This window comes from Urocampus carinirostris, chromosome 8, assembly GCF_059441175.1.
Source record: "Urocampus carinirostris isolate Australia breed hairy pipefish chromosome 8, RoL_Ucar_1.0, whole genome shotgun sequence".
Taxonomy (NCBI): Eukaryota; Metazoa; Chordata; class Actinopteri; order Syngnathiformes; family Syngnathidae; genus Urocampus; species Urocampus carinirostris.
This window is the reverse complement of record NC_142356.1, coordinates 10539828-10611916: the sequence shown is the minus strand read 5'-3', so window position 1 is coordinate 10611916 and position 72089 is coordinate 10539828. Positions and strand designations below refer to the sequence as shown.

The following is a 72089-nucleotide window of genomic DNA, read 5'->3' as shown; positions in this document are numbered from 1 at the left end:
CTCTTCCCCCTTAGATTCGATCTGCAACCTCAGTGGAACTGTTTAAATCTAGGCTTAAAACACACTTCTATTCTATGGCTTATAAATGCCCTTTTTGTGTATTATGTTTTTGCAAAACCCGTTGCATCTTGGTCATCCTAGAAGGGGGATGACCCCATGTGCAGTCCTTTCTCATGGTTTCATTTTCCTTGCTCTCATGTAGGTTTTAGATCAAGGGATGGTGTCATAATAGTCTGTAGTTTGCGATAGTCTGGGAAGCCCTTTGAGACAAAGAAACATGACTTGTTATCCAAGCATTTTTGGTTGAAAACCATCTTTGGACTCTTGAAACCCCCAGGTGTAAAACAATGAATATCAAGCTAGAAGTTTATTACACTTAATGGCAGCACAGCAAAAAAGAAGCCCGACTTGCCACACCCATCTTCTTCTTAGGATGTAAACATGCACATTTTTTCTTGCGAGTGAGCAACAATTGCTCGATCTGATTTCTTTCTTTAGCATCTTGAATTTGCAGCATATCTTTCAAACTATCCGCTTTTGCTATCTCCTTCCAAATGAAAATACGTTTTGGTGGTTACCGATATTACCGAACAACCCCTGCTGAAATGCAATAGTCCGAATAGAACGAACAGGTTGAGCTAATGATTACCAAGAAATCAGCGCAAGTTCAACAGACTTTCCCTCGCTGTCGAAACAACTTGACACGAACATGTTTAAAGTCATATAAAAGTTCTGCCCGTGAAACTGCGAACCTCCCCCTCATCTGCATAACTCCTCATAATATATACATGCCCACTCTTAATACGCATTTATGTCTCAAGAACAATACAACGGATTGACACCGAGACGTGCTTTTTTTTCTTCCTCTTCAAATCTCTCCCGACTCGCGCTCCTCGGAGCTGGAATGTCGGTCTCGCTCTAAGGACAGGGACCTCTCGCGCTCCCTCGCCTTGGCCACGCCCGGGGAGTTGGGCCTATCCTGGTCCTCCCAGTCTTTGTACTCCGCCTTGTTGTCCTTCCATTCTTGCAAGGCCTCCTGACTCCTCTCCTGGGAAAGTGAGGGCGCCACGTCGCGGGTGTGCGACGATCTTTCTCTGGAGGACCTGTGAGGACGGTTGACAAAAACATACCCGGTTTGTGGCAGATGTCTTCAAGTGCATCTCGTGGCAAATTTGATAGATGTAAATATATCAATGGTTTAATCCGGCCCACAATAAATTTAAGTACAGAAAAACAAATAAATGAAAAAAAGTCTAGCTCAGGGTTTAGATACATATGGCTCAGAGATAAAATTATACTCATGCAATTCTAATCTATAGTGTTCCAATTCAGATGAGCGCAGATTAGAGTCTAGTGCGCACATAGCTAATTTTACTAATGTGTGAATGGTTCGTTCCAGTATAATAAGAGCATACCCCCCGTTATAGTTTACAATCATGGTGCGACACCAACAGACCCAGTTTTGGTTGTACGTCACAAAGGAATCCTTTAAATGGAAACTCATTCAACAATTCAGGTTCACTGTTGAGAAACTTAAATTAAAACCCACAGAAAAACTGTAAACAGCCAGAAACACCAGCCAAGTATACAGACCAATTTGATTGGCTGGGGTGGGCGGAACTAGAAACACAGCGCAATTATTTCTGCCCAGCGCAGTTTTGCAACTAAGGTAAAAACGTCAGTTTCCTTGTTTGCAGTATTTTGTGACATTTTTACATAAAAATTCTGCTTAACATTGTTTTCAAACCATTATTTATGAAAACGTGAAGGTCAAAATGAGCCTCAATGACCTTAAGTAATTGTGGGAGGGAGAGAAGTTTAAAGTGGTATATTTGTTGATAAGTGCTCTGGCATTTTTCCTATTTCATAAATTTGTGGAAAAAGAGTGGGGGAAAAAAAAGACGAAAAATTTGATTTTCTCTGGAGAGCGGGTTTGGCGGTGTTCCTGAAAATGGTCTTAAAAAGTATAGTATGGGAATCTACAACATAAATAAATGCTATTATGAGACAGTAGTGGCAAGCGCCCTCTTCTATGCGGCAGCGTGTTGGGGAGGCAGCGTCAAGAAGAAGGATGCCTCTCCTCTCAATAAACTGGCTAGGAAAGCGAGCTCTGTTGTGGGCAAAGAGCTGGACAGCCTAACAACAGTAGCTGAGAGACGAGTACTGAAAAAGCTGAGGTCAATCATGGACAATCCATCGCATCCACTACACAGCATTCTCTCCAGACAGAAGAGCAGTTTCAGCGACAGACTGCTGTCACTGTCTTGTACTACGGACAGACTGAAGAGATCTTTTCTTCCTCATGCCATGAGGCTCTTTAACTCCGCCCGGCATAGTAAAGGCCCACATTAAACCACACCACCTACATTGGATATTACCGAATCTTACTGCAATATGTATTCTGTGAAGCACTATTTAGTTACTCTAAATAACACGCTACAGTGGGCATTTGCACGTCACACTGGGTATTTGTATATTGTATTCTTTTGGCTTTATTATTGTACTGTTCTCAGCTCAGGGATGCTGCTGGAAATGTGAATTTCCCTTCGGGGATGAATAAAGTATCTATCTATCTATCTATTATGGCTCTTTGGTTCTGCTCTAGCTCATTTCCATCCAAACCTTTATTTTCTGTAAATAAAAACCAAAAGCTCCTTCCTATCGCTAGAAAGTAAAAATATTTTCCCCCACAACACATCACAATATTGCACCATCTTACGATCGGATCAGGTACTGATAGCCTCACCTCTTTCTCTTGTGCCTGTGAGAATGAGAGTGCGAACGGTGTCTGTCCTTGTGTCTATGCCTTCTCTCTCGCTCCCGGTCGCCGGCCTCCTCTCTCGAACGAGAGGAGCGGTGGCGTCTTGACCGGTGAGAAGACGAACTGCCTCCGTCCCTAAGGAAATTGGATAGAGAAAAACAACAGAAAATGAGCATGAAGAAAGGTCCAAATAAAGGAGGGATTAAAATGAAAACAAAGACTTAATTACCTGTATCGGTCACCACTTCTGGACCGCGACCTGGTGGGAACATGTGATTAGATATGATATATGATGACCAGGAAGACGACCGCTTACCTCCTGCGTTCCCGCTCCCGTTCCCGCTCCCATTCTCGTTCTCTCTCCCGTTCCTTTTCCCTCTCCCGTTCCTTTTCCCTCTCCCGTTCCTTTTCTCTCTCCCTTTCTATCTCCCACTGCCTGTCCCGGTCGTCATCTCGTTCCCGCTCCTCCCTTCGTCTGTTCCGCAGTTTTTCTTGTTTCTCTTCAACTGCTTTCTGCATTGGAAAGAAGACGAGACCAATGATGTTTTGAAAAACGGAATACTTACATTTACAGTAGATTAGACTGCCGGGATGTGTTGAGCCAGCGAGGGCTGCACGTATACCAAAAATCTAATCCATAATGCGATGTGACATAGTGCGATCGTGTAATTGCAAGACACTGCATTTTTCCCAATGTTTGTGTTTTACCCCCTTCGTTTGGGTTTTAACAGCTCCCGCCAATCAGAGGCAAATTTTAACAGCACTATCCAATACAGACGCTCCCCTACTTGCGACCATTCGACTTCCGTAAAACGGTAGATACGAACATTTTTTTCAGGATGTCGAAACATATCCGGACATTGCTGTAAGTTAGATGTATTGTGTGCAACTTATTCAGAGTACAGGACAATACTGAGAGCTTCCTTCCGCCGCTACCGGCATGTGGCGCTGTGAGAGGACGCCCCGCATCCACGCAGAAGTAAAACAATTCGGTTCCTTTTCCGAGTTCGTGTGTAAACATTCTATACCATCTATGTCTACACTATCTCCAGCGCGCAGAGAACTTTTTTATCTTTTAATACCTCGTGCATCCATTCAATATGGTTGGTGTAAAGTGGCGAGCCCCCCCCCCCCCCCCTTTTTTTTTAAATGAAAGTGGAATAAGAAGGCTTGATGCGGTTGAGAAAATGGTCGGAACGCTTTTTTTTCAGCCACTTTTTACCACTAAGGAGGACCTCTTGAAGCACATCTTCCAAAAGTAAGTTAAACTCAACTTTATTTCTCTTTAGAGCACTAATATTTTAAGAAATTTTATTTTTTAGTACAAAACAATACAGGTTACTGTACTTATACAGTACTGTCTATAATATGACATTTTATAGTTTAATACCTCGCCCATCCATTCAATATGGTTGGTGTATAGTGCAAAGAAGAGGCGAGCCGTTTAAATTAAAATAAAAGTGATATATAAAAGCTTGATGCGGTTGAGAAAATGGTTGGATCGTTTTTTTACGGCCACTCTCTAACACGAAGGAGGACCTCTTGAAGCTTATCTGCCGAAATTAAGTTACACTTAACTTTATCTTTATACAGCATATTCATTTATGTTTATTTTTTAGTACAAAACAATACAGGTTACTTATACAAGCCTTAAACATACATATATAAACCTTAAACATACAAAATATAGCACTGAAGCAACTTACGAACGATCGCCTGGAACCTATCTTGTTCGTAAGTAGTGCAGCCTCTGTAAAGGCGAGGCAAAGTTTGCAAGCAGAATGCTATACTAATCAACCACCATATTGGCCTTGCGAGTCAAACTGTAAATAATGGTCAGCAAACAGAAACCTTAAGAATAGCTCCCCAGTAAAGAGAAATGTTTGCTTCAAGTTAAAGAATGTCACTGCGATTAAATAACTACAAAAAAAAAAAACTAGAAAATTCCCCTTTCTTTTGAAAACAGCAAAATCTCAATACTGGTCTGAGAAGTTGCAGTTAGTTTTCGGTCCCCAAACAGCGCAGCCCTAGCACTAACAGCATGGTCATTTTTTTGCATAAAGCCCCAGTCATTTTTCCACGCTGGCTGAACCCGTCATGATTCATTCATTTATCGCGCGCCGGTGTTTATGTGGCTGCGTTAAAACACGGATTTTTCCTCCTCTGGTGTGGCGCAGACACACACTCACACATGAAGCAGTGGAGGAGGGGCGCTACCATAAAGCTCCTAAACAACACGGCGCGCAACTAAAAATTTTCAGGTAAAAATGCTTTTTCAAACACCCTTAAACCTTCCCCAAGTATATCTGGTTAAAAATGGGCCTCCACTGAAGCGCCTTACCCTAAGCTTTTCAAGCTTCTCCCGAATTTCAATGAAGCCCAGGTGAAGTTTTCCCCCGAAGTGGTCGGCGAGACGGCGATCGTTGTCATGGAGACCCAAGTAGGCCGAGCACACTTCGCAGACGCGCAGCTTTTGCTGCTGAAAACTGGAGGCAGGCATCGAATTTCTGTAAACATCCTGGAAAGTAATCAAGGGAGGGGAAATAAGACCAATTGTATCTGAATTGCGATCAATATGAGCCTTAACGGTACCGGCCATTAACTCATTCAGTTGCCAGCAGTTTCTCTCGAATGGGAAGTGTAGGGTAGGGTGTGAGCCAAGTTCTGCCATTTTGACTCAATTTTTGAGGGCCTACAGAAAATATACTTCTGTAGCCAAATAGGCATAGGACATATCAAAAGGAAGCTTGAACCCTCATCTTTTATTGGGAAAAAAAGTATGCTTCTAGTTTTTACAATTGTGTAGTAAACAAAAGTTGAACATTTCTAAGTTTCTTACTCGTTTCAGGATAACTTTTGCTGAAAAGATGCATATCAAGCAGAATTTTCACTTTGTTGCGCATATATATGATACTTCTAATATCTAACCAATGCAAAATAACAATTTATTGCAAGGACACTGAACTGATGCATGAACTTTGCAAGAAATGTCAGCCCCCAGTGTTGTCCAGTGACGTGATCATATCATTCGGGTCATCAAGGCGATCACGGAAGTGCACGAAACCCTTTACTCTCTCTACCCTACGATGAGGGGTCTTCGTCATCTTTTATCGAATGAATAAAGCTTTGAATCGTGAAAACTGTCTGCACTTGTATCCTCGCTTTTCTCATCACACAGTGCGTACACACCATATGGGCTGCCAACACACTGCCATACGGTGGACACAGGAAACAAAAAAATAAGGTACGAAGTGTGTTGACAAAGATCTATTCAAAGCCGCTCTTGCCATCTGGTGGTGATTTAGCCTACTGAAATAATTCCCAGAGGCTTGATACTCACTGAAGTGCTGCACCAAAGACCTAAGAATAGTTTAAGCATAAAGAATGTATTTTTACGCTTTGGTACTCAGGGACAATGCTTCGTACAAATTGTATTTGTACGTCTTGGCACTGAATGAGCAAAGCATTTCATACGTCTGCTTACCTCTGCTTCTTTCTTCAAGATACGGGTCTGCTCCACTTGTTCGAGCATCTTTTGAGCCTCTTCTACATTGCCTTCACCTCCGAGTTGCTCAGCGCTAGCGAGTAGCTTCCCGATCTCCTCATTTAACTCGTGTACACGTTCAGCCTAGGCCATTAAAAACAGATCATCTTATATATATTTTTTAATTAACAGCCTATAGCAGACTGTGGTAGTTGCAACTTTTCAGTTATTACCTTAGCAGTTACTTCAGCACTGATTTCCTCTTGAGTCTCTGCTAATCGCTTCTTAGCTAGCTCAGTCCTGCGGTCGCAGTCGGCGATAAAAGTCTGAAGGTGTTCAGCAGCCTAAAAACAACAGAATGGATAATTAGGTAGAACCTTTTCACTGTTTGTTAAACTTGATAAACCAGTGTTTCTCAAATGATGGACCCATTTTCAGTTGGTAGCGGGCCCTTGCTTTGGCAAAATAATGCCAAGAAGAAAAAACACAGAGGGTTAACTAAACTCCTTAAAAGTAGCTGGCAAAATGTCCTGCTTGATCTCATCGACCTGTTCAGCCATCATCCTCCATCAGCACGTTTGAGACGGACCACATCTCATTTTATTGTAATTTTGTTTGTTTTAATTACCTTTTTTCCCCCATTGTAAGGAGTCCAAAGAAAGTTAGTGATAAGGGGAAGAAGAGGTAAACAGTGACTGTCTAGTCGAAGGAAGAAATGATTGCAAAAACAGAAAATAGTGTGGGAGTGTCTTCCATTAAAGGGCTGCTGGAAGGTACAGTAAATGGTCCAAAAAAATGAAGATGTTTTAGTTTTTCTTTATTAACCACACAAATAATTATTTATGTTTAGGTACACCCTTTATCAATATTTTGAATTACTTTTGGTTTGCGGCTCTTTAAAAACAGTTATAAATGTAGGCTTATAAGTTATTTGAAGTCATTTTGACTTTGCTGGTCACTTGTTTTTTCGAGAGAAAAAAAGGAAATATAAACTAAAATCTCTGCTTTAAATTGCACAATCATTTGGATACGTTTGAAAAGTGGATTTTTTTTTTCTTGATTTGGGTCTCAGCTTGTCATTAGGGTGGAATGGTGGGTCCTGAAGTCAGGCCAGTTGAGAACCACTGGTACTGACCATGTATTGAGTAATATCTTAAGATTATAAAATGTCAAAGTGTGTAAAATTAATCTTCAGAATAGACAAACAACTGCTTTATACTGAAGTGTGACTGCAAGTTCCTGTCCTTAACATTATCGAAGAGAGGTTAACCATTGTGGAATGAGAATTGTCTTGGTGACTTACATCAAGTTCAAAGAAAAATTCTTGCTCCTTGGAGGCGATCTCAAAGTCTGCTCGGAGGGCCAAGTCATGGACTTTCACACAATCTCCAAGATCCATTCTCTATAGGGTCGGAAGAAATATGTGAATTGGAAAATGCATGCATGCAACTTTATTAAATAAAGCACAGAGTATTTTCAAAGCTAAAGGTACGTGCTTAATACTACCTCGATAAATACCTTGTGATTGATATTGGACAAAAGTCAAGTCAAGTCATTTTTATTTGTATAGCCCTAAATCACAAAAGAAATTAGGAATTTAGAGGCGAAAGGTAGCTTCCCGAACTTAACGTGAAATACAAACATCTGCATATCAATTAAAGTGTCTACATTGAATATCTACAGCATTGTTTTCAGTTCACTTCCAAAGGACAACAGCAAACAAACTTATCAACACCATTTTGAGAAAGATAATTAATGACAAAAACTTTGATCTTTCGGATCTGAGTGTAAAAATGAACAAGTACTCACAGTGCCCAAAAGAATGTCATGCGGACAGGAATCCAGAAGGTGACTTTTGCATACTCGATCATCTGAGAATTTAATTCTCTGCCTCATGGTGTCACCTATTAAAGGCAGAAAATGGAAGTTACATTGATCCAATCCCAAACGCACTGATGATTGTGACTATATAGTTGCATGATTTTCTTAGGCCATTGTTTACTAAATTTCACATGCGTGAACAAATTGGTTTGATTTTGTGATTATTGGCATTGAATTTGGACATTAAGGAACATCCGCAGGTAAGAGAGAATGACTACATCTACATGTTGCAAAACCGGTAATTATAATAATACACATTTTGATTTTAAATATACCCAAACTTTTTTCCACCGTTTCAGATTTGAGTTTCGGCTTACACTAATGCTAAAAATTGTTCTGAAAACACTTGAAATTTCTAAATTAAGCGGAAGTGAAAAGGCATCTTGAAGCATCTCTGTGGAACTTCCAAAATGTTTTCAGAACAAATGTTATTTAGCGCAATCGAATGCACCGCTATTCTTACTCCAAAATCAAATCTGGAAGATAAAAAAAAAAACGAAAACAAAAAACAAAAAAAACAAAAACTCATCAGCAGTTAAAAGTGTGTATCCACAGTGATTTAGGATGCTCCATTAATATCGGCATATGCATGACAGAAAGCCTCAGGGGTAAAGTGCGCTGCAACAGCAAAGCTCATCTCTGAAGAACGGGATGAAACTTTTCACTGACAACAACGGCGACAAGATGATGATGGTGCTGTATTTGAGTCAGATTAGAAAGATTCTCCTGCTACCAATGCCATCTGTGTCATGCGTCCCAACCCCAAAAATTGCCCCGAGAATGATGGCCGCAGCCAGACTGTACTTTCCTAACACAGACCACAGCAGTATTTCTACAGCTTAAGGCAAGTTAAGTTCAAGACTTTTTAATGCCCTTTAAAATCAAGTTTAGGATCAAGTCTACGAAACAAAAAAACCCACAATTGAAACAGACAAAATAAACACAATATTTCTTGCACACAATGAATCGTACCTCGTACGCATTACCTGGCACAGCTTTTAGCCATGGCAAATAACTTTCGTTAGCCACTGCTTATCAAATGTACACTGGTCCAAAGTAAACATCTCTGCCCCAAGTTGCAATTTGTGCTGCGGGTAGAACCCGTTCTAAAAGCCCGACTGAAACCAAATCACCATTTTAATAGTTCTGTTATTGTGGTCATGTTATGTTGCCACCAAAGTAAATCAGTGAATTATTTAAAAAAAACAGTTGATGAATGTCACTTATTATTTTTAGTTCAAACAAATATAAATCCTATTATTACGCTAACACTTTTAGGACTTTTGAAAATTACATTTAAGACATTTCGATGCCAATTCGGGCCTTATCTTTAGAATAATGAATTCAATGCCTTTTAAGACTTTTCAAAGATCTGAGGGAAACCTGCCACAGGTGGCGCAGCGACGACCCAGGCGGTAAATTTATCGGTGAAGAATGATACATTATTTTGGGACATCACCTTTAGATGATTTTTACACGTTTAGCCCTTTTCTTGTGTTAGCTTTTAGGTAACACATCTCATGTAAGCGGGTCGATGGCAACCCGTAATTTAAATAAGCTACAAAATACACTATAACAATAATACATGACCCTTTTTTCCTCATCTCTTGGTTACCTTGCTTGGCTTCTTTATCCATCAAAATGTGGCTTTTTATAATTTTGGTGTGAGTCTCGGCCTATTTTAGGCAGTATACCCTTTAATTTTGATTTTAAAAAAGGAAAGTAAAATGTACATTAAAATAATTATATAAATACATAAAAGGGTTTTCTGTTACCTGACTATTATTGCGGGTCATTACAATGCATCTGCTTGATCCTTTTTCCCCCTAATTTTAATAACATATGTTATATGTTAATATCTCTGATCACAGATCCCTTAACCACATGGGTCATAGGAACACCACTATGGTGTGGTTCGGGCAAGTACAGCCTGGTGGCGCACATTCTTTTCCAGGCCAGCACATTAATACACTTATAATAATACAAGTTATCTTTTTTTTCCTCAGAGATGCCACTTGCCGTTTTACTTGTGCAAATCTGTAAATTCCAGATATAGTTGGTTTTGGCATCACAGGGTGTCAAGATTATGATGCCATACTCCCCAGGCTTACTGTCATCTGAAAGGTCTGAAGAAATGCTCTGCAAATTACCAGATTTATACCGATTTGGCCTTACATGTCTTCATAAGTCTTTATTTTATTTGAGTGTAGATATTCTAGAAAAACAGGAAAATGAAAATACCCTAAAGCTCACAAGAGTGGGAGAGGGGCTTGGTTTTAACTACGTTGTCTGAGAGTACTTATGATTTCAGTTTTTGTTTGATATTTTTTCTATAGCCGGGTCAAAACCAACCCTAAAAATACAAATGTAACAATTTAAATTCAAGCATTTTATAATGTAGTGGCACTTTATTTTGTTGAAATCGTTTGTAAGTTGAGTTTGTTCGTAAGTTGCTTCAGTGCTGTTTTGTATGTTTAAGGTTTATATAAGTATATTTAAGGCTTTTATAAGTAAACTGTATTGTTTCTATTAAAAAAAAATAAACATTTCATAAAACAATATGCTCTATAAAGATAAATAAAATTAAGTTTAACTTACTTTTGGAAAATGAGTTACAAGACTTAGGCGACTTTCTCTTCCGTGGTAAAAATTGCAGAAAAAGCGATCCAACCATTTTCTCAACCGCATCAAGCTTTCTTATTCCACTTTCATTTAAAAAGAAATGGCTTGCCTCCTTACACTTTACACCAACCATATTAAATGGATGCACGAGATACTAAACAATAAAAATGTCAAAGTTGTTAGCGCGCTGGAGATAAAGTATAGAATATTTACACGAGAACTAGGAAGAGGATTTTTTTCCTTCCAGGTAGATGCAGGATGACCGCTCAGAGTACCACATGCCGGTAGCAGCGGAAAGAAGCACTACAGTACTACCCTCTACTTGGAAAAAGGTGCACACAAAGACAAACTCTAACTTGCAGGAATGTCCGGTTATTTTTCAACATTTCGAAAAAAGTGTTCGTATCTACCGTTTTCCGTAAGTAGGGGAGCATCTGTACATCCTTACAAAGTCAAAATCCCTTGATGCAACATATAAATATGTGGTTTTCGTATGCATTTAAAAGCCAAAACAGGTCGGTGGAGACCCTAATACAAGAGGGTTAATAAAGGTTGTGAATAGTTTATTTATGGCTCGGCCTCTAGAGCTTTTAGTCACTCAGGTTTGACAGGTCTTGATCACATTACATTACTTGAATATTCGGTTCACTGGTCCTTTAACTGCCAGGGTGGTCTGGGCACCACTTTGTGTATTGTGTCTTGGGCATGTACAGCCTGTCAGTTTTCTCCCCCATAAGAAAACTGGTTCCCATAGTCACCAGTACAGGAGAAACCTGCTGATCTGACCCAGAAACTGCAACTTCATCACCTGGTTGCCATTTTACGGTGTAGATGAACTGGACCTCGGAATTGACGGGCAGCTGCGTGTGACAATACTAATACAGTACTTGATCCTAAATCACTGTGGAAACAATATTTCAATCACATTGTACACAGTCACGTTCAACGGACAGACTGAGGAGATCATTTCTTCCTCATGCCATGAGGCTCTTTAACTCCACCTGGGGGAGTAAAAGCCCACATTAAACCCCACCCCCACATTTGCATATTACCCTATTTTTATTACAGTGTGTATTTCTGTAGCACTATATAAATACTCTATAACAACACGTTATATTGGGTATTTTTGTATTCTATATTTCAACACAAGGATACTACTGGAAGTGTGTATTTCCCGACGGGGATGAATAAAGTTTATATCTATCTATCCATCTACGATTCGCAATTCCTCACTTGATTATTACATATCGGATTTAATAAAACATTTATCTTAGTTATCTTGTGTGTTCAAGACACCTGTTCCTGTGATGTCCAAAATTCTCGCACTGGACCATATTTAAAGCTGTGATTTTGATCCAGATCGCTGAACCATACCACAATCGCTGTTTGCAAGCTGGATAAACAAAATGTGAAATAATTTCACGATTTTTATAATGAAAGTTCTCTGCTCTGCTTGGACATATGTACAACAGGTAACTAGCTACCATGATGACTGCTAAAGCATGCGACCCCGATTTAGCAATCGAGCTAATGCTAGCAGCTAGGCTAACGCTAGCATCGTGACAGTTTTACGAGACATTATTTGACGGCAGAGAAACAAACATGGCGCTTACCGTCTCTCGCTGTCCCCATGAGCTGGTCCAGCATAGCTCGCATTTGAGCCTGGGCCGACATGTTGGTTTATATTCGGCCGAGGCAGCTCTTCACACATGTAACCGTCCCGGGTCGACTAGGCCTCGCGCGTCAACTTTCCACACCCACACGGAGAAACTTTTAACCCACGGACTGGAACGTGTTTTGGGGTAAATCCGTGGATTTGAGAGTGGAAATACACTCGCTCCACGGATTAAAAGTGACTTTTTAGTCGAGTTGAGGAAGGTGAAGTGCCTGTTTGAGAAGTGGCGAAGTCACCGGGGTCGTGTGGCGAAATGATGGAGCGGTGACTGCACGTCAACGCGGGGAAGGGGAGGTTTAGCTTTGGTTTAAGCGCACTAAATCGATGATTGGAAGAAATCACAAGTTCATTTTGGAACGTTGTGGAAATCTATTACATCGGTTAAAAAAGTGGTCAATTTAAGCTTCCTGAAACGTCCCCTTCTTCCGTCTTTCGACTTCTGCTGCGCGCGTTCTCGCGGAGACAGCGCGCGCATTGCTTCTTCCGCCCGTAGTCATTCGGTTTAGCTAAAGAAATACTTAAAAAAAAAATTAATTTAAATTTGAAATCAGAAACTAACATTATTATAATAGTTTTGGAAAGGAACCACCAAAACGGCCTAGATACACTATAGTATTTCATACAGGGTTGGGTAGGGTTACTTTAACTTGATTACTTTCAATTACTTTTGGATTACTCCAATACCAAATATGCTAATAAAAGACAAACGAAACTAAATATGAATTAAATGATGACTCACAACACGTGGTAAGCTTTCTCTCATGGTTTTGATCTCTTTGATCTCCGGCAAAACTAACATCAAATGCAAGGTTGGGTAGGGTTACTTTAACTGGATTACTTTCAATTACTTTTGGATTACTCCAATACCAAATCTGCTAATAAAAGACAAAAGAAACTAAATATGAATCAAATGATGACTCAAAACACGTGGTAAGCTTTCTCTCCTGGCTTTGATCTCTTTGATCTCTGGCAAAACTAACATAAAATGTGACAGAAACAAAATGAAAATAAATCCAAACAGCTTGCCAACATCATTTTTGCCGTCCCATGTATTCCGTTACTCCCCACGCCTGCACAAAATGGAGTAATTTTATTCATATTTAGTTTCTTTTGTCTTTTATTAGCATATTTGGTATTGGAGTAATCCAAAAGTAATTGAAAGTAATCAAGTTAAAGTAACCCTACCCAACCCTGTTCATTACTACCAGATTTCCAATGACAGCACGATAAGTGCTTTAAATTTGTGACGGGTCTACGTATTACAAAATGTAAGAAAAAAAAAACATATTTCAAGAGCATGTTAAGATTTTAAACTTTGATTTTGTGTATAAAGGTAGATAATTAAACAAGACGTCATCAAAAAGCAAACTTCCGTACGTCGTTATTTTTTTGTGGCACCGCCCACATTTTTGTAGTGATAATTCCGGCTCTTTTTGAAGAAACGGCTCCTTCATTTCGGCTCACTGAAAAGAGCCGACTCTTTCAGCTCCCGAACGGCCCTTCAGAGGTTTTTTTTTAATCATGATTACCAACAGGGTTGGGTAGGGTTACTTTAACTTGACTGCTTTCAATTACTTTTGGATTACTCCAATACCAAATATGCTAATACAAGACAACAAAAACTAAATATGAATAAAATGACTACATTTTGTGCAGGCTGTTGGAGTAACGGAACACATGGAACGGCAAAATTCAAGCTGTTTGGATTTATTTTAATTTTGTTTCTGTCGCATTTTATGTTAGTTTTGCCGGAGATCAAATAGATCAAAGCCAGGAGAGAAAGCTTACCACGTGTTGTGAGTCATCATTTTGTTCTTATTTACGTAGTTTCTTTTGTCTTTTATTAGCATATTTGGTATTGGAGTAATCCAAAAGTAATTGAAAGTAATCCCGTTAAAGTAACCCTACCCAACCCTGATTACCAATAATAATTAAACATCACGCACCAAATTTAGTAATTATGAAAATCTCATCTCATCTCATCTCATTAGCCGTACTGCTTATCCTCATTAGGGTCGCGGGGGGGCTGGAGCCCATCCCAGCCATGTCCGGGCAGTGGGCAGGGGACACCCCGAACTGGTTGCCAGCCAATCGCAGAGCACGCTGGGACAGACAACTCATTCGCTCATTCACACCTAGGGACAATTTGGACCGGCCAATTCACCTGAAATACATGTTTTTGGAATGTGGGAGGAAACCGGAGTGCCCGGAGGAAACCCACGCAAGCACGGGGAGAACATACAAACTCCGCACAGGAAGTCTGGAGCTGGATTTGAACCCACGACAGGTTCCCATGACATGAACTGTTAATTATGAAAATGTTTTATATTATTACGTTGTAATAGCAAGTCAACTTTTACTTCATTAAAACTTCTAAATTCTTTATACCATGGAACGATTTTCGGTTCAGAGCGTTGGGGGTATTTATTTGTTTGTTTGTTTATTATTTAATGTCAAGCCAAGTCGAGTCATGTTTATTAGTATAGCCCTTAATCACAAAGAGTCTCAAAGGGCAGCACAGGCCAAAGATTATTGCAAACCACGGACTATTTTGACACCATCCCCTGATCTAAAACCTACATGAGGACAAATAATACTCAGATATTACCAACATAAAATATAGGTTCATTTCACTTTAAATGATACAGGATCATTCAACACTGTTCTGGAATGCCACTTCCCAATTTTAACAATCTCATTACACTTTGTGGTTTGCAGTTTTTACTCGTTTATTTCTAATAGAGTACACACAAACATAAACATACAGATGAAGAAGCATGGAACTTATTAGACAATGATGCGACCTGTCGATAACTTTTTGGTCTTGTACTTGGTCAAGAACATGAAAATAGTCTGCATTTTCATAGCGCTTTTCAAGTCAATGAAGATCTCCCAAAGCGCTTTACAATGTGCTTCACACTCATTCACACACACACTCTCATACTCTCATACCGATAGCAGCATCAGCCATGCAAAGCAACTACCTGTCATGAACCGGAACAGGATCAGGACCCAAATACGTGACCTTCTCACACAAGATTTTATTTTACAGGAAATGGGGAGTCATGCACGTTAGGCAGCGGTCTGGCGTGGAAAGACAGGAAGCCAGAGACCGACGAGATCGACACCAATTGCCCGAGCAGATATCGGACGGATGGGGTCGATACCGGACAGGACGGGACAGACAGGATTGATATAGAAACAGGTTATCAGAATTAGATAGATAGATAGATAGATAGATAGATACTTTGTTCATCCCCGAAGGGAAATTCACATTTCCAGCAGCATCCCTGAGCTGAGAACAAACAATCGAGAACAATCGAAAATAACACGGGAGCTGCTGGAGTGGCTGCCATTCGTGACGGCGCCGGAAGAAACGATTCAATTTGAATCATGTACAAACAAACAAACAAAATATTTATGTTTCAATAAGTGGAAAATGGGGGGAAAATAATTTCTCATACTGAAATAACCAGGTAAAACTAATTTTAAGTTACCTGAATGTTGTGCCATCTCACCTTTCCCACTCTCTCTCCTGCAGTTGACTTGCTGCTGCTCGCTCCTGAAACTAATACTTACCTCTGTGCTACATAAAATAAAAATACGGTAATATGCAATGTGGGGGTGTGGTTTAATGTGAACAAGACAAACTAGATGGGAACGAAATCTGGAGAGAATAATAAACAGGACAAAAATAGACGGGAACAAAACTGAAAACCGCTATTAATCAGGACTAAATAAACGGGAACAATACCGGACAGGAAATATCAACAGGAAACAGGACAGAGTCAGAACTCACGCCTTGCAGTGCAGAGGTTCGTTGACGGACTGACAAAGGTTAAGCGAGAGGACTGAGCCTAAATAGACGGGAAGCCAATCCGTCATAGAGCCACGGCTGGTGCCAATTGGGCGCCATGGCAACTGTGACAATACCTGCTTATCAGGGGCATTAGAGATTCAGTGTCTTTCCCAAGGACACGTCGACATATAACACAGAGGAGCCAGGAATCGAACCTGAGACCTCTTGATCCCAAGCTTTACCTCCTGAGCTACTGAAAGACCTAACCACTAGACCACATGATACAGATGATATCAAGTATAAACTTTAGTGGAACTATAAGATGAAAATGGAAAGGCATTAAATTTTATCTTATTATCACACTATTTTTACTCACAGTACCAGAGACAAATGTTGGAGAATGGAACATTTTTCAATTGGCATCACAGCCAGGTATAACCACTGTATAACATACCAGTACATTTTAAAAGTAATACAAGGAAGATAGATAGAAAGAGAGTAGGAGAAAAGGGGGAGAAAGAAAGAAAAATAAAGAAGGAAAAACAGGGATGGAAAAAGAGAGGAATAAAGAGAAATAAGGAGAAAAATGATAGAAAGACCGAGATAGAAGGAAATATTCAGAAAGAGAGATATAGAGAAAAAGAGACAAAGACAGAAAGAGGAGAAGAAAGGGAAACAAAAGAGAGACGGAAAGAAAGAGAAAAATGAGATAGACAAGAAAAAGAGAGAGGGAGAAAGGGAAAGAGATAAATAGAGAAAAAGAGCGTTTGTTTTGCGGAAACCAGCTTATTGATCGGGAGCCGGCCCATTAAGCCATTTCGTTCGCAAACGATTCATCCTGACAATTTTGACACTGAGAAAACATGGCGACGGGTCTTTTACGATCCTTCTTGCGACCCAACATCGGGAATGTTGGGTTAATGGGTCGGAACAACGTGTCAAAAACATCAAATCTTTTCAGGACGACGCAGACCCGCAATGCGGTTTCATCGTCGTCGGGCGCGATTCTACCGAAACCGGATAAAGTGAGTGTTTTTTGGAGGTCGCCTTCTTAGTTTGAACTGTAAAGGGTCTGACTCACGATATGGGCGGATCTTAACTTTGTATGACACCAACTTTAACCAATTGCTTTCCTGCTAGGGGTCTGCAGTAGGCAAACGAGCCAATGAACGTTTGTTTACACAAATTACCGGAATGACCAGGAAGTATTTTTCCTGTATTGTATAATAAACCATATTACCCCGTAATTAAAATAACGGACTTCTGGAATAACGCTCATTTGAATGTCTTCAATTATTATATTTTTTTCCGGGAAAAAACGTTTCTATCAAACCGTGTTGTGAAAATTAAACGATTTAACTGTTGACAATTGACTGACTAATATTTTTTAAATTGATTTAAAAGATTTTCGAAACCAAGAATACACTGGTTTCATTATAGTACCCACCCTCAATCTGATTATTTAATCAACTGAAATGTAAGTAATCGGATTAAGGTTTTAGCATGCATTCATGATAAACAATTACCCCCTGTTATAACGAATGATCTAATATAGAATTAAAACAGACACGTATTCTTGCATACAGTATTTAGTATGTAATTAGGATGTTTGTGTATCCTGTTACAGTACTTTATTAAGGTTTGAATACAAGTGAAAAATATGTTATTAGAATGTTTTAGACACCCCCAGCTTTACTCTCCTTAAAAATGCCTGTGGATTTTTTTTAAAACAATATACTGTTTTGTTTTATTCCAAATTCAAACAACGACACAAATCTGGACTCAAAACTAATATTTCAGTCAACTGAACTACTGCTTTTAAACAAGCACATGTTGTTTTTTTGATATTTTGAAGACTTAAGTGTGTTTCAAACGTAAAAATACATATATTACTGTATAATGTTAAAAAGGTTGGCATGTATCATCCATCCTTCCATCCATTATCTGCACCGCTTATCCTCAGTAGGGTCGCGGGGGTGCTGGAGCCCATCCCAGCTATCTTTGGGCATTGGGCAGGGGACACCCTGAACTGGTTGCCAGCCAGTCACAGGGCACACAGAGACAGACAATTCACTCACTCATTCACACCTAGGGACAATTGGAAACGGCCAATTCACCTGAGATGCATGTTTTTGGAATGTGGGAGGAAACCGGAGTGCCCAGAGGAAACCCACGCAAGCACGGGGAGAACATGCAAACTCCACACAGAAAGGTTCAATCTTACGACCTCAGAACTGTGCCGCACATGCGCTAACCACTGCGCTACCGTGCTGCCCAGCATGTATCAATATATATGAAATCTAATAGGTTGGTATGTTTGATGTGGTCCAATAAATTTCTGGTAAATCCCCTAAAAATATCATAAAATAATCAAATTTTTGAGAGAGGTATGTTGGACTTTATTCTCAACTGTACACAAGTTCAGCCTGCCCGAAGAAAAAAGCAGCAATTCGATGGAGGTGCAGAAGATAGACATAGCAGAAAAGTAAGGGTTGTTTCTTTTGAGTCGTTTGATACTTGATTTCTACCCAACATTTATACGGGCAAAGATTTGTCTCAAAAACAAATATATTCCCGATTTATCTCATCTCATCTCATCAGCTGCACCGCTTATCCTCAGTAGGGTCGCGGGGGTGCTGGAGCCCATCCCAGCAATCATCGGGCAGTGGGCAGGGGACACCCTGAACCGGTTGCCAGCCAATCGCAGGGCACACAGGGACAGACAACTCATTTGCTCATTCACACCCAGGGACAATTTGGACCGGCCAATTCACCTGAAATGCATGTCTTTGGAATGTGGGAGGAAAACCGGAGTGCCCGGAGGAAACCCACGCAAGCACGGGGAGAACATACAAACTCCGCACAGTAAGGCCGGTAGCTGGATTTGAACCCACGCAGGAGGTTCCCATGACCTCAGAACTGTGCCACACACGCGCTAACCACTGCGCCGCCGTGCTGCCCCCCGATTTAACTAAGATCGAAAAATCATGCCTTGATAGATGCACACGCAAGATTAAAAATCACACATGTAGATCGCAGAATTCGTATTTGTGGCTCTGCAAAATACATGATTCACACTGGTTTTCTTATTTTAATCGTACGTCATGAACATAACTTTGATTGTAATAATTTAGACCCTTTTCTACTGTCTTTTGAGACACGTTTGCATACTAAAGAGTCGCTCGGTGTTGTTTCGACCGCCATTCTTGCTCCGCGTGACCACCATCTTTCACAGGCAGTCAGATAGGTTACCTTAGACGTAAAACATGCCCCTAAAAAGCTGACTCAGCAGTTTTGATTTGGTTGACTCAGCATTTTCTCCAGAAAGACATTCCACTCTTCTAGACCAGAATGACTATGAATATCAACACCATATTTGGGGGCGGCAGTGGCTCAGGAGGTAGAGCACTCGTCTTGGGATCAAGAGATCGCAGTCCGAATCCCGGCTCCTCCGTGTTACATGTCGAAGTGTCTTTGGGTAAGACACTGAACCCCTAATGCCTCAAATAAGCAAGTTAGTGCCTTACATGGCTGCACGGCCGCTGTTGGGAAATGTGACGCACACTGTAAAGCGCTTTGGGAAGTCTTGACTTGAAAAGCGCTATATAAATGCAGATCATTTCATTTTCTAGGCATTTAATTAAGTTACCCTAGATGTGAAAAAATGCCAAAAAAACTGACTCGGTATTTTGTGCAGCCCTTTGAGACTCCTTGTGATTAAGGGCTATACAAAAAAATATGACTTGACCTGACAGCTTTTCACATGATTTTTTAGCAGACAAAGCGGGTTTGATGCACACATTGCCAATCCCTATTAGTCTCTTATGATGGCTATACAAATTTTTCTACCTTCCAAACAGTGTAAATGATGATGCGGAGCGCCTGCTTGAGAATAATGAGTGCTCCACCTACGTTAAAGGGACAGTGTGTATTATGGAACACCTCATAGTGTCACAAGCCAGGAACGGAGACAGGACCCAATAGCATTCGTTTTACTCAGTTTTTATTAAGAAATAGACAATGCTTGCATCCACGATCCGATGATCGTCGGTCACAGGTAGCAGATGGCAGGAACGCGGAAGTGGCACTTCCGTGTCGAGAGAAAGTAGTCGTTGACAGCAAGAAAACAGGTCGATGGCTGGGGCGGAGGAGCAAAAGCAGAAACGGGTCCAGAAAAAGGTCGTCAATAGGTATCAGGCAGGAAAACAGGGCAGGATAATGTCGAAGAGTACAAAGCTTGCCTAGCGGGGAGCATAGGTTCGCAGACGGTCTGACGGCTTCCTTTCGAATCAGTAATCATGACACATAGTGGTTAAAAAAAAGCTATATTGGTTTGCTCCAACTACATTGGAGCACAGTGTGTTTTACAGAGTACCTCCTAGTTTTAAGAAACTTCATTCCTTAAAGAAAAACAATATTAGTTTTGCATAAAATACATAAACAATCACATAGAGATGCATTTTTCCTAAATACTCGTAGGTCGAGAAATTTAAATTGTGGTAATTTGACAGAACATAAGCCTCACCCTATAAGAGAGCTGACATATTTTTCAACCATTTTGTTGCAAAAGTTACCCAAAAAAACGAAACTTCGCAAAAGCCTGAGGAAAAAAAATGTGAGAAAAAAGGTGCAATTTTCTTATTTCGAATCCCTTTAATTCATATTCCTCCTTGTGCTTTTTCGCACTCGTTTTTGGTTGCACCACACTTAACACCAAGTGGTCACATAATACACACTGTCCCTTTAATATTTCCTCTCTGTCCTTTTAGACACCCTTCGGTCTTATCCGCATGACTGCAGTGGTGGTGCCGTTCCTCTACGTGGGAACTCTTATCAGCAAGAACTTTGCGGCTCTTCTGGAGGAGCACGACATCTTCGTCCCCGAGGATGACGACGACGATGACTGAACTGATTGAACATACAGTGAGTTATGCAACACTCAATTCTTAGTTTCTTTTTATCGTATTTGGCTGTGTTACAACAGGGTTATCAATCTCCTTTGAGTTCAGGCGCAACGTGGTAGTAACAAAACACTCCAGCAGGGGGCCAGACTAGTAGATTAGAGAGAAGAGAAAGAAAGGGAGAGAAGAAGGAAGTGTTAAAGAGAGAAAAAGGGAGTAAGAGTAAGAGAGAAATAACAGACAGAATAAGCGATTGAAGAAGAGAAAAAGAAAGACAGAAGTATAAATGGAGTTAAGAAAAGAAAAAGAGGAAAAAAAGAGAAGAAGAAATGGAAAGAAATAATTTGAATGACAGAGAAAGAAAGCAAATACAAAAAGAAAAAGAGCATTAGAGAGAGACAGAGGGATAGATAGAAAGAGAGCAAAAGAAAGAGAAAAAAAATAAAGAGAGATGGAAAGAACAAATTAAAAGAGAAAGGAAAAGGAAACATGAATGAAAGAGATGCAAAGAGAATGAGTTAGAGAGAAAGAAAGAAAAAAAGAAAGACAGAAATAGAGATAGAGATTAAGGAAGAAAGAGGGGAAGAAAGAGAGCTAGGAAGAGAAAAAAAGAAAGAAAGAAAAGAGAAATATAAAGAGAATGAGTTAGAGAGAAAGAAAGATAAAAAAAGACAGAAAGACAGAGATGGAAGGCAAGAAATAGATATAGAGATTAAGAAAGCAAGAGGGGAAGAAAGAAAGATAGAAAGAGAAAAAAAAGAAAGAAAGAAAGAGAAAAAAAGAGTAATGAAATAGAGAAAGAAAGCGAGAGAGAGAAAGAGAAGAATAGAGGGAAATAGAAAGAAAGAAAGAAAATGAGTGAGAGAAAGAAAGATAAAGAAAAAGAGATAGAAATTAAGATGGGAGAATGAGAGAGAGAGAGAGAGAGAGAGAGGGAACAAGTGAGAAAGAAAGAAATATATAGATGACTAGAAAGAAAGAGATAGAAAACACATATGGAGAAAGAAACAGAAAGAGAGAAATGAAAAGAGAGAAAAACAAAATGAGAGGAATAAAGAGAAAGAAAGCGAGAGACAAAAAAAAGTTTAAAAAATCCAATCTGTTGGTGGGCCTGATCTCGCCGGCGGGCCATATCTTTGACACCCCTCTGTTCTAAATCCTCCTTTTTTTACTGCAGGGGTAACATATCACAAGGCATAAAGGAAAATGAAGAGGATGAGGCACTCGTCCCTCCAGATACATCCGCCTACCTCTGCCTATCTCTTTCTTCCGTCCTCTGCCGTTTATCTGTGTGTCACCCATTTCAAGAATCCTCATATCTTTTATTGTTTTCTGCAACTTGTAAGCGGAATAAAGCAAGTTCATATATCACAAAACATGGCGGTTTTTTGCACGTCGAAGTAGCAAGTTTTGTGTAGTGACACATTTCAAGTGAAGACACTTTCATTAATATAGCTCTTAATCATAGTTACTCTCTAAGGCAGGGGTGTCAAACTCATTTTAACTCGGGGGCCACGCAATAGAACAAACATACTTTTGGGGGCCGGACAAGAATAAAAGAGAGAAGGAAGGAGAGAAAGGGGAAAAGATAGACAGAGAGAGAGAGAGAGAATGTGAGAAACAAAATAGATTAAACGAGAAATAGTGAGAGAGGGGGAAAGAAAGAATTCCAAAGAGAAATTGAAAGCGAGAAAGAGAGAACGGTTGAAAGAGAAAAGGGGAAACCAAGAGAGAGGGGAAAATAGAGGAAAAGAAGGTAAAAAGACACAGAGAGACAAAGAGAGACAGAGAGAGTGAAAGAGAGAGAGAGAGAGAGAGAGAGAAAGAAATACAACTACAGCATTTTTGTGAGAGGCAACTGGCTTTGGCCACATCAAGTGGACATATTTCAACCTGCAGCTCGTTTTTCTCTTGTGCTTCCCTCAACGTTGTCTCGTGGGCCGGATTCAACCACTTAGCGGGCCTGATTAGCCCGCAGGCTGCCTGTTTGACACTCCTGCTCTAAGGGTTGCACAGGCCACAATCGACTGTTCCTAACCATGTGACAACATCCAAGCAACCCAAGTAGTGGCGGCCATATTGGTTGGGTGTAAACCTGTATGTTTACCTTAATATTATTTAGATTGGCATCAGAAATATGGCTCTAGTTTGGCTGTCAGGTGGCATCGGGTTGAGCCAGGTCTCTGTGATTATAAAAATATCACAGTTGGTTTTCAGGAGGTATAGACTCAACTTGTAGTTGTGAGAGTTATGAATCCGAAGCAAAGTCGGGGCCGGAAAAAACACTGTCGATTCAGAGGAAAAATACATACCGAGAAAAACATCACGTAATCACTAGAACACAGCATAAAAAGCCCAGCATCTTATGGACGAATTTGAACGTGGATGAATGAACGGGTGCAATTAACTGCGTTCCCTCTCTGCCATATTTCGTCTCTGCGTATATTTTGGGGCGACGCCCAATGACGTCCTCTCCAAAAGTAGCTTTTGCTTCCCCTCCAGATGCCGCCTTCACTTCCAAGACCCGATGACAATCCACGGAGCACCCGGCAGTCTCGACAATTCGTCGGTGATGTGGTGTCGATGTTGGTAACGATGTCCTGCTGGATGTAGTGATGTAACGCCAATGTATGTGTGGAGAGGGTCATGTCCTACACGGTTGTCATAGCGCCCAGCTGGCCCCGCCCCTTGACACCGGCTGACCTGCATTTCCTGATTACTCCTATGGGTACTTATTGTGCTTTTTGGAACTGCCCTTTGCCAGATCGTTGTTTACCCTTGTTGAAAACCTGTTCATGTCTGTTTGATACCCGTTTATTCTTGTTGGACTTTGTTGCACTTTGGTGTAACATTCTGAGAGATTCCTGCAAGTTCTGTTTAATCCCGTTAAATGCCTAGTCTGTAGTTTTGCCTGCATTTGAGCCTGCTTTGTTTTGTTTTGGGTCCGTTTGTGTGTCGGACAACTTTTCTTTCTCAATTAAAGTGACAGATCGTCTACTCAAATGAGTTCCAACTTCCTGCTTCCCGACCCGTGTCGTGACAGAAAGAGTCCAAAGACAAACTTTTGTGTGCACAAAAAAGCGAGAGCCGGTGCATCTGTGGGCGCCGCCATATTGGATAGATTTTAATAAGTACATTAACATCACAAAAAACACATCAGTCCTTCTTTTGAACATAAAACAAAACGAGTGTTGATCCGTAATAACATCAAATCTGATTTACAATTTCAACCTCGATAACACTACATTTTGGGGACCCATAGATCTCTGTTGGGACCAGTGTTCCCTCTAAGCTGCGCGCGTGCGCAATTGCGCACTGCTCGCACATTTTCAGCGCACTAGAAAATCTAGCCAGCGCACAAAAATGAGGGCTCAATATTACTTATTAAGAAGCGACTTAAGTCAAAGTTACAGTGCATGAAGGTAAAAATACACGGGTTCCCCTGACGTTGTGTCCTAAATGCGGTATTTTGAAGTCGAGTCGAAGTGGAACGAAGTTGAGTAAAGTTAGTAGAGAACCGGCTTCTTCGGCTCGGCTCATTAAAAGGAACCGGCTCTTTCGGGTCCCAAACGGCTCTTCGGGTTGTTTTTGCTTCTTTAATCCCAACATGACCAAATATTAAGTAAAATTATGCACAAAATGACTTAAAGGAAGGTGGGAATAGAACAAAAAAGAAAAAAATACCAAAATGAAAAAGTAGTGAAAAGCTGCGAAAAAAAGAAACAAAAGGAAGAGAAAAAAAGAAGGAAAAATGTAGAAAAAAGCCAGAAAAAAATAAAAGAAAGAAATGTAGGACAAAAGTAAATTGAGAACAAAAAGAAAAAAGTAACAGCTCGGAAAAAAATAAACACAATGAGATTTTTTTTAAAGGAATTAAAAAAAAAGTAGAAAAAAACACCGAAAAAATAACATCAAACTGAGTCTGTGGGACCCAACCAGTATGGTCGACTGTACTTCCGGGTATGCGGTACACACAACATCCCCTGATCTCAAACCTACTCAATGTGAAGAAAAACTACAGGAAAAGTGAAAATAATGAGAAAATTAAGGAAACCTTGAGAAGGGGCGGCACATGAGATAATCCCCCTTCCAGGATGACCAGGCTGCAATGGATGTTGCATGGGCACCAATAGGCATTTGGCTTGAAATGTTCTGTATTCGTTCTTCGCAATGACATTTCTCGCTTCATTGGCTTCCCTCGTTTTCCTGACGTGCAGCGTTCACCAATCGCAAGTGTTCATTCAGTGAACCGACCTCCAAAGTACTCCGACCTTTCAAGTCCCTCAGCTCCACGTAAGCCTCCTTGTAGCGCTCGTAGGCTTCCTCCTTCTCCTACAAAAAAACGTGTTCGAACTGTAGAGGAGTTACTTCAGATGCAGGGGTCTCCAAGCTTATTCAAGCTAGGAGCTACTATTTGTTACTAATTCATGCAAAGGGAACCCAGTTTGATATGAATTTCCAAAATAGGAATTTAGCTAGATGCAGGGCAGGGCACCTGTATGATGCAGCAGGGGTAAACCAGTGAAAGCTGTCGGGCCCTGCTGTTAAACCGGAGAGTGTGTCGTGTCACCCAGACCCGAATGACATGGCCGCTTTCAGTGTCCCTGCTTCCTAGACTCATCATTTTTGCTGGGGACGCATAGTATCAAATCAACGTGTGTCCCCGGGACGCAACTTATTGACACAAAATTGTCATTATTACCCGATTAGTTTTTTTTTAACAAAGATTTTCCGCACTCCCAACTTTTCGTCAGGCAGATCCGCCATTGTTGTTTTGGTCTCGCGGTTCGAGTTTTCGTCTGCACGCCGATCTCGGCAAACGAGACGTCGTTGCTTCGTGGATTACGTCAAAGTTGTGGTGGTTGTCGGCGAGGGAAGGTTAAGTATGCATATGTCAGGTTTTCAATGTAAATCTCTTGAATTTCTGTCTCAAGGTAATAAGCTTGTTTTTATATTACTAAATATACAGTTTCTCATACACACACACACACATAAAGTAAAGTTTCAACAATGAGTGTAATTATATCTCTTGTACGTTTATCAATCTTCTATTCTTTTATTTTGAAGTCATGTTCTTGTGTGTACTGATTTCTCTGACGAAAAATAAACCACGCCCTCTCTCTGTTTGGACTTCACCCAGGAAGGACGTTAGTTCTTTGCTGCCACCATCATGTAGAATTAAACTATATACATGTATTTTATCTGTGCAAATATAGCCACTAAATAGTCTTAATAATGTCGATCTCTGACAGCATACCTGTCAACCTGTAAGTTTTTGCCATACAGAGTACGTTTATTATAGATTTTAAGACGTGTACGACGTACAAGAAAAACGCAAATTTGTCAATGATGGGTACCATCCGGTATACACCAACTATCACCAAAACGGCAAATCAATCAAGTCAAACCAGTTCGAGTTGTGTAGTGAAAGTCCGTCTCTTTTTAGAGAACCGGCTTTTTCGGCTCAACTCATCAAAGAGAGACGGTTCTCAAACGGCTCACTTGCTTTGATGCATTACATTACGAGTTATGAGATGTATAAAGAAGTTAAGAAAAAAAGGAAGTATAAAAGGAGAAAATGAAAAAAGACAGGTTTGAGGTTATTCCTTTAATCAGTATACAGTGGAACCTCGGTTTTCGAACACCTCTCAGTTCGAACAAATCGGTTCTCGACCAAAAATTTTGAGAAAATCTTGCTTTTCGTTCAAAAAATCGGAGTTCGAACGCCGGTACGCTAGGGTGCGATGCTTAGCGGAGTACGGGTGTAGATCGTGTAGATTGCCCCCACCCCTTGTGAAGAACTGTTATGACGTGCACGCGCACTTCTTTTCGCTTTCGCTTTAGATATCGGTGAACGGAATGTTTTAGCCCCTAATTATGCCTCCGAAGAAGGTCGGTGCAAGCAGCAAAGTTGCTACAGGTGAAAAAAGAAGAGTAGTGCGTACAACTATTGCATTTAAGAAAGAAATAATAGCAAAATATGAAGAAGGTGTGCGAGTTTCCCTTCTTTCGAGGGAATAGAGTATGACTTCTGCATACCACACAAAGGTAAGAAATCCTATTCATAATTCTTTTCTTTATCCTTTAACCGCTCACCACTTTTTGTGGAGACCCGGGTGCTAAATGACGTGTAAACGACCTGATTTTTTTTGTTGTACACGTTAATGTCAGCGTAATCTTTCGTACGGAAGATTACGCTAACGCGAACATACGATTAGCCTGGGTTAGCTTCATGTTTACGTTCATGGTAAACATTCAGGGTGTTGGAACGGATTAAAACGATTTTACATTACTTTTGATGGGAAAAACGATTTTCGGTGATCGAACAAATCGGTTTTCGAACAGGGTCCTGGAACCGATTATGGTCGAGAACCGAGGTTTCACTGTATCACCAACAATAATTTAATGCAGAAAATGAATTCATAATTTGAATAAGAAAATGCATTATTCTACTTAATTATATTTGCATGTATTTTTTCCTTCTACAGTGAACGTCCAAGCGACTTCATTTTTGAACTTTTTTTTATAATAAACCTTATTCATGTCGAGCAACTCAGTGTCTCACAACAAAATGTTCATTAACAATACATATGATATAAGGAAACACATGTACAATATAACATATTAAACTACATAAATAAACACGTTTGAAAAAAAAAACCTAAACATAATGCAGAAAATGATAACAACGGCAATAATTCTGGCACGAAAAAACGGCCGAGAAATTCTTGGGAAGATCGCGGAGACCAGGAAAACACGTGTGTTGAAGCGAACGATTCGACAAAAGAAAATAAACAAAAGAATATAGATTAATGTAATTATTTCAGCAATATTATTTTGTATAATGTAGAATATTGTCGTGAACAGAAAAATCTTGAAGGGATAACTGATTTGTATTACCAATAAACTGTGATGATTAAAACTGAATGAATGTATAGATTTATATTAAATATTTGTCGCCGATTTACAATTTCAACCTCGATAACACTACAATTTTGGGGACCCATAGATCTCTGTTGGGACCAGTGTTCCCTCTGAGCTGCGCGCGTGCGCAATTGCGCACTGCTCTTACATTTTCAGTGCACTAGAAAATCTAGCCAGCGCACAAAAATGAGGGCTCAATATTACTTATTAAGAAGCGACTTAAGTCAAAGTTACAGTGCATGAAGGTAAAAATACACGGGTTCCCCTGACGTTGTGTCCTAAATGCAGTATTTTGAAGTCGAGTCGAAGTGGAACGAAGTTGAGTAAAGTTAGTAGAGAACCGGCTTCTTCGGCTCGGCTTACTAAAAGGAACCGGCTCTTTCGGGTCCCAAACGGCTCTTCGGGTTGTTTTTGCTTCTTTAATCCCAACATGACCAAATATTAAGTAAAATTATGCACAAAATGACTTAAAGGAAGGTGGGAATAGAACAAAAAAGAAAAAAATACCAAAATGAAAAAGTAGTGAAAAGCTGCGAAAAAAAGAAACAAAAGGAAGAGAAAAAAGAAGGAAAAATGTAGAAAAAAGCCAGAAAAAAACAAAAGAAAGAAATGTAGGACAAAAGTAAATAGAGAACAAAAAGAAAAAAGTAACAGCTCGGAAAAAAATAAACACAATGAGATTTTTTTTAAAGGAATTAAAAAAAAAGTAGAAAAAAACACCGAAAAAAGAAGAAAAAGTTTGTGTTGCATTCAAATAATTTCAAATTTTATCAAGTGAATCTTGTTGCCAACATTGTACTTCCACTAAAAAATGTGATTAAGTACGGTTCTGTATCTTACAACCGACCCAATAAGCCCCTAAAAATGTTAATATTATGCGACAAAATATATCAGGAAATAAAAAGAAATGGATATCTTGTGAATGAATTGTAGGAAGAAACGAGGTTTGTAGGCCGTACAACCTTTGCAATAGTACATGAGTCAATTCATTCAAAAGAGAAAAAATAATTTGCATTGCCGGAAACTCAGCAAAATGTCAAATTTTGGACATCTTTGAAAGCATGACCAACTTGGGTGCCGAGGTGCTTAACTTAAAAAAGCGCTTGAATTCAGACATCAAACAGGTACCATGTTCAGCAAATTTAGTTCATATGCAATAAAAAAATAGTCAGAAACGAATTTTCTATTAAAAAAAACGTCATTGTTAGAATTTAGGGGTTCAATCTCATTTAGTTGTACCGAATGCTGTGGTCAGTGGCGTCTCGTACCTTAGTGAGATACTGGACTTCACTTTGAAGGCTGCTGACTTCATTTTTGAGAGATTCCACTTCATTTTCCTTGGCTCTGAGCATCATCTGGGAGGCAAAACATTAAAAAGTTTTCATTTACTTTAGATCCAAAATACGGCAGAATAGAAACAAAATTGAATGTGTGGCCCTTGAGAGTTATGTCTCAGCTGTACTCCATATTTATATTTAAAAAAAATAATCTTAGGATCAAGTCCTAGTTGATATTTTATAATTAATATAATTTATAATTTCTATAGCCCTTAATCACAAAGATTCTCAAAGGGCTGCACAGATCAAAGACTATTGCAAACTACTGACTATTATAACACCATCCCCTGATCCAAAACCTACATGAGGGTAAATAATACACAGATATTGTTAACATAAAATATAAGTTATTCATATGCTATAGAATAGAAGTGTGTTTTAAGCTTAGATTTAAAGATTTCCACTGAGGTTGCAGATCCAATCTCAGGGGGAAGAGCATTCCTCGGCACCGGGGCCCGGATGGAGAACGCTCTCGAACTTGCGGATCTCTTCTTGGCTCTTGGGATCACTAGTATGTAGATACTGTATACCAGTGATCTTCAACCATTGTGCCGTGAGAGATCGTCAGGTGTGCGGTGAGAAATTATCCAATGTCACTTTTTGAAAAATGTTATAAAACATTTATGAATCCTTTTCTGCAAATATGATGTCATTGTCAAGTGTCTGTGCTGTAAAAACTGGTGGTATTATTAATAATATTGTAAATAAACATACTGTTCAGTGTCATTTTATAACATTTTTGGTGAGTGGTGTGCCGCGAATTTTTTCCAATTTAAATAAACGTGCCCTGGCTCAAAAAAGGTTGAAAAACACTGCTGTATACACTACTCTGTACATTTATTGTCGCAAAACTAAAAAAAAAAAAGAAAAAAAAGGATGCTAAAATCCTTTGTCTAGGCCAACAAGTGACTCTGGAGACGAATGCGTCTCACAATCATTTGATAATGGAAAATTATATGGTTTCTGTAGGAAGACAAACACAACACTAACATTCTAAATGTTTTCCATTGGATAAAGATAAATACAGTATGTTTGATAAGTCTTATATAAAGGTCTTACTTTTATGTGGCACATATTTTGAAAAATGTTTTGGTCCAACATTGCTCTTTCAACATTTTGGGTTGCCAAACCCTGGTCTGGGCTCTACTCTATTTACGAGGTGTTTTTAAAACCGTAGAACGATAGTCCTATTTGATACTAGCCCAGCAATATATTTGTTTTTATACTAGGGGAGACACATTTAATTGGATGCTGAAATCCTTTTTTTACGCTCTACTCTACACTTATTAGGTGTTTTTAAAACTTAGTTGATACGTGGACCAATTTATAATACACAAAGACTATCTTTATGTTTTTATCGTAGCAAAAAAAGGTCACCAAAATAATGAGTGTTATCTTGGGCTATTTATGGAAAAAGTATATTTACATCTATATCATTTATGTACAATATACTCTTATGTCAATTTGAATGCCAAAATCGCCAGTATTCTGAGCAAAGAGAGCAATAATCAACAATTTAAAAAGTATGTATTAGAAGTACAGTAACTGATATATTAGCTCTTATCATAACATTAGTTCGTCAATCAAGGATGTGTTTGTGATTGAGAGAGAGCGTAAAAAGCACGCTAAAGTGGAAGGCGTGATTAGCTGTTTCCGTAACATGAATTCATCAATAAGATAAAATTATGACTCACAACACGTGGTAAGCTTTCTCTCCTGGCTTTGATCTCTTTGATCTCCGGCAAAACGAACATAAAATGCGACAGAAACAAAATGAAAATAAATCCAAACAGCTTGCCAACATCATTATTGCCGTTCCGTTACAACCCAAGCCTGCACAAAATGTAGTCATTTTATTCATATTTAGTTCCTTTTGTCTTTTTTTAGCATATTTGGTATTGGAGTAATCCAAAAGTAATTGGAAGTAATCAAGTTAAAGTAACCCTACCCAACCCTGTCAATAAGCCTCTAAAACCGGAAGGAGTTTTGATTCACTTTTTGTTGTAAGTTAATTTAAGTCATGTTGGTTGTAACTCGGAAAGGATTTCAAGAAATAATATTTACTTGTTTTCTTGTTTTTTTCAATCCAGAAGACCATCGTCTACAACAGTTTTTCAGGTCAACCAGTAGATGGCAGTGTCTGCTGCTCAATAGCCACCATTATACTCAACAGGCCAGAACAATGATGAATTGAGAAGGAGTACGGTAACGATGCATTAGGGACTCATTACTGGAATTGAAGGCATCACATTAAGCAAACTTGTGTTAACAATTAATCTCTTTAAATTGGGCTCAAATCCCTTTAGTAGGACTCGTAGGCCAAATTTAATTTTAGGTAGGAGTGGAAAGAGGCCATAATTGGCCTTTTGAAGGATCCAGCAACCTTTTTGAAGCTTAGCTACTTTTCTGCTAGTGTTAGCGTGAAGGGCTACTAGTTTGGTATGCATTTCTAACAGTGGTGGGCCGTCAGGGTCTGCAAGGCATATTCTGCTGGCCTAAAACACACTGAATCCCTAATGCCCCCAATAAGCAGGTCGGCGCCTTGCATGGCTGCATGGCCGCTATTGGTGTGTGAGTGTGTGTGTGAATGGGTAAGTGTGAAGCACATTGTAAAGCGCTTTGGGAGGTCTTCATTGAAAAGCGCTATATAGATGCAGACCATTTACCATTACCATTTAAAAACGATCGGAATCAAATGATGTTACATTTTGTGCATCGCTACTTATTAAGTAATACCAAATGGTCTGTAAGCTTTCTTTCATTTCTTTTACCCCGGTTGAACTGCTTCCAGTTGTGTGCTTTCATATTCAAGCATTTAACCAATCACATTTCAGCAGAGGGCTTCACAATTAGTTCTGGAGTGCCTTTGGCATACAACAAATTACAACATAACAGTTGGTTTAATTTTAGCCAATCAGATTTCGAGTTAGCGGAGGCAGGGCCTTCTAGAAGGCCTGAGGAAATGTGAGCAGTTTCACGTATTATGATTGGCTAGGGGGCGTTAACGGAAGTATCACAATAAAACAGTGAAAAAAAAATTCCCACTGTTTTGTTTCCAGCCCTAAATCCAATAAAAACTACCAAAAATAGTGACGGGACAGGTTTGACTTTCAGCATTAGCTTCGATGGAAAAGAACTTCTTGATGGAACTGATATGTCTGGATAATCTGCACGACGGAGTAATTGAAATATTTTTGTGGACAGAAAGGAGGACGGTTTTTGTGCAGGGATAAGTAATATTTTGGGTAAGTAAAACGTCACTATATCTATAAATAGTACTGAAATTTTATGAAGATAGTATTGATTCTTTTTATATGTGTCGCAGATGTAACTGCAGTACGTGTTTCACCGCCATAAAATAGTTATTGAGGGTTTCGGAGCAGACCGTATATGCGCCTCGCCCCAAAATATACACAAAAGAGCAGAGAATTGACAGAGAGGGAGACGTCGTTTATTAAAGTTCATCAGCGTTCAAACAGTGTTCTCATTCGTCCAAGAGACAATCAGCTTTTTTATACCCTGTGTTTCAACAGCATCGGCCAGCGATGACGTGTTGTTTTTCTCGGAGTGTTTCGTCCTCTTTCGATTCTCCAAAATTACGCAATTTCCCCGAAGACAGTTGGAGAAGCCGCCGTGACCCAGCCAACTTCCTGTCAGTTTCGCCAGCTGTTCTAAATCAAGCCGAGTGGTATTCTCTCCTCAAATCTATTGGCAATCTCTGGTTTAACTATTTCACGTCAAGCGTTGGATTGGTTCAGATGTAGCACTACTGAAGGCCAGGGTTGGGTAGGGTTACTTTAACTGGATTACTTTCAATTACTTTTGGATTATTCCAATACCAAATATCCTAATAAAAGACAAAAGAAACTAAATATGAATAAAATGACTAAATTTTGTGCAGGGGAGTAACGGAATACATGGAACGGCAAAAATGATGTTGGCAAGCTGTTTGGATTTATTTTCATTTTGTTTCAGTCGCATTTTATGTTAGTTTTGCCGGAGATCAAAGAGATCAAAGCCAGGAGAGAAAGCTTACCATGTGTTGTGAGTCATCATTTTATTCATATTTAGTTTCTTTTGTCTTTTATTCGCATATTTGGTATTGGAGTCATCCAAAAGTAATTGAAAGTAATCCAGTTAAAGTAACCCTACCCAACCATGTTCGAATTTCCATTAAAACCATAAGGACACATCACTGATGAGGTATTTTTAGAACCATTCCACCGGCTACTCTGGTGATCACAAGGCGCCACCTGGTGGCTGCGGGCACCACATTGGTGACGCATGGTTGATGGTGTTTTCAATAAAAGGTGAAATTGCATAAAATTCGAATCCAGGCACAGATTACCTCAACTTCTAATGCCACGTTGCCGAGGGACATCACGTCTGGCCTCTGTCCTGTGATGAAGTAGCGCATGCGCCTAATCTCTTCTGCCAGCTTGGCTTTAAGCTCCTGGTGGAAAAAAATGATACGCTTTGATTGATGACGTACAGAAATATCTTGCACAACCAAATATAACCTAAATTGTTTACGGTTGTCATTGACCTGGTTCTCTTTCCAAAGCAGTTGCAACTCTCTCTCTTTGCATCCCAGGTCACTTTCTCGTCTTTGGCCGCTTTGCTCGGTGAGGTTCAGCTGCAGACATTTCTCGGAGAAACGCTCCGACAGCAACCCCAGGTTACTTTTCCACGCGTCTGCCGTCGGCCTGATGAATGCAAACGGCATTGCCGGAGCCTTTTTTAGAGACTATGTTTACATGCAGGGAATAGTCCGACTGGGATCAGAAATCGGGTTTTCGGAGCTACCTTGAGGCAAAAGAATAACCCTGAGTTTGCACGAATTCCGATTACAAGGGCGAAATCTCCTGGAGAAATGAACCAATCCGGAGAAGTTTTTTTTAGTGAGTACAGTGCCTGGCCTGCCAAAAGCATAGACTTACACTATATATGAATGGATACAACTATGGCCTCCACTGAGCAACCATAGTATTTTTGCCGTTGGAAGAGAAAACAAACTGGAGATCGCCGGGAGAAATGAACCAATCAACAGACGTTTTTTTTTTAGCGATTACAGTGCGTGGCCTGCCAAAAGCATAGACTTACACTATATATAAATGGATACAACTATGGCATCCACTCTGCAGCTGTAGTATTTTTGCTATTGGAACAGAGAACAAAATGGAAATCTCCTGGAGAAATGAACCAATCAACAGACGTTTTTTTTTTAGCGATTACAGTGCGTGGCCTGCCAAAAGCATAGACTTACACTATATATAAATGGATACAACTATGGCATCCACTCTGCAGCTGTAGTATTTTTGCTATTGGAACAGAGAACAAAATGGAAATCTCCTGGAGAAATGAACCAATCCGCAGAAGTTTTTTTTAGCGAGTACAGTGCGTGGCCTGCCAAAAGCATAGACTTACACTATATATAAATGGATACAACTATGGCCTCCACTGTGCAACTGTACTATTTTATCGGGAAGAAAGGAAAGGATTGCACCCGCGATCCGGTGATCGCTGGTCGCGGGAAGCAGGTCGCTCTGAACGCGGAAGTGGCACTTCCGTGGCGAGCGATGGCGGTGTCGGGAACGGAAAAAAAAGGTCAAAAGCCAGGAGAGGAGAGTAGACGTGGTCGAGATAAAAAAAAACGGGTCGAAGCCGGGGAACAGACGGGCGCAAAAACAGGAGTGAGTCAGGGTCAAAAAAGCTTGCCTGGAGTAAACTGAGGTTCGCAGACGGACTGACAACAGGTGACAGATAGACGTGGGTTTGAATAGCGACAGGGAGCCAATCAGAGTCCGAGGCAGTTGGCGCCAAACAAGCGGGCACAGGTGCATCACATCGGTAATCATGACACATCATCTGGTGATGATGCAAATACATGCACGAGTAATGGGAAAATGAAAGGTCTAACCCAACTATTGCAATCTAAATACTCTCAGTCGGACTAAGGCATTAATCAGATTTCTGTGAACGTTTACATGGCTTTACGTAATGGAGGATTTTATACGTTTGACTATGAAGGATTTTATACATTTGACTATAAAGGACTTTATACGATTGACTTATAATGCAACGAAGATTTTCACTGAGTAGGCTTTAGTTCAATGACAGGTCAGGCTGTTCCAAATGCAGAATATTTTGTCTAGTTCTGTTGATAACAGGACTGAGAACGGCAGGCGTTGTTTTGAGAAACGCTGTGTGTTGTTTTGAGTACAACAGACATCGGGACGCTCGTCTACAAGATGATGAGGCCCAGGGGGCTTTCTTTGGCATGCCCATGGGAGGAGCCGACACACCGTTAGGCGGGGAGAAGATGGCCAATAGGAGAAAGCTAAAGGACTTGAGAAAAAGGCTTCCCAGAGATTCCAACGTCACTAATTCGGCCGTTTTCGATGGAGTACACTTAGTTAAATTGTTAAGGCAAATAAATCTGCCTCGTGTGGAAATGTCGGCTTTCCTGTTCATTTTTCCCTCAAGAAAAGAGCGCGCATAAATTGTTGGGAGCATGTAGGTTGTGTTTGGTTAATGGAGTCAGATAACTAATTTGAACAATTTGGTAAACGGTACATTATGATATTTAATTCCAACAGTAACAATAATACTGGCAATAGTCGTTTAAAATACCCAGTTCTTTTCGAAAGGCCAATCGAAACACAGGGTGAGAGTGTAACTGCAAAAAAGTATGATTTCTTACTCAGGCCCAACGAAGGATGCCTCCACGTGGGGGTTTCCCCCAGGCTTCTGCTTGACCTTCTCCAGCTCCTCTCTGTGGATTGCCCTCAGGGCCTGCAAGGCTGTGATGATAATGTTTGCTTGTCAGAAAACCGTTCCTGCCTCGTGCTAAAATATCACAAGACCCGGCAATACATAGGCTTCTACTACCACATGTCTGCTACCATGGATGCTGTTTTTTTATGGCTAACTTCCTGTCTTTGGCTTTTGATTTATTTATGAGTTTTTGGAGGTATGAGCCGCAATTCAGCGATTTGACACAAAGTGAATGATTTATTAAAAATGAATGCCACTCCTGCTTAAAGTTTACTGTCGGACTAAACATAGTTGTTTATTAAAAACAACAATACACGAACACGATTGCCACATCTAGGGTGTGTGCTATATGCACTCACACATGAATAGAACAATGAGGAAAGTGCCAAGCCGACAATCTAACTGGTCCTAACTGAACAAAACATGAAGGTAGGATATGTATCACACACAGGGTTGGGTAGGGTTACTTTAACTTGATTACTTTCAATGACTTTTGGATCACTCCAATAGCAAATATGCTAATAAAAGACAAAATAAACTAAATATGAATAAAATGATGACTTACAACACGTGGTAAGCTTTCTCTCCTGGCTTTGATCTCTTTGATCTCTGGCAAAACTAACATGAAATGCGACAGAAACAAAATGAAAATAAATTCAAACAGCTTGCCAACATCATTTTTGCCGTTCCATGTATTCCGTTACTCCCAAAGCCTGCACAAAATTTAGTCGATTTCTTCATATTTAGTTTCTTTTGACTTCTATTAGCATTTTTGGTATTGGAGTAATCCAAAAGTAATTGAAAGTAATCCAGTTAAAGTAACCCTACCTTACCCTGATCACACATGAAACGAAGAATAACGAGAGTGCCTAGGCAATAAGACCATGAACAGTTGGAACAGTAACTGGTTTTAATTGAACAAAACATGAAAGGAAGACACCGCGTGATATGCACTCACACATGAATAGAACAATAAGGAGAGTACCAAGCTGACAAGACCATTGAATGTAAAGTTGGAAATCTAACTGGTCCTAACTGAACAAAACATGAAAGTAGGACGCAGCAGGATATGCACTCATAGATTATGGATCTTTAGGGAATAAGACTGTGAAATATAAAGTTGGAAAAGTAACTGGTTCTAAATGAACAAAACATGAAAGGAAGACACCTCATGATATGCACTCATAAATGAATAGAACAATAAGGAGAGTGCCAAGCCGACAAGACCATGGAATATGAAGTTGGAAATCTAACTTGTCCTAACTGAACAAAACATGAAGGGAGGATATGTATCACACATTAATCGAAGAATAACGAGAGAGCCTAGGCAATAAGACCATGAACAGTTGGAACAGTAACTGGTTCATATTGAACAAAACATGAAAGAAAGACACCGCATGATATGCACTCACACATGAACAGAACAAGAGGGAGAGTACCAAGCTGACAAGACCATGGAATGTAAAGTTGGAAATCTAACTGGTCCTAACTGAACAAAACATGAAATGGGGACCCTCCAGGATATACATTCATATATGAATCTAACAATAACCAAAGTCTGTAGGCAATAAGAACGTGAAATATAAAGTTGGAACAGTTACTGGTTCTAATTGAACAAAACATGAAAGGAAGACACCGCATGATATGAACTACAACATGAAAAGAACAATAAGGAGAGTGCCAAGCCAACAAGACCATTTAATACTAAGTTGGAAATCTAACTAGTCCTAACTGAACAAAACATGAAAGAAAGACGCTCCAGGATATGCGCTCATACATGAATCTAACAATGACCAAAGTCTGTAGGCAATAAGACCATGAAATATAAAGTTGGAACAGTAACCGGTTCTAATTGAACAAAACATGAAAGGAAGACACCGCATGATATGCACTCACATATGAATATAACAATAAAGAGAGTCCCAGGCTGACAAGGCCATGAAATATGAAGTTGGAAATCTAACTGGTCCTAACTGAAAAAAACATGAAAGGAGGATATATATCACACATTAATTTAACAATAACCAGAATATGTAGGCAATAAGACAGTGAAATATAAAGTTGGAACAGTAACTTGTTCTAATTGAACAAAACATGAAAGAAGGACACCACATGACATGCACTCATACATGAATAGAACAATAAGGAGAGTGCCAAGCCGACAAGACCATGGAATATAAAGTTGGAAATCTAACTGGTCTTAACTGAACAAAACATGAAGGTAGGAGGATATGTATCACACATGAAACGAAGAATAACGAGAGTGCCTAAGCACTAAGACCATGAACAATTGGAACAGTAACTGGTTCTGATTGAACAAAACATGAAAGAAAGACACCGCATGATATGCACTCACACATGAACAGAACAATAAGGAGAGTACCAAGCTGACAAGACCATGGAATGTAAAGTTGGAAATCTAACTGGTCCTAACTGAACAAAACATGAAATGGGGACCCTCCAGGATATGCATTCATACACAAATCGGACAATAACCAGAGTCTGTAGGGAATAAGACCGTGAAATATAAAGTTGGAATAGTAACTGGTTCTAATTGAACAAAACATGAAAGAAAGACACCGCATGATATGCACTCACATATGAATAGAACAATAAAGAAGTCCCAGGCCGACAAGACCATGGAATATGAAGTTGGAAATCTAACTGGTCCTAACTGAACAAAACATGAAAAGAGCATGCAGCAGGGTATGTATCACACAGGAATAGAACAATAACGAGAGTGCCTCGGCAATACGACTATGAAATATAAAGTTGAAACAGTAACTGGTACTAATTAAACAAAGTATGCAAAATAGCAAGTGGAATCAAACCCAGTTAGCAACCACAAAATCTTCACCACCAGGCCACGTGGGACATACTGTGTAGATGTTTTGTTCAATTAGAACCAGTTACTGTTTAAATTTTATATTTTGTGGTCTCATTGCCTAGGCCCCAGACACTCTCGTTAACGAAAAGGCAATGGGTCTTATCTCGTTATCACACTATTTTTAGTCATGGTACCAGGTATAAATGTAAAAAAAATGAGAAGGCGGAAAGTGATTCAAAATAGGTACAACATTTAATTTAACTTTGTCTTAACTCAAACTAAACATTGTAAATGACAAACGTTGTTGAATATGTGTGGCCATATGTTAATTTAAATCTTTCAAGGTGACCAAATTACTTCTCACAATGCCTTTCTCTTCAATCAGTCCAGATTCTGACTTTGCAATTGAGCAATACAATACTGTATTTCAGTGATTCCCAACCTTTTTTTATGTTATCTGTGTCCCTGCTAGTCTAGTGAATAGGGCCTGGCGCTCTCTCTGCCACGATCTGGGTTTGAATCCCGGTGTGTCCAATTTTAGCAATTGTGATAAGCGATGTGTATGGTCTGAATAAATCGATAATAAGGTGCTTATGTATTCATAGTGGCAGCGCAGTGGTTAGCGCGTGTGCGGCACAGTTCTGAGGTCATGGGTTCAAATCCAGCTACCAACCTTCCTGTGCGGAGTTTGCATGTTCTCCCAGTGCTTGCGTGGGTTTCCTCCGGGCACTCCAGTTTCCTCCCACATTCCAAAAACATGCATGTCAGGTGAATTGGCCGGTCCAAATTGTCCCTAGGTGTGAATGAGCGAGCAAATTGTCCCTGTGTGCCCTGCAACTGGCAGGCAACCAGTTCAGGGTGTCCCCTGTCAACTACCCGTAGATGGCTGGGATGGGCTCCAGCACCCCCGCGACCCTACTGAGGATAAGCGGTGCAGATAATGGATGGATGGATGTATTCTTAGTCCAACACGAGCTGTAACTGTAGTTCTAATTCCATATGCCTTGTTATTATATATATATACCACAGCCATATCCCCCTAGTGGGAGGTGGCTAGAGTGATTTCTGACTCTTTTTGGGAGATTGATTTAGAGGAGGGGATTCCCAGCCCCCTCGCTCATATGCCTTGTGGCGTACATAATACAGTAAATGTTTACATTGAATTGTACTTTTTGGTTGCTTTCTTGGACAAAAAGTCTGGCACCCGCTTCAAGATAGATTATTTCGGTAACTAGAACAGTCGTCTGGATTGACGCCATTGCGCTCGGAAGGCACCCAACACCTGACAGGATAAGCATCAAAGAAAATACAGTCAACAGATGGTCTTAGACTCAACCTTTAGCGGATGCCTGCCGTTCCTCCTCCAGCATCCTGTCTCTTTGTCCCTCCAACCGGCTGATCTCTCTCTCATGCTTCTCCTGCAACTCACGCATTTCTTTCCGATGGGCCGCTTCCATGGCCTCGAGTCGGGCCCCGCAGGGGGCCCCGGCTCCACACGGGCTGTCCACTTTGATCACCGTGGCCGCACGCCCTCGATTAATGCTCTCCATTTGGTCTCTAAGGGACAGGGCCTGGAAGAGGAATATGGAGAATTCGTATTTCTCTCATCTCATTAGCCGTACCGCTTATCCTCATTAGGGTCGCGGGGGGGCTGGAGCCCATCCCAGCCATTTTCGGGCAGTGGGCAGGGGACACCCTGAACTGGTTGCCAGCCAATCGCAGGGCACACAGGGACAGACAACTCATTCGCTCATTCACACCTAGGGACAATTAGGACCGGCCAATTCACCTGAAATGCATGTTTTTTGGAATGTGGGAGGAAACCGGAGTGCCCGGAGGAAACCCACGCAAGCACGGGGAGAACATACAAACTCCGCACAGAAAGTCTGGAGCTGGATTTGAACCCACGACAGGTTCCCATGACATGAACTGTGCCGCACAAGCGCTAACCACTGCGCCGCCGTGCTGCGAATTCGTATTTCTATTTCCTTTTAAAAATTTTGTCAAATACAAACGAATCCAGGAGACTTGTAGCTTTTTAATACTCCAGCAACAGGGTTGGGTAGGGTTACTTTAACTGGATTACTTTCAATTACTTTTGGATGACTCCAATACCAAATATGCTAATAAAAGACAAAAGAAACTAAATATGGATAAAATGATGACTCACAACACGCGGTAAGCTTTCTCTCCTGGCTTTGATCTCTTTGATCTCCGGCCAAACTAACATAAAATGCGAGAGAAACAAAATGAAAATAAGCTTGCCAACATCATTTTTGCCGTTCCGTGTATTCCAAGCCTACACGAAATTTAGTCATTTTATTCATATTGAGTTTCTTTTGTCTTTTATGAGCATATTTGGTATTGGAGTAATCCAAAAGTAATTGAAAGTAATCCAGTTAAAGTAACCCTACCCGACCCTGTCAATCAAGTCAAACGAGTTCGCCGCAGTAGCCTCTATCTCGGTATCGTTTTTTTCGTTGCAAACGAAGCGACCGGTTTGATGTAGTGAAAGGAAGTCCGTCTCTTTTTAGAGACCCGGCTTTTTCGGCTCAACTCATGAAAGAGAGCCGGCTCTCCAACGGCTCACTTGCTTTGATGCATTATATTACGAATGATGTTGTATAAAGAAGTTAAGATAAAAGGAAGTATAAAAGGAGAAAATGAAAAAAAGACAGGTTTGTGGTTATCCCTTCAATCAGTATATTACCAACAATAATTTAATGCAGAAAATGAATTCATAATTTGAATAAGAAAATTCTACTTAATTATATTTGCATGTATTTTTTTCCTTATTGAGTTAAAATGGGAAGAAGTCAATTTACAGGTGCACTATTCCAGACATTATTTCATCCTTCAGCAAGCAGGGGTGTCCATTTTAACTCGGGGGCCACACGACAAACAAACATTCTCTCGGGCCGGACTAGTGGATTGGAGGGAAGGAAAAAGCTAGATAGAGAAATAAGAGAAAGAGAGGGAGAGAAAAAGATAGAGGGTGGGACAAAGAAAGAGAGAAAAGGAGAAAGAGAGAGAGAGGGAGGGAGAGAGAAAAGAGAGAGCGAACAAAAGGGATGAAAAGAGAAATATTGAGAGAAGGGAAAAGAAAGAGAGAGAGAGAAATAAATCCAAAGAGAAATGGAAAGAGAAAAAGAGAGGAGAGAAAAGAGAAGGAGAGAAAGAGAGAAGGAGAAAGCAAGAGAGAGAGAAAGAGAAAGAGAGAAAATAGAGAGAGAATCGGACTGGGCTAGTAGATTAGAGAGAAAGAAAAAGACAGAAAAAGAAATAACACAACAAAATTTGGTCTCGAGTGGCCGTCTGCTGGATTGAAGTGGTACTACAAGCATGTCCTTTCAACTTAACAACAAAATTCTGTGCAATCTTTTTCTTTTTATTGAATTGACGTGATGATGAGATTCGTTGCCAACGCTTCAATCAATCGATTTTGTCGATTCGTTGTTGCAGCCCTAATAGTGTAATTATTTATTTTCTGACTTTTGTTTTGTGAAGAATCCTGAAGGGTTATTTCATCGTGGCCTTCTGGAAAACAATAAAATATTACCTTTAGGCACTCCTGCAATCGTCACACTTTTCTGTTACAAACTGACCCCGGCCCCTTTTCAGAGATAGGGCCAAGTTATGTGGCCTTTGAAGGATTTTATACATTTGACTATTAAGGATTTTATGCGATTGAATACAAGTTACATTTATTGAGTGCAATGAAGATTTTCACTGAGTAGGCTTTAGTAGGCTTTCCGAATGCAAAATTTTTTGTTTAGTTCTGTTGATAACAGGACTCTGACGGAGGACGGCAGGCATTGTTTTGAGAAACACTCGGTGCTGTTTTGAGTTTTCCAGACATCGCGGCGAGGTGGTGGAGCTCACGGTGGGCTTCATTGGCGCGCCCATGGGAGGAGCCGGCACACCATCTTCCGGAAAGAGGTGGGCCGAGGGGAGAAGCTAGAGGACTTCAGGAGAGGTTCCACAGTGACAGTAATTCGACTAAATCGGCCGTATTCGACGGAGTTCACTTCTTTTGTTAATTCAGATTCAGATTCAGATTCAGATCTACTTTATTGTCATTCTAGTACACGTGTATACAGAACGAATCAAACCTGCCCCCGTGTGGAAATGTCAGTTTCTTCTTCATCTTTTCCATCGAGAAATGAGCGCGCATTGTTGGGTTAATGTATGTTGTGTTTGGTTAATGGAGATAACTAATTCGAACCATTTGGTAAACGATACATTTTGATGATTAATTCCCAACACCTTCAAAGGAAAACGTTTGGGGTCCCCTGTTCTAAACACAGGGTTGTGTAGGGTTACTTTAACTTGATTAATTACTTTTGGATTACTCCAATACTAAATATGCTAATAAAAGACAAAAGAAGCTAAATATGAATGAAATTACTAAATTTTGTGTAGGCTTGGGGAGTAACGGAATACATGGAACGGCAAAAATGATGTTGGCAAGCTGTTTGGATTTATTTCAATTTTGTTTCTGTCGGATTTTATGTTAGTTTTGCCGGAGATCAAAGAGATCAAAGCCAGGAGAGAAAGCTTACCACGTGTTGTGAGTCATCATTTTAGTCATATTTAGTTTCTTTTGACTTTTATGAGCATGTTTGGTATTGGAGTAATCCAAAAGTAATTCTGATGGGTTGGGTAGGGTTACTTTAACTGGATTACTTTCAATTACTTTTGGATTACTCCAATACCAAATATGCTCATAAAAGACAAAAGGAACTAAATATGAATAAAATGACTACATTTTGTGCAGGCTTGGGGAGTAACGGAATACATGGAACGGCAAAAATGATGTTGGCAAGCTGTTTGGATTTATTTTCATTTTGTTTCTGTCGCATTTTATGTTCAATTTGCCGGAGATCAAAGAGATCAAAGCCAGGAGAGAAAGCTTACCACGTGTTGTGAGTCATCATTTTAGTCATATTTAGTTTCTTTTGACTTTTATGAGCATATTTGGTATTGGAGTCATCCAAAAGTCATTGAAAGTAATCCAGTTAAAGTAACTCTACCCAACCCTGTCTAAACACACGCTACCTTTCCTCACCTCCTTCTGAAGTGTTGTTTTTGTTTGAACAATGTGAGACCCGTTTAGAGTGGCAGGAGCCTCCTTTGAGCAGTCACTGGGAGAACAGGTGACAAACGCTTGGTCCTTCTCAATGCTCCACTGAGGCTGCTCAGAGGTCTGATACGCCTGGACCCCGATGAGCGATTGGACACTCATGTCCCTAAATGACAGCGTTTCAAATTCCATCCACTTCCTGCTGACCTCCGAGTCCATGGTGTCAATGACGGGGACGGGGACACTCCCCTTCTTCAGCTGGAGGCCGTCCCAGCGGCTGCCCATCTTGCCCGGGGGGCCACCGTCCTCAAACCACTTGTTCCTCTCCTCCAGACGCTTTGCCCAATCGCGGTCCCAACCCTCCTCAAGTTCCTCAAGTTCCTCTTTCGGGGGAAGGTCAGAGCTCACCTCCAACAAGTCTTCCGGCGATTTGGGGCCCTCGGCCGCGGGACCGGCGGGCTCGGAGTCGATGGAGCGAGCGGCCGGTTGCCGTGACGACGGGCCGCGGGACGGGGGGTTCTCTTTCTCCCCGTGGCTTTCTGATTGGCTGAGGTCAAAGTGAAGGGGATAATGTTACACATCAGAAGAAAGATAGAAGGCTTTTGTAACAGGAAGACCACCCAACTCATACATTTCAGACGATTTGCAACATTCCCTTTTCTTCTTGGAGTACATGAAATCCTATTTCAATAATTGAATTGAATTGTCTTTATTTTTATTGATATCGACGTTGTGAGACAATGTATGCAACGAGATGGTACTCCAGGGTTACACATATCATAAAGACTTTAAAAAAAAAAGAAAATATAAAAAATTATAAAGTACCTCAAACTTAGTGTTTAGAGACTGGTTAGGGTAATAGTACAATGTTGGTGAATGAAAAATAAGAGTGCATAAAAATGAATAGTACAATTAAAAGAAATGCAATAATATTTAGGAGCACCAAAATAAAGGTAAACCCAAATATAAAGATATTTTTTCACAGTTTTATGCTCAATAAAATAAAATAGAAATGGACGATAATCAAAGATAATAAAGACTATTTTATTGTATTTTATTCTAGTGTTGTGTTGTCGTCTAGTCTAGTCTAGTCTGGTCCAGTCTAGTCTAGTCAAGTCAAGTCTTGTGTTGTCGTCTAGTTTAATCTAGTCCGACGTAGTCTAGTGTTGTCATCTAGTCCAGTCTAGTCTAGTCCAACCTAGCCTATTGTTGTGTTGTCATCTAGTCTAGTCCAGTCTAGTCTAATCCAACCTAGTCTAGTGTTGTTGTCTAGTCTAGTCGAGTCTAGTCTAGTCTAGTCCAACCTAGTTGAGTGTTGTGTTGTGGTCTAGTTTAGTCTAGTCTAGTCTAGTCTAGTCTAGCCTAGTCTAGTCCAACCTAGTCTAGTGTTGTGTTGTCATCTAGTCTAGTCCAGTCTTGTCTAGTTCAACCTAGGCTAGTGTTGTCGTCTATTCTAGTCTTGTCTAAGTCCAACCTAGTCGAGTGTTGCGTTGTCACCTAGTCTAGTCTAGTCTAGTCTAGTCCAACCGAGTCTAGTGTTGTGTTGTCGTCTATTCTAGTCTTGTCTAGTCCAACCTTGTCGAGTGTTGTGTTGTCGTCTAGTCTCGTCTAGTCTAACCTAGTCTAGTGTTGTGTTGTCGACTAGTCTAGTCTTGTCTAGCCTAGTCCAGTCTAGTTCAATCCAACCTAGTCTAGTGTTGTTTTCTAGTCTAGCCTAGTCTAGTCCAACCTAGTCGAGTGTTGTGGGCTAGTCTAGTCTAGTCTAGTGTTGTGTTGTCGTCTAGTCCAACCTAGTCGAGTGTTGTGTTGTCTTCTAGTCTCGTCTAGTCTAACCTAGTCTAGTGTTGTGTTGTCGACTAGTCTAGTCTTGTCTAGCTTAGTCCAGTCTAGTTCAATCCAACCTAGTCTAGTGTTGTTTTCTAGTCTAGCCTAGTCTAGTCCAACCTAGTCGAGTGTCGTGGTCTAGTCTAGTCTAGTGTAGCCTAGTGTTGTCGTCTAGTCTAGTTTAGTCTAGTCCAACTTAGTCGAGTGTTGTGGGCTAGTCTAGTCTAGTCTAGTGTTGTGTTGTCGTCTAGTCCAACCTAGTCGAGTGTTGTGTTGTCGTCTAGTCCAACCTAGTCGAGTGTTGTGTTGTGGTCTAGTTTAGTCTAGTCTTGTATTGTCGTCTAGTCTAGTCCAGTCCAACCTAGTCTAGTCTTGTGTTGTCGTCTAGTCTAGTCTAGTCCGACCTAGTCTAGTGTTGTCGTCTAGTCCAGTCTAGTCTAGTCCAACCTGGTCTAGTGTTGTGTTGTCGCCTAGTCTAGTCTAGTCTAGTCCAGTCTAGTCTAGTCTTGTGTTGTCCACTCACTAGACCACCAACCATACGCCTGCGTCCTATGGTGTGATTATTGCCTCCCTACTTGACTTCCTCTGTACCGAACCCTCCCTGGATAAGGGGCCGGTCACAGCTGAATCACGGCCAGAAATTTCTGCCTGTGAGGCGGACGCTATTGGACGCTTTAAGATCGCCATACAGACGAGATACAGCAGTGCTTAACACGCGGTCGGAAATTCGCGCGTGGGTGGCAGCGCGAAAAAGTTTTGCGCTGCTCAATTCTTTAGAGCGCGGGTACACAGCCTTTCACGGTCGTATCGAGGCTGAACCACGGCCAGAAATTTCTGGCCGTGAAGCAGTCGCTGTTGGGCGCTGTTGGATGCTTTGAGACCGCAATATACGCGAGATACAGCAGTGCTTTACTCGCGGTTGGAAATTCACACGCGGTTGGCCGTGCGAAAAAGTTTTGAGCTGCTAAAAACTTTGAGCACGTGTTAACCGCGGGCGGCACACGAGGTAATGACGCGGAAATGACGCGGAACGATGTGCTCTGGCCGCGGCCAGGGCGTGGTTACACATGGGTAGGACGGGAAATTTCAGCGGGTAATCGTGGGTGGAGCATGGTAATAGCATGTTCTGCGCCTGTATCGCGGTGTTATTACGTGAAATTAGCGTGTTACGCATGTGACGGTCAAACGCCTTTCTCCGCGTATATACAGCGCGATTTGCCGAGCACACGTCAGTTGTGCTCGAGACGTCAAGGGGTGAACATGGATCCCCGTCATCGTAGTGACCTCGTCTTAATCCATTTTTATTTCTTGACATTTCTTTTCATTTCATAACAAGATGATAAAATCAAAATGAAAAACTATTTGCGTAGGAGTCGGATTTGGGCACAACACCGGCTCGGGAGCTTTTATACCCGTGGTCCACACGAGAAAATGACGCGGAAATGACGCGATGAGGAAGCGGAACAGTCGCCGGCGTCTGTTTTGCGGGCATACCACCGATGAACAGCGGGTTGGCCAATTTTGCGCATTTTCCATCGCGGGCAACCACGGGCAAAAAAAACCGCAAAATTTTAGCCGTGATTCAGCCGCAAACGGCTGTGTGACCGGCCCCTAAACGACCTATGTTTGCTGTACTAACCAGTGTTCCTGCACTTTGCTTCTGCACCAAAAGAATTCCTGATAATAGCTATAAACTGTCACGACAAACGCCAGCGATCCGGTGCTCGCTGGACCAGGGAAGCAAGCTGCTCACGGGATCGGAGCATGTTCGGAATGGGGAAGTGGATCTTCCAGAGCGGGAGATCGTAGCGTGGTCAAATGGGAAAAACGTGTCGATAGCCGGAGCGGGGGATCAGAACGTGGTCGGTAGTCAAGAACAGGTTGTTAGCAGGGACAGGAGATCAGAACATGGTCGGTGGTCAGAAACAAACGGGGAATCAGGAACAGACGAGTGGGATACGGGTGAAAAAATGGGACCGAGGGGAGTCAGCGTCAAAGTGCTTGCCTTGTGTAAACAAAGGTTCACTAACGGACTGACAAAGGGCAGGTGAGAGCACTGAGCTTAAATGGGAAGGGGAACTAATCAGGTAATCAGCAGCAGCTGGCGCCAAACGAGCGGGCACAGGTGAGTGCAATAAGTAATCATGACAAAAACGTTAAACAAAGTTACTAAAATTACATTAAAAACAATGGTAATCTTATATACTTTATTGGACTATTTTAAACCCAAAGATACATTTCACTTGTGAATTGTACAAAGTGAAATTCATTTTAGGTAACAATAGCTTATGCATGATGTTAAGCCTATGTGGCCCACTGCTTTCTTGCTTTCTTTGTCACTGATGCCTTTTGAGCTATCGTACCGGCACTTGGACCTGATGATACGACATCATCTAGAACAGGGGTGTCAAACTCATTTTAACTCCGGGGCCACATGATAGAACAAGCATTCTGTCGGGGGCCGGACTAGTAGATTAAAGAGAAAGAAAAATATAACGAAATAAGAGAAACAGGGAGGGAAAAGGAGAGAGGGCGGGACGAAGAAAGAAAAAAAGGGAGAGAGGGAGAGAGCGTGAGAAACAAAAGAGATGAAAAGAGAAGTCGTGAGAAAGGGAGAGGAAGAAAGAAATCCAAAGAGAAATAGAAAAACAGAGAGAAAAAAGAAAAGAAAGCGCGAAGGGTAGGAAGAGAGAAAGAGAAAAGAGAGAAAAGGAAAAAGTCAAGTTCGAGCAAAAGAATTAAAAAGACACAGTGAGAGAAAGAGACAAAGAGCAACAAAGGAAGAGAAAAAGAGAGACATAGATAGTGAAAGCGACAGAGACAGAGAGTGGGAGAAAAAGGGTGGAAAAGAGAGAGAGAGAGAGAGAGAGAGAGAGTGAGAGAGAGAGAGAGAAAGAAATAAAGTACAGTGTCTTTGTTCGAGGCACCTGGCTTTGGCAACATCAAGTTGACATATTTCAACCTGCAGCTTGTTTTTCTCTTGCGCTTCTCTGAGTGTTGTCTCGCGGGCCGGATTCAATCCCTTGGCGGGCCTGATCTGGCCCATGGGCCGCCTGTTTGACACCTGTGATCTAGAACCTGCTGCATTGGTCAAGATTTTAGAACAGAAAGCTGTCAACCAGACATTCTGTTATTAGTACAGTGGTACCTCTACTTACAAATGTCTCTACATACGAAAGCTCGGTTATGAAAAGCCTGAAAATATGGCCTCTAGTTGCTAAGAATACCTTTAGTTACAAAGTCAGAAATACAGTACAGCATGCTCTGCTATTCGCCGCTCCCAGAGTTTCCGGAACGTAAAGAAACTATTGCTATAAATCTGCCTGGAAATCCAGTAAGCATGTGTGCTTCCGGCATGCTCTTCGTTTCACCATCAGAGTTCAGAGACGAGGAGGAAGGTTTCCGGCAATAAAGCGGGGAGGAAGATGCAGCCATTTTCAATCAGCCCGAATTAAAGACATTTTAGCAGAATTTCATGAAATCTCAGATTTTTTGCAAAGGAATCACACAGAAAAGTGTTGATAAATTGGGCTATTACGTCTGCCTGTAAATTTCTGACGGATTGTATGAACCCAGCAAAAGCAGATGTCATTGGATCGGGTTTTCAATAAACGTGAGGAAAAAAGGTAAATACATATTTTTATCATTTCTTTTATTCTTCGTTTTTTTACATGATGTGCCTCCCATTTTAAGTTAATTGTGCATTAACCTAATTTCAACATTCAGGTTCTGATTCTCTTTTATGATTTGTTAAAAAAAATATCCTACTGTACTTTTGCGGGGCTCGGAACGGATTAGCGCATTTATATATAAAATGTGTCTCTCATTATGAAGTTTTCAGGTTACAAAGCTACTCCTAGAACGAATTAAATGAAGTAGCGGTACCACTGTACCTATATTTTCGTGTTGATGATGTCTGTATTGTTTATTTTAACCTGCAACCTGGTCATCCTGTGCAGTTCCTATTAAGGTTTCTCAATCTTCCTCATGCTGAAGTTCTTGAGTTTTTCCTTGCCCTGGTGTAGGTTTTAGATCAGGGGATGGTGTTATAAAAGTCTGTAGTTTGCAATACTCTGTGGTCTGTGCAGCCCTTTGAGACTTCTTGTGATTAAGGGCTTAACCAATAATCACGACTTGACTTGACACTGCTCTTTTTAGGTTTAGTCATTTAATTTTGTATTATATTTGACAGTATTAGCAGTTGTTTTTTTATATGAATAACATTCTTATTTACCACGGTTGATGTGTTCCTGCATGAGAAAAAAAAAAACATCTTCTCCAATCAAACCCTGAGGGTAAACAATGTATTTCGGGGCTGGAATGCGATCTAAGCCATGTCAGAAAAGGCAATTTTAGGCTTTTTCCACAGGCTATTTTTTTGCTGTCCTTTAAAAGCAGTTCCCAGTATGGAGCCACACTCACTGGGTGTTGTTTTGGATGGCCTGCTTCAGTAACGTCACCCAGTTCCGCCGCAATCTAGAGGTCACCGCAGAGAGAGTGAACACTGCTGTCTTTGTCTACAAGGGATCAAAAGACACAGCAAACACACACACAAAGACACACCAGTTAAGCAGGAAGCAGCCGCAGATACAATAGAAACCGAGCAGGGTACTAAACGATGCTGATACCCTTCTACATTGTGTAAGTTAATTAGCCGGGAGAGAGAAATACAAAAACGCTATACTTGAATCCGAAGGCCGTAGTTTGTTTCCACATCCCAGTCCGACACGTTGAGGCAAGTGGATAAGTCGATCTCTCCATCCACACTGTTTGACTATTGCACAAAAAGAAAAATACATAGAAGATAATTTCATACCTGTCAACCTGTACGTTTTTGCCGTACAAAGTACGTTTATTATGCATTTTAAGGCATGTACGACGTACAAGAAAATCTGTACGGAAAAACGCAAATTTGTCAATGATGGGTACCATCCGGTATGGACCGACTATCACGAAACGGCAAATCAATCAAGTCAAACGAGTTCGCCGCGGTAGCCTCTCTCTCGGTATCGTTTTTTTCCGTTGCAAATGAAGCGAGCGGTTTGATGCTACTGTGCGCATGCGTCTGCCGCCTCAGATTTCATGTGGTAGTTGTGTAGTGAAAGGAAGTCCGTCTCTTTTCAGAGAACTGGCTTTTTCGGCTCAACTCATTAAAGAGAGCCGGCTCTCAAACGGCTCACTTGCTTTGATGCATTATATTGCGAATTATTATGTTGTATAAAGAAGTTAAGAAAAAAAGGAAGTATAAAAGGAGAAAAAAAAAAACAGGTTTGTGGTTATCCCTTTAATCAGTATATTACCAACAATAATTTAATGCAGAAAATGAATTCATAATTTGAATAAGAAAATGTATTATTCTACTTAATTATATTTGCATGTATTTTTTCCGTCTACAGTGAACGTCCAAGCGACTTCATTTTTTAACTTTTTTTATAATAAACCTCATTCATGTCGAGCAACTCAGTATCTCACAACAAAATGTTCATTAACAATATATACGATATAACGAAACACATGGACAATATAACATCAACTACATCAATAAACATGTTTGAAAAAAAAATATGGTGTAAGATTATTTTGTATTTTGTAAGGGAAAATAAGACAGCTTGTAATTGTAAGGGCATGGAGCCCTGGAGCTTGGCAGGTATGTAATTTGAATCATGAAATTGTAAGTTAGGGGTTTCCAACTTGGTAGAAAAAAACGCTCCGTACTAGTGAATGGCAGAAAAACTGTGCCCTAGCTACAAAGCTGGGGGTCTTCTAGGAGGCTCACAGTTAAATGATTATCCTCGGATGTAAGATTTGATTATATGATGATGATCAAGAAGTTTTAAGCATTTCAACACAGGTAAAAGTAATATATATATATATATATATATATATATATATATATATATATATATATATATTAACATATTGACAAAGATAAAAAGCTTTGACTAAGTACAATCAGTCTGCTTTTATCTATCTATCTATCTCTAGACTAGCTGTTTATCTCGATAGACTCACCTATTTGATCACAGAAAAAACTCACTAACTAACATACAAAAAAACTGGGGGGTAGCACAGTGGTTAGCACGTGTGTGGCACAGTTCTGAGGTCATAAGATTGAACCTTTCTGTGTGGAGTTTGCATGTTCTCCCCATGTTTGTGTGGGTTTCCTCCGGGCACTCCGGTTTCCTCCCACATTCCAAAAACATGCATTTCATGTTAATCGTCCCTAGGTGTGAATGAGCGAGTGAGTTGTCTGTCCCTGTGTGCCCTGTGACTGGCTGGCAACCAGTTCAGGGTGTCCCCTGCCCACTGGCCGAAGAAAGCTGGGATGGGCTCCAGCACACCCGCGACCCTACTGAGGATAAGCGATGCAGATAATGGATGGATGTGTACAAACAAACAGTTTAGAAATTTAAAATGTTAAAAACCATAGATATAGTAAAACTATATAAATATATGCTTGGTAGTTTTTGAAACCTAACACAGCCTTTTTCTGCTGAATGTAAAAAACCCATATGACAATTATTAATTTACCATATATTTTTACAATTAAAGTGGAAGACAACCTGAAGATTTCCCTAGCAATGTTATATTCTATGGACCTCTACTAGTGTAAACACGTCATGTTGTGTTAAATGAATATGACTGAAGAAAAATGACAATATGTAATAAATGGTAAAAATGGTAAAAAAATGCTTTAAATCCTAACATGTGGCTCATTGGGCTTTTTTTCTGGCCAAAAATTGTAAAAACAAAATGATATATTGTATTAAATGGGGAAAAAAGTACTGCTAGTAAAAATGTGCTGATTCGGTGCCACTCCCTCTGAAGGTTTCTTCATTCTCCATATGCAGAGGTTTAACCGCAAAATTCAAAGCAATACTGTATTGTTTTAAAATATAATATGAAATATGTAATTATATGAATATATATAAAACTATTGGAAAGTTTGATTGTAACCCCTCCAAAATAGTGTCGTTAATCCAATCTATTTTTCCTAAATATTTCGTATTGCCTTAAACATGATGCTTTTGAGATTTATATTTTAGGTAAAATAACACCAGGATGGGTTTCCTCAACGTTCTCTGGTTGATTAATGGCACTACCCCCAAAACAAAGTAGTGCGATACAAATAATCCCTAAAACATAAAATGACCCAAGGACAGGAACAATACATTTTTTTCACTCAATTTATGTCACGACCAGAAGGGAATCAGGACCCAAATGCGTAGCGTTAACCACAAGTTCTTTGATAGAAAGATAAAGAGCAGCGCTCACGATCTGGTGCTCGCTGGACGCGGCAAGCGAGCCGCTCATGCAATCGGATCGTGATCCGAGTACGAAAGTGGATCTTCTGTAGCGGGAGATGGCAGTGTCAAGGACGGAAAAAACAGGTCGATAGCCAGGACAGGAGAGAAAAAACATGGTTGGGATCAAAAAACGGGTGGTAAGCCGGGATGGTAGAGCAAAGGTGGTTGGAATCAAAAACAGGTCAAAGCCGGAGACAAACAGGAAGATCAGGAACGGACGGGTGGAAAAACGGGTGCAAAAACGGGACAAGCGGGAGTCAGGGTCAAAATGCTTTCCTTGTAACAACAGAGATTTGCTGACGGACTGACAACCGGTGAATGACAGGACAGGGAACCAATCAGCTGGCGCCAAATGAGCAGGTACAGGTGGTGCTAATCAGTTATCATGACAATTTAAAGTTATTTTCTGGACCAAAGTGAGTTTTCCGTATATTTAAAAATCAGATGTGTGCAGTCCCTTCTCAAGGTTTCTTCATTTTCCTCATGGTGAGGTTTTTGAGTTTGTCCTTGCCCTCATGTAGGTTTTAGATCAGGGGATGGTGTCATAATAGTCTGTACTTGGCAATCATTTGTGGTCTTTAAGACTCCTTGGGATTAAGGACCTCACAAATAAACATGACTTGATATACCAGCTCAGTAGCCTAGATGGTAAGGTGCCCGCTTTGAGACTGGGAGGTCGCTGGTTCGCGCCTCGGCCGAGTCATACCAAAGACTTATAACATTGGTAAAATGGCGGCGCCCTCTGTTGGCTGCGGCTGCATCGGCTCGCTACAACGGGTCAGGTGTATCGACATTTCGTTCTGTGTACATTGTTACACAGAATGACAATACAAAGGAAATTATTATTATTATTATTATTATGTGTTTCAAATATGTATAAGTAAGTATGCTAGTACTATTTGTAGTAAAGACATTTTGACCAATTTCTTTAATTGTAAATGTCTCGCTGCCTTTGATAAGACAAAGTCACGAACATCCTTTTTGGTTTCCTGTCCTTAAAAGTGATGGTTTCATGGATAAAATGATTTCCCTCTGATGCCAGCGATAAAAGACCTACTGTGCGTGATAAAGTACCTTCACAGCCTCCGGGTCTCTGTAATATTTCAGTGAAGCATCATCCAGAACAAACCAATTTTTTCTCCACTGTGGAAAAAAAAGACATTTGTATCCAGCACATTAGCGAATATTGGGAAAAATGAACTAGACCTTTTACAAAAACAGGCCAGAAAATACTTTCAGTACCTTATTGTTTTCGTCCAGTCTTGATATCCACCCCTTAAAAGTGGCGGTATCTGCAATAGAGTCATAAAAGGAAGCATGATGAAGCCTTTTTTTTGTGTTTTTTTTCTCCACTGTAAAGACGGATATAACAACGGAAGCAGAAGTTGCATAAAGCTGCTCAAAGCTTTAGCCATATAGTGTTTAGTATGACAGTACTAGCATACCTGTCAACCTGTACGTTTTTGCCGTACAAAGTACGTTTATTATGCTTTTTAAAACGTGTACGAGGTACAAGAAAATCTGTACGGAAAAACGCAAATTTGTCAATTATGGGTACCATCCGATATACACTGACTATGACAAAATGGCAAATCCATCAAGTCGAACCAGTTCGCCGCGGTAGCCTCTATCTCAGTATCGTTTTTTTTCGTTGCAAACGAAGCGAGGGGTTTGATGTAGTGAAAGGAAGCCCGTTTCTTTTTAAAAAAACGGCTTTTTCGGCTCAACTCATTAAAGAGAGCCGGCTCTCAAACGGCTCACTTGCTTTGATGCATTATATTACGAATGATGATGTTGTATAAAGAAGTTAAGAAAAAAAGGAAGTCTAAAAGGAGAAAATAAAAAAAAAACAGGTTTTTGGTTATCCCTTTAATCAGTGTATTACCAACAATAATTTAATGCAGAAAATGAATTGATAATTTGAATAAGAAAATGTATTATTTTACTAAATTCTTAGTTTAGTTAGTTTTTTTTCCGTTGCAAACGAAGTGAGCGGTTAGATGCTACTGTGCACATGCATCTGCTGCCTCGGATTTCATGTGGTAGTTATGTAGTGAAAGGAGGTCCGTCTCTTTTTAGAGAACCGGCTTTTTCAGCTCAACTCATTAAAGAGAGCCCGCTCTCAAACGGCTCATTTGCCTTGATGCATTATATTACGAATTATTATTGTTGTATAAAGAAGTTAAAAAAAAAGGAAGTATAAAAGGAGAAAAAGAAAAAAGACAGGTTTGTGGTTATCCCTTTAATCAGCATATTACCATCAATAATTTAATGCAGAGAATGAATTCATAATTTGATTAAGAAAATGTATTATTCTACTTCATTATATTTGCATGTATTTTTTCCTTCTACAGTGAACGTCCAAGCTACATAATTTTTTTAACTTTTTTTATAATAAACCTCATTCATGTTGAGCAACTCAGTATCCCACAACAAAATATTAATCAACAATATATACATGTTAAACTACATAAATAAACACGTTTGAAAAAAAATATGGTGTAAGATTATTTTGTATTTTGTAAGGGAAAATACAAAATTTTGTTAGGGCATGGAGCCGTGGAGGTTGACAGGTATGGTACTAGCCTCCCACAAACTTTTTGTCATATTGCCTCATTTCAGACTTCAAACGTCAAGCTAAAAAACTGAAAATATTTCCCCCAACATGAGAGACACAATCTCAAAGTGGAATGAATTTCAAAAAAAAAAACTACAACAAAAAAACCGTATAGTAGGTGTTGCAAGAACATGCCCCCTGTTCTCTCAGATCAGCGAAATCACTCCAGAACTTCCCTTATGACATCTGAATTATCCAATGTCCACCTAAATGACTAGCAATGACAAATGGCAGCCACTCCAGCAACTCCCGTGTTATTTTCGATTGTTCTCGATTGTTCTCAGCTCAGGGATGCTGCTGGAAATGTGAATTTCCCTTCGGGGATGAACAAAGTATCTATCTATCTATCTATCTATCTAAACAGTGAAACTATGTCTCATTAAACCAGCTCAGTAGCCTAGATGGTAGAGCGCCCGCTTTGAGACTGGGAGGTCGCTGGTTCGCGCCTCGGCCGAGTCATACCTAAGACTTATAACATTGGTAAAATGGCGGCGCCCTCTGTTGGCTGCGGCTGCATCGGCTCGCTACAACAGGTCAGGTGTATCGACATTTCGTTCTGTGTACATTGTTACAAAAGAATGACAATACAAAGGAAATTATTATTATTATTATTATTATTTGGTCTCTTTTTGAATGCATTTGCTTTGTGATGGGCTCAGAGGTATGTGAAAGGAGTCACTTGAGAACATACAGCATCATAAAGATGGTCCGGGACAAAAATGTGGAAAAGTTCAAAGCAGGAATGGGATACAAGTTGATTTACCAACATTTACACATAACCCGGAGCACTGTTCGAGTAATAATATCAGAAGGAAAGAGCATAAAACCACGGCGAACCTGCCAAGACCTGGCCGTCCCTCTAAAACTTCAGCCCAAACAAGAGAAAACTAATCAGAGAGGCAACCAAGAGACAATGATCACATTGGATGACATGTAGGCATACACATCTGAGGTGGGACTATTTGTGCATAAGACAACTATTAGTCGTACAATGAACAATTCTGCATTTTATTGAAGAGTGGCAAGAAGTAAACCCGTTCTAAAAGAATACCGTAAAAAGGCCCGTTTTGCGTTTGTCAGAAGCCACATGGGAGGAATGACATGTGAAAAAAGGTGCTGTGGTCAGATGAGACCCAAATTGAACTTTTTAGGATGAATGCAAAGCGTTACCTTTGGCGTAAGAGTAACACTGCACATCACCCAGAAAACACCATCCCCACTGCCAAACATGTTGATGGTAACATTATGTTTTGGGGTTGATTTTCTTTAGCAGGAACTGGGAAGATCATTAGAGTTGATAGGAAGATGGATAGAGACAAATACCGTCACGAAGCGGGTCTGGAAGCAGGAAGTTGGAACTCATTTGCGTAGATCACAGTTGTCAAACAGGCGGCCCGCGGGCCAGATCAGGCCCGCTAAGGGATTGAATCCGGCCCGCGAGACAACACTCAGAGAAGCGCAAGAGAAAAACAAGCTGCAGGTTGAAATATGTCAACTTGATGTTGCCAAAGAAAGGTGACTCGAACAAAGACACTGTACTTGTATTTGTTTCCCTCTCTCTCTCTCTCTCTCTCTCTCTCTCTCTCTCTCTCTCTCTCTCTCTCTCTCTCTCTCTCTCTTTCTTTTCCACCCCTTTTCTCCCACTCTGTGTCTCTCTTTTTCTCTTCCTTTGTTCCTCTTTGATTCTTTCTCTCTCTGTGTCTTTTTAACTTATTTTGCTCTAACTTCCTTTTTTCCTTTTCTCTCTTTTCTCTTTCTCTCTTCATACCCTTTGCGCTTTCTGTTCTCTTTTCTCTCCCTCTGTCTTTCTATTTCTCTTTGGATTTCTTTCTTCCTCTCCCTTTCTTTTCCCCCTCTCTCACGACTTTTCATCTTTTGTTTCTTACGCTCTCTTCCTCTCTCTCTTTTTCTTCCTTTTTCCCGCCCTCTCTCCTTTTCCCTCCCTCTTTCTCTTATTTCTTTATCTCTCCTTTTTCTTTCTCTTTAATCTACTATTCCGGCCCCCGACAGAATGTTTGTTCTATCGTGTGGCCCCCGAGTTCAAATGAGTTTGACACCCCTGGCGTAGATGATCTGTCACTTTAATTGAGAAAGAAAAGTTGTCCAACACACAAACGGACCAAAAACAAAACTAAGCAGGCTCAAATGCAGGCAAAACTACAGACTAGGCATTTAACGGGATTAAACAGAACTTGCAGGAATCTCTCAGAATGTTACACCGAAATGCAACAAAGTCCAACAAGCACAACAAGAATAAACAGGTATCAAACAGGCATGAACAGGTTTTCAATAAGGGTAAACAACGATCTGGCCAAGGGCAGTTCCAAAAGGCAGTTTAAGTACCCATAGGAGTAATCAGGAAAATACAGGTCAGCCAGTATCAAGGAGCGGGCCAGCTGGGCGCCATGACAACCGTGCAGGACATGACAAATACAGGGCAATTCTGGTAGAAAATCTGTTGAAGTCTGCAAGAGACCTGAGAATGGGGTGCAGGTTTACCTTCCAACAGGACAACGATCTTAAACATAAAACAAAATCTGAAAATTATTCCAATATCACATTGTTAGAATGGCCAAGTCCAGACCTCAATCTTATGGATCATTTGTGGAATAATCTAACAAATACTGTGCACAAACAATCACTATCAAACCTTAAGGAGCTTTAGCCCTGCACCCAAAAATTGTGGCTGTGATCGCACTAAAAGAAGATTGTACACAGTAGTAATTCAAAAGGGGGCATTATTTTTGCAACACCTGCTTTTCAGTTTATTCCTTGATAATATAATATAAAAAGTTTGCGGCGGCGAAGAAACGAGAGGATAGGATCGCAAGAAGGGGACGGAATCCATTGCGGATGCTTCACAAAGAAAAGGAAACAAAGTGAAATGACGGGTTGATAATAATAATAAAAAAAATCAGCAAGCGAGAAACCCAGCCCGGACCCAAGCGTGATGATTGACATTTTAGGTCTCACCCATCCAAAATTTTGGACCGGACCAAAGTCATGCTCGGGTTTAGGATCTTACCACAAACCCGAACGTAATGATTGACATTTTTGGCCCGACCAGGGCGAAAATGCAGGTCAAGTTGGGCTCGGCTTAGGATCTTACCTCTGATTAATACCTCCAAAGATAATGAGGAATAAAAAGATACTCACAATATTGATGTATCCAATGGAAATGTATGAAATTGGAATTAAAATTCACATATTCATTTTAAAAAGATTGTCTTCATTAATTTTTTCAGCACTTCAAACATTTCTGGGGCAACTAAAATACTTATTATATTATATTTTTTATATTTATTCCAATATTGTTTTTTTTTTCTTTTAGCTCACGGGCCGGTAAACATATGGCTCGCAAGCCGGGTATGGCTTGTTTTAGAGTTTGTCTGGCTGGGAGATGAAATGAGGGCCATGATAAACTTATCTGTATTGTTCAAATTGTAATATCTGCAAACCTGAAACAACAAATGGGGTGCCTGGTTCAGTCCGGTATATATTGGGCTAGATACTCAGCTAGTTTACAATCACAGACCCCGTTTTGGCTGTGCGTCTCTATGGAATCCTATATAGCTCATCAAACAATGTATGTTCACTGTGGAGACACTTTAAGAAGAAAACCCACAGAACAAAATTAAACATCCGAAAACACCAGCCAAGCACCCAGAGCAATATGATTGGATGAGCGGTAGAGCTGAATGGATCTCAAGTAGCACCCCCCACCTTCTTTCTCTTACCTTTGCCCCTCAGGTAAAGACATCAAAATTATTGTGGTTTGCAGAATATGGTGACATTTTTACATTAAAAACTCTGCTCGCACCTGTTTTTATTTTTTATTTTTTTTCGTAGGTGCGACGCTGCTTCGCGGATCCTTTGTAACTGGATACTTCTGTAGTCAGGCGCTACCTTTTGGTCACTAATCTAACGGGGTAACTAAGTTACTTTTAAAATGAAGTAACTAGTAACTGTAACTAGGTTTGCAGAATTTGGTGACATTTTTACATAAAAAACTCTGCTAGCACCTGGTTTTGAAACATTATTTACCACAAATATGACAGTCAGAATAACTCAATGATCTGAAGTAACTGCAGGAGGGAGATTTTAAGTGGTATTTGTGTGGATATGGGACACAGGCTCTGGCATTATTATTGTTTTATGGATTTTATTAAATGTCACATGGTAAAGAATTTCATTTTGGCTGCGTTGAATTTTGTCTTGAAGTATATGGTGTGGCTATCCAAATAAACTGCATATACTATATGTAGTGCTTTCCAAGTCACTGCCTACCGACTTATCACTGTCTTGCTCAAGGACACACCAACATTTAACCTGGAGAGGAAATCGAACCTGCGACTCTTTGATCCCAAGACGAGCATAGAAACTCCTGAGCTAGTGCAAGGCCACAAAAACCTCCTATTATTTTTCTTCCTTGGCTCTTTGAGTCAAGAGTCAAGAAGGTTCATTTGAAATGTGACAAGGGGAAGAAAAAAATAAGCCCTATGAAGATAAAACTGCTTCACCTGTGTCTGTGGATAATCGGGAAGTCCTTGATCTTTGACTTTTGCCGATCTATGCTCCCTGCTGAGCTTGTCTGAACTCTGTGATGGAATGTCGACAGCAGTTAAATCAGTTAATTGAGTTTTCGGTGAAAATAAAGAAAACAAAATCGTACCTGTGTACAGTGTGATGTTGTCGAAAGACTTCGAGGACATCGCCCATTCTCCGAATCCTTCTTCTCTCGTCTGTCTCTCCCTCGCTCTCGGCCTCTGCCTCTCTCATCCGACGCAAAATTCCAACTGTACAAGTCGGCCTGTGGTTGATGGCTTTAAAAGAAGAGAATTTTATTGTAATGAGAAAATAAATGTCATCTACGAAATAGTATTGTTGTTAATTGTACAGGATTAACCTTAATGGTAAGTCTATTGTGGGGCAGCACGGCGGCGCAGTGGTTAGCGCTTGTGCGGCACAGTTCATGTCATGGGAACCTCCTGCGTGGGTTCAAATCCAGCTCCAGACTTCCTGTGCGGAGTTTGCATGTTCTCCCCGTGCTTGCGTGGGTTTCCTCCGGGCACTCCGGTTTCCTCCCACATTTCAAAAACATGCATTTCAGGTGAATTGGCCGGTCCAAATTGTCCCCAGGTGTGAATGGGCGAGTGAGTTGTCTGTCCCCGTGTGCCCTGCGATTGGCTGGCAACCAGTTCAGGGTGTCCCCTGCCCACTGCCCGATGATTGCTAGGATGGGCTCCAGCACCCCCCGCGACCCTACTGAGGATAAGCGGTGCAGCTCATGAGATGAGATGAGGTAAGTCTATTGTTTTAAAATTGGGCACCTGGAAAGTAGATTTCGCAGGATGTAAGTTTGTTATTTTGATCATCCATCCATCCATTATCTGCACCGCTTATCCTCAGTAGGGTCGCGGGGGTGCTGGAGCCCATCCCAGCTGTCTTCGGGCATTGGGCAGGGGACACCCTGAACTGGTTGCCAGGCAGTCGCAGGGCACACAGGGACAAACAACTCACCCACTCATTCGCACCGAGGGACAATTTGGACCGGCCAATCAACCTAACATGCATGTTTTTGAAAAGTGGGAGAAAACCGGAGTGCCCGGAAGAAACCCACGCAAGCACGGGGAGAACATGCAAATTCCAGACAGGAGGTTCGATCTCATGACCTCAGAACAGTGCCGCACACGCGCTAACCACTATGCCGCCGTGCTGCCCTATTTTGATCATTATTGTGCAAAATTATTATTTTTGTGACTATATCATCATTGTGCTATCGGCCAATCAGGTTGCAGTTCTTTGATACCCACAACTTTTAGGACGGAGCTGCTTTACTAACTGAGGAGATTTATCAAAAAGGGGTCCGGAGGGCCTCTAGAACAGGATGGAATTCCTTATCTGAAAGCTTCTCTCCCTGTCCTTGACGGTTAAAAATCCATTGATGTATTTTCTCTTTATTTGAAGCGTCTACTAAACTTCAAACTTAACACTTAGTTTGAGTAAAAGATGTCTGGAAGTTCAATGTGAATCTGTTTTAAAAAATACATTTTTTAGGCATACTCAGGTTTCTGTTGTTAGCCTTAAAGCACTACAGTTACAATTGGTACATTTAAGAGAAGTAATAAAGCCTGTGATAAATTATATTTCTCTTATAATTACTTTCCACAGTTTCCTCTGCACTACTGCTCTATGTACTATTACACTTATGCATCTACTATTGCACAGTCACGACCAGCGCACAGGGTAGACCCAATCGCGTAACGTTTTCTCACAATTTTATTGAAAGAAAGAGGAAGGGCAGCGCCTGCGATCCGATGCTCGACGGACGTGGGAAGCAAGTCGCTCTCGTATTCGGATTGTGATCCGAACACGGGAGTAGATCTTCCGTAGCGAGCGATGGCGGTGTCAGGGACAGAAAAACTGGTCGGTAGCCGGGACTGGGAGAGAAAGGCATGGTCGGGGTCAGAAACGAGTCATAAGCCAGAAGGGGAGAGCAGACGTGGTCGGGATCAAAAAGGGGTCGTAAGTCGGGATGGGAGAGCAGACGTGGTCGGGATCAAAACGGGTCGTAGCTGGAGACAAACGGGAGCAAAAACGGGACAGGCGGGAGTCAGGGTCGAAAAAGGCTTGCCTTGTATTAACAGAGGTTTGCAGACGGACTGACAACAGGGGATTGACAGGACTGGGTTTGAATAGTGACAGGGAGCCAATCAGAACCTGCAGCGGTTGGCGCAAAATAAGCGGGCACAGCTGAGTCACATCAGTAATCATGACACACATCCATATATTTTGTGTTTTATATTTTGTTAAAACTGTGCTGGTTGCATGTATTGCCATTTTGATCTGTATACATGTGTAGCAGAATGACCATCAAGTATGGCAGAATCTGAACAAGCAATCATTGTTTTTCGTCTCACTCTGATACACCACAAACCTTTCTGTCCGGATCATCGGGAATCTGCAAGGACTCGGACTCTGGTTCCTCCTCCTTGGACCTGGAAAGTCTTCTTCTGACTCCACCTGGATTGTTGGGATGTCAGCCAGGACTATGTAATCTTCCATTGTCATTCCTGCCTTCGTGAAAAAAATGAAGAATAAAAAAGAGAACGATTCTAAATGGTAATTGACTGCTGACAGTGTTTGTGACATTGATAAAACCAAAGTTTTGTTTCTTGGTTGAAAAAATGTTTGTCGATCAAATTGGCCACGATGAGAAGCTAAGTTGGAGTTGTGCCTAATATTGCAATAGCATCTAGTACGTACTAATGTACCCAATTATGTTGTTATTACACCACCATATGCAGCTTGAGTAACATCACCAGCTAAATATTTTTGGCACCACTTGTTCTAATTAAGATCGCAAGGGTAACTTGTTCTTGCCAATGAACATAAACAGATGCAATGCGATTTAAACATTTAGATATTCAATGATTTAATTAACCTAGTACCAGGAACACGTTCTTGGAACCTTTCTCGATAAGGAGTACTGTCAAGTCAAGTCAAGTCACATTTATTTGTATAGCTCTTAATCACAAGATGTCTTAAAGGACTGCACAGGATTACAATAACTGTGATAGGCTGGGGTTGCTGTGTGCGCGACAGTGATAGGCTGGTGTATGCTGTCAGTTAAACAGCAGGCCGGTGACGCCTCTGTAAACAAACTGGGAATCATAGTGACAGCTAGCTTTTAGCGGCTCTTTACACTGAAAATAAGTTCATCAAATAAATCAGACATTGCCTTAAGTCAGCAGAGTGCAATTTAATGGTAATCACCGGCAGGTGCTCTGTGGATTATTATCGGGTTCCTGAAGCGATTGGGGCGGCGTCAGTGAGAAGGCAAGACTAGCTAAACTGCTTTGTTACTCTGCTCAAATCAACTAGATAATTGCAGTTGAATGTATTGCTTTTTTATAATGACAACAAAAGCATACATTCAACTGCAATTATGTGTTGTGTGTTATTATTTGTAGGTTTAAAATTGTTATTTTGTTACAGTTGTATACTCTCAGTCGGTAACGACGTTACCTCGAGGTAAATTTTTTGGGGGGTTTTATGAAGGTGCGACACTACTTCACGGATTTTCACTTTCCGTGGGTGGTTCTGGTCCCCGCTAATCACGAAAACCAAGGGATCTACCTACTCTCATCCAAGCCGAATTCACAACGATAAAATAAAAAACTCGAAACAGGGTGTCAGTTTATATGGACATATTTGGTTGTGTGTCACCAGAGGCGAACGGTAGGCAGCACGTGGGCAGGGGGCGCGGATTGTAAGGGAACAACAAACCAACCGAAAATTAATAGGGCAAATGTAAGCACGTAACTTACAGTAACCCATCTTGAACAGAACCCAGAAATAGAGGAGATTTTTGAGGGGTGTGAAGCCCTTAGACAAAATGGATATGGAGTTTCTAGGCTAGGTCTTACTTTGCAAGCTCTGAAGACTGCATAATCCAAGAAACATGAAGGATTCACTGCTTTCACATTTTGGTGTACGCATATTTTTCTATTTCTTTCATTATGTGGCTATCTTAAAGCAGTTTTAAGGGGTAGGCTTTTATGCGAGTATATTTGATCCTTTGTAACTCGATACTTTTGTAGTCACGCGCTACTTTTTGGTGTCACTAATCTCAGGGGGTAACTAAGTTACTTTTTAAATGCAGTAACTAGTAACTGTAAATAATGACTGGTATTCACATTCACATTGCCCAGGATTCCCTATTACACGTGTTTCAAAGTATAGTCAAAATTTAAACTGCTGTGTTGTCCAATCAATGCATGAATTCAGCTTTTTATCAAATCCAATCAAATAGTATTTGCCTGTTTCCCTGAGAGAAATGGGCAGACCCTTACATCCTTTTAGGTAAAAAAGCCAGTTTTCTTACCTCGTCTCGCTCTTGTGAACCCTGCTTTGGTTCCGAGAGGAGCAAAGCCTCCATGCCTCTCCTAACGCTACTCCTGCTCCTGTCGCCCCTATACTCCTCATTTAACTTGTCAGTTACTGTGATGGCAACCAATGGCTGTGATGCAACAGGCTGTTGGTGATCCACACCATGTTTTGAGGCAGAGGATGCACATGAGACAGGAATGCTGAGAACAGACTGCGAGGATCCCTGCCAGGAGCGAGGGGAGGCGCTCGGCCTGCTGTCTCTGGAAGATGGCTGTCTCGGTGAAGTGTGACTGTGTGAGCTTATTCTCAATGGAGAAACTTCTCGAGTTGGTACTCGGGATCCCTCGTTTGCTTTTTGTTGAAATATTGAGGAGGAGGCACGGCGGGAGATGGACTCCAGATTTCTGTAGAGCCTCTCAGAGTCCAAACTATGTTTGTTAGAATTGTCAGACGGGCTTTTTGATTCCCGGCTACTACCTCCCGGAGCTTCTTTGTCTCCATTTTGTGAAAATGTGTAATCGTGAGAATGTGTCGGTCTGGAGGGTGACACCGTTCGAGAAGCAAAGGAGCCTCGTCTACGTGACGGACTGGTTCTGCTGGATGTGTGATGGGACGGGAGGTGAGAGGAGCCATAAGATCTGGAATCGCTTCGAGAAAGAGAGCGCATTCTGTGGTTGGATCTCTGGTGTCTGTCTGGGCTCACCGAGTTGTAACGTGTTGGAGAGTTCCTCAGTGACTCGGTGCCCCTTCTAAAGTTGGAGTGGTATGAGTATCTCTGTGGGGATTCGCTTCTCCAAGTGTCAAGTGTGTATGTTTCAGGGTTTCTCCTCTGGGAGGGAACACCCAGATTGACGTTCCTATAGGGTACAGAAGCTTTGGGCTCAGGGACGTAGTTGTTGGGGAGCGGGCGACCCTTTTCATAGTAGCGATAAGACCTTTTATTAGCATCTTGAGTCAGGTGGTCACTATCGGTTTTTCGGTCTGGAGAGAAGTAGCCACTCTCTTGTTCCCGGACTCCTCTGGACTCTGAAATTCAAACAAATTTGAGATTGATTCGTCTGCCTGTTTGCGCTTTCGTCCGTCCATGCTTCTTTCAGTCCGTACTTCTGTTCGTCCATCCATCCATCCATCCATCCATCCATACATCCATCCATATATCCATCCATCCATCTGTCCTCTGCTTGTCCTCAATCATATCTAAAACTTCGTCATGATTGCTGATTCAGGGCACCTCTGACTGCCCAATTGGCGCCAACAGCCCTGAGCGCTGATTGGTTCAAAGACTCTTTTTAAACCCCCAGCTTCCAAGAGGAAGTTGTCAGACCGTTTGAGAACCTATGCCCCCAGCTAGGAAAGCTCCATACCTTCCGACATTTTCCTGCTGTTTTCCCCTGCCTGATACCTGTTGCCGACCTGTTTCTGGACCTGTTTCTGCCCTGCTCTTTCATCCCGACCATCGACCTGTTTTGCCCTGTTTACTGCCTGATACCTGTTGCCGACCTCTTTTCTGGACTCGATACTGCTCTTGCTCTCCCGTCCCGGCTAGCGACCAGTATCCCTGCTGCCTACGATTATCCTCGCTTGACATGGAAGTGCCACTTCTGTGTTCCTGCCACCTGCTACCCGTGTCCGTCGATCATCGGATCGTGGAAGCAAGCACTGCTCTCTCTCTTTATCAATAAAACTGAGTAAACGAACGCTACTTGGTCCCGTTTCCGTTTCTGGCTTGTCACAAACTTAACAGGACTCAGCATGCGTCAGGCTTGTTGAAATTGGCCTGTGATGTTTACATAACTGGGCAAACGCAACTGTTCCTCAGGTAGTCAAGAGTAAAAGACAAAAGTCTATCCAAATTTGCACCGCATTGTGGCACAGACATCCAGGGATTTTTGTTGTAGATGTGTTATTGGCAAAACTCATTCTTATTTTAAGACAAAGTTGTCTCATTTCTGACATACAATTGGAAAAATAACCTTAGGATGTCTTGATTGCCGATTCAGAGCACCTGCCACTACTTGATTGGCGCCAACAGCCCGGACAGCTGATTGGCGGATGTACTCTTTTCAAACCCCCGACTTCCAAGAGATCCCTGTCAGATCGTCATGCGAACCGTTGCTCCCAGCTCGGTAAGCTCTTAAGTCAGACTCTGTTCCTGCCCTGTTTTTCTCCGCCTGATCCTCGTTTCCAGACCAACCTGTTTCCAGGCCTGACTCTGCCCCGTTCTGCCTGCCCATTATCCGATCTGTTTTGCCCCGTAACCTGCCCGCCTCCTGTTGCCGACCTCGTTTCCGAACTTGACACCGCCCTTGCTGTCTAGTCCCGGCTAACGACTTGTAATTCCTGCCTGTCTTCGACCCTCCTCGCTCGACACGATGCAGTGGCACTTCCGCATCCCCTGCTCTTCTTGTCCGTCAACCATCGGATCGTGGAAGCAAGCCCTGCTCACCCTCTCTATTAACAAAAACCGAGAAAACGAGCGCTATTGGGTCCTGTGTCTGTTTCTGGTCCGTGACATAGAAAATGAATGCACCTGTTAGTGGTAGATCATTTTGCTCATATTAGAACATATTTTCTGCCCAAATTGTTATTAAAAAAATCGTAAAATGAGGAAAAGGGATCAACCCAATGCTCATGAGTCTAGATTGCATATTATCTTATCATATAAGAAATACAATAAAAAGTTTCTTAAAATAAGAACAATTATAATCAAAATAGGTAAGATTTTAATTGTTGCTGTGTAACGGAAAGTTTCCACAATTATTTTTGTTATTTTGCAATGAATCTGTAGATTATTTTTTTTATACTGATTGATGATTTTGCATGCTTTCAAAATGCTTTCATTTCAATACTAGTGAATTAAAACAGAACATTTATATCACCTTTGCAGAAAACATAACCTGATTCATTTGATCAAATAGATGATGATTAATCGATGAATGAATTATTCTCTGCACAACACGTCTGTACCCGTTCGCTGAAAAATGCACATGACTTTAGAATACTTCCGGATAATACAGTATGTGTGAGACATATTTTGGACATTTTCGTTATTCGTGGCATGCAATCTTCCCTGTAATATTCCACGGGTCTGAGCGTTCACACAAAGTCGGTGAGCAACGCTTGAAACAACAGTGAGCCACCATAATCCCAAGTGTGGCAAGATAATTCATTATCAAACATGTCCAAAACTTGACATCCAGTTACATTTTGCTGAGTTTCCAGCAATGCAAAATTATTTTTCTTTTTTGAATGAATTGACTCATGTACTATTGCAAAGGTTGTAAACGTCGTTTGTTCTTACAATTCTTTCACAAGATATCCATTTCTTTTTATTTCCTGATATTTTGTCGCATAAAATTAACATTTTTGGGGGCTTATTTAGTCTTAATCACATTTTTTAGTGGAAGTACAATGTTCACAACAAGATTCACTTGATATAATTGGAAATTATTTGAATGCAACACAAACTTTTTATTCTTTTTTCTGTGTTTTTTTCAACTTTTTTTTTTAATTCCTTTAAAAAAAAATCTCATTGTGTTTATTTTTTCTGAGCCGTTACTTTTTTCTTTTTGTTCTCTATTTCCTTTTTTCCTACATTTCTTTCTTTTCTTTTTTTCTGGCTTTTTTTCTAAATTGTTCCTTCTTTTTTTTCCTCTTCCTTATGTTTCTTTTTTTCTCAGCTTTTCACTACTTTTTCATTTTGGTAATTTTTTCTTTTTTGTTCTATTCCCCCCTTCCTTTAATTTTAATTTTACTTAATATTTGGTCATGTTGGGATGAAAGAAGCAAAAACAACTTGAAGAGGCGTTTCGGACCCGAAAGAGCCGGTTCCTTTTAGTAAGCCGAGCCGAAGAAGCCGGTTCTCGACATACTCTTCTAACTTAACTCAACTTCGTTCGACTTCAAAATACCGCATTTAGGACACAACGTCAGGGGAACCCGTGTATTTTGACCTTCATGCACTGTAACTTTAACTTAAGTCGCTTCTTAATAAGTAATTTTGAGCCCTCATTTTTGTGCGCTGGCTAGATTTTCTTGTGCGCCGAGAATGTGCGAGCAGTGCGCAATTGCGCACGCGCGCAGCTTAGAGGGAACACTGGTGGCATGTATTTTCTCTTAGTAGAGTCACCTGAAGTCCTGCGGGATCTGTCTCTGCCTCTCCTTTCGTCCATCCAGGGACTACGAAGGGGAGATGGGTCCATTCGGGTCATATCTTCAATGCAATTCCGTTCGGAACTCGGTGAGCTGCTCCTCTCTGGACTGCCTAAACTATTTGTAGATCTTCAAAATAAGGGAAAAGGACAATACTATTAGATTGCAAAATGTATTTCTTTTCAATCACAAGTTTTTAAAATTAAGTTAAAACCATTGTGCAAAATTCATTATATCACACAAATTGGCTTGATGATTAAGTAAATTATAGTCCCATGTATTGCGGACAATAAAAATATGAAAAAACAAAAAAAAACAACGCAATTTATCTAGTTACCATTAAGCTGCCCCTGAACTTAATAATGTAGCCCCTTTCTTCTAGATTATTTGACATCACAGTTGAAGCTTGAGGCAAGAGAATACTCTAAAAAAAAGAAGAAACTAAACTTTCGTTTCTGTCACGACCAGAACGGAATTAGGACCCAGATGCGTAACGTTAACCACAAGTTTATTGAGATAAAGAGGAAAGGCAGCGCCCACGATCCAGTGCTCGCTGGACGCAGGAAGCCAGCCGCTCATAGAATCGGAATGTCTTCCGAATGCGGAAGTGGATCTTCCGGAGCGGGAGGTCATGGTGTCAAAGAGGGAAAAATCAGGTCAATAGCCAGTACAGGAAAGCAAAACGTGGTCGGGATCAAAAACGGGCCGTAAGCCGGGACGGGAGAGCAAAACGTGGTCGGGGGGAAAAAACAGGTCGTAGCCGGAAACAACTGGGAAATCAGGAATGGACGGGTGGAAAACGGGTGCAAAAAGCAGGGCCGACGGGAGTCAGAGTCAAAGTGCTTGCCTTGAAGAAACAGAGGTTTGCTGATGGACTGACAACAGGTGAGTGAAAAAACTGAGCTTAGGTAGGACGGGGAACCAATCGGAAGCCCGCAGCGGCTGCCACCAAGCGAGCGGGCACAGGTGAAATTAATCAGTCACCATGACAGTTTCTGCTAGTTCGGTGTAAAATGGAGCCATGTTGTGTGTTTGGGTGCCAGAATCGGAGAAAAACGGCAGTGATCATAAATTTAAGTTTTGCATTATCGCAGTGGACACTCTTGATAAAAAAAAAGTAGAGTCGTGCATTACAGCAAAAATATTGGACCGAGGCACTCATCAAAAATGCTTGGGTAAATTAAACGTTTATGATTACTATCGATTATATATTACTTATTAAATCAGCAAAATATCCTTTTATTTTAGCGTGTAGCCTGAATGCCACCGGTAGCCTTGTAAACACTGCGTGGGTCGAAAATCCCAGTCCAAGAATCCTTAACACACAACAAAATTAGTGAGAGAAAAGGAACAGAAAATGTGACTTCAGGGATATTGTTCCTATACTAAAAATCAAGCTATTTAAGTATTTTTATTTTGGGGTACAAGATAAAACTGTCAGGAGCAGGACAGAAACAGGACCCAATTGCATGACGTTTACCACAAGTTTTATTGAAAGAAAGAGGAAGGGCTGCGCCCGCGATCCGGTGTTCGCTGGACGCGGGAAGCAAGTCACTCTCGGATTCGGACAGTGATCCGAACACGGAGGTGGATCTTTCGTACTGCGCAATGGCGGTGTCAAGGACGGAAAACTGGTCGGTAGCCGGGACTGGGTGAGTAAAGCGTGGTCGGGGTCGTAGTCGGGGACGTAGTCAGGGACAAAAAGAGGTCGTAAGCTGGAACGGGAGAGCAGATGTGGTCAGGATCAAAATAGGTCGTAGCCGGAGTCAGACGTTAGCAAAAACAGGACAGGTGGGAGTCAGGGTCGAACAAGTCTTGCCTAGTATAAACTGAGGTTTGCAGACAGACTGACAACAGGGGACTGACAGGACTGGGTTCAAATAGTGACAGGGAGCCAATCAGAACCCGCGGCGGTTGGCGCCAAATGAGCGGGCACAGGTGAGTCACATCAGTAATCATGACAAAAACAATATTCTCAGTTGATACATTGTTGATATGGACACACCTCGTTACTCAGGTATGCTAGTAAATGTAGTTTAAAACAGGGGTCATCAACCCTTTTAAAGCTAAAAGCCACGTTTTAGCTACTGAATGGCTACCAGTTTGACATGCATGTCTAAAATAACAGCTTATAATGTTGTTACAATGTTGTTGCTATGTAATCATTATATTACCAAGTTGTAATTATTAGAAGTATGGTTAAAACTTGCCGTCAACAACTAAAACTTTAGTTTTTTTTAAGGGCGCTGAGTGATTCATATACGTAGATAAATTCTGATCTCATTTTAAGAGGGATTTTGAAAAAACTGATGTCTTGAAGACACTATTCATGTCAATGATTCATCATGCCAGTTAGATATTACATTTCCTTGAAAATCACAATGAGCCATCGCTGGGAAACAGTTTACAGAGCCGGTCTGCAGGCTGGCCAGGTGCTCTTAAGGGGCTACCCAGTGACTGCGAACACCACATTTTAATTACATCTGTCATGATTACTGTTGTGATTTACCTAAGCCCGCTCGTTTGGCGCCAACCGCCGTGGGTTCTGATTGGCTCCCTGTCACTATTTGAACCCAGTCCTGTCAGTCCCCCGTTGTCAGTCCGTCTGCGAACCTCTGTTTATACAAGGCAAGCCTTTTTTTGACACTGACTCCCACCTGCCCCTTTTTTTGCTAGCTTTTATCTCCGGCTACGACCTGTTTTGATCCCAACCACGTCTACTCTCCCGTCCCGGCTTACGAACCATTTTTGATCCCGACTACATCTACTCTCTCATCCTGGCTTACGACTTGTTTCCGACACCGACCCTGCTTTTGCTCTCCCTGTCCTGGCTACCAATCTGTTTTTCCGTCCCTGACACCGCCATCTTACGCTACGGAAGATCCACTTCTGTATTCGGATTACAATCCGATTACGGGAACGACTTGCCTCCCGCGTCCAGTGAGCATCGGATCGCGGGCGCTGCTCTTCGTCGTTCTTTCAATAAAATTGTGAGAAAACGTTACGCGATTGGGTCTACTCTGTGTACTGGTCGTGACAACATCAGCAATCTCAAAACATACAATTTCTTTGTTTAGTATCCCCTGAGTCTAAAACAGGCTTAAGGACATATATAACGCGTCACCTGGATTGTGTGTCACTGTCACAGATATCAAGTTCGCATTCAGGACTCAAACTGGGGACAAGACTCCACTCGTAGGTCCAAGCATCTCTGATGTCATGGCTG

The 72089-nt window shown here is 41.0% G+C and overlaps 3 protein-coding genes across 3 annotated transcripts; 1 reads left to right on the top strand and 2 right to left on the bottom strand.

Annotated features, from left to right (window-relative positions):
* Positions 1–354: 354 nt before the first annotated feature.
* Positions 355–12899, bottom strand: LOC148360691 (putative RNA-binding protein Luc7-like 1). The gene is made up of 10 exons (XM_088341587.1): positions 12362–12899; positions 8055–8149; positions 7549–7647; positions 6479–6589; positions 6246–6389; positions 5103–5279; positions 3078–3274; positions 2991–3020; positions 2747–2896; positions 355–1103 (listed from the first exon to the last, which is right to left on the bottom strand). The coding sequence occupies exons 1-10, from the start codon at positions 12420–12422 to the stop codon at positions 869–871; spliced, it is 1299 nt and encodes a 432-aa protein (XP_088197713.1). The 5' UTR covers positions 12423–12899; the 3' UTR covers positions 355–868.
* A 4171-nt stretch (positions 12900–17070) lies between these two features.
* On the top strand, positions 17071–22499 carry LOC148360690 (essential MCU regulator, mitochondrial-like). The gene is made up of 3 exons (XM_088341586.1): positions 17071–17247; positions 20992–21145; positions 22301–22499. The coding sequence occupies exons 1-2, from the start codon at positions 17086–17088 to the stop codon at positions 21127–21129; spliced, it is 300 nt and encodes a 99-aa protein (XP_088197712.1). The 5' UTR covers positions 17071–17085; the 3' UTR covers positions 21130–21145; positions 22301–22499.
* Positions 22500–24262: 1763 nt separating this feature from the next.
* LOC148360689 (myosin phosphatase Rho-interacting protein-like) lies at positions 24263–68937 on the bottom strand. Its single transcript, XM_088341585.1, has 16 exons — positions 68841–68937; positions 64707–65737; positions 62757–62896; positions 60492–60642; positions 60340–60417; positions 54445–54477; positions 54277–54345; positions 50580–50669; positions 50318–50412; positions 44057–44618; positions 40325–40559; positions 36088–36187; positions 33931–34090; positions 33733–33837; positions 29316–29402; positions 24263–25455 (listed from the first exon to the last, which is right to left on the bottom strand). The coding sequence occupies exons 1-16, from the start codon at positions 68920–68922 to the stop codon at positions 25309–25311; spliced, it is 3165 nt and encodes a 1054-aa protein (XP_088197711.1). The 5' UTR covers positions 68923–68937; the 3' UTR covers positions 24263–25308.
* Between the last annotated feature and the right edge of the window lie 3152 nt (positions 68938–72089).

Bases quoted from the DNA above. Each gene is read 5' to 3' on its own strand.
- LOC148360690 (XM_088341586.1), top strand. From the start codon at position 17,086: ATGGCGACGGGTCTTTTACGATCCTTCTTGCGACCCAACATCGGGAAT. The intron at 17,248-20,991 runs GTGAGTGTTTTT...CTGTCCTTTTAG, and splicing joins TTCTACCGAAACCGGATAAA to ACACCCTTCGGTCTTATCCG.
- LOC148360689 (XM_088341585.1), bottom strand. From the start codon at position 68,922: ATGACCCGAATGGACCCATCTCCCCTTCGTAGTCCCTGGATGGACGAA. The intron at 60,643-62,756 runs GTTTGTGGTGTA...CTTCTTTTAAAG, and splicing joins CCGATGATCCGGACAGAAAG to CCATCAACCACAGGCCGACT. The intron at 54,346-54,444 runs GTACTGAAAGTA...TTTTTTCCACAG, and splicing joins GACTGGACGAAAACAATAAG to TGGAGAAAAAATTGGTTTGT.
- LOC148360691 (XM_088341587.1), bottom strand. From the start codon at position 12,422: ATGTCGGCCCAGGCTCAAATGCGAGCTATGCTGGACCAGCTCATGGGG. The intron at 8,150-12,361 runs GTAAGCGCCATG...TGCCTTTAATAG, and splicing joins CATGGGGACAGCGAGAGACG to GTGACACCATGAGGCAGAGA. The intron at 2,897-2,990 runs GTAATTAAGTCT...CAATTTCCTTAG, and splicing joins AGAAGTGGTGACCGATACAG to GGACGGAGGCAGTTCGTCTT.